This window comes from Dendrobates tinctorius, unplaced genomic scaffold (genome assembly GCF_039654945.1).
Source record: "Dendrobates tinctorius isolate UK_male_01 unplaced genomic scaffold, ASM3965494v1 ptg000071l, whole genome shotgun sequence".
Classification (NCBI taxonomy): Eukaryota; Metazoa; Chordata; class Amphibia; order Anura; family Dendrobatidae; genus Dendrobates; species Dendrobates tinctorius.
This window is the reverse complement of record NW_027361739.1, coordinates 8768082-8840170: the sequence shown is the minus strand read 5'-3', so window position 1 is coordinate 8840170 and position 72089 is coordinate 8768082. Positions and strand designations below refer to the sequence as shown.

Sequence of the window (72089 nt, the reverse complement as noted above, 5' to 3'; positions counted from 1 at the left end):
TTGTTGTCTAATCCATACTGAGAACACGGAGATTTTAAATGTTTAAACTATGCTATATATACCTGCTATCCAGTGATAATGTACCCTTTCTCAACTTTGTACAATCTGGTCAAATTCATACTGGACCTGAGAACGTCTGAGTCTGCCTCCTGATCTATAGACATATATTTTTAATGTGTAAACTATGCTATACATACCTCTTATACAGTGATACGGTAACCTTTCTCACGTCTAATCCATACTGGGCCTGAGAGCGTCTGAGCCTGCCTCCTGATCTATGTACATAGGATTTAATTTGTAAACTATGCTACATATATACGTGTTATCCGGTGAAACTGTACCCTTTATCAACTTTCTAGAATCTTGTCGAATCCAAACTTGGCCTGAGAACGGCTGCCAAGCTGTTAAGCAAGCTACAGCACCTGTGGTTTGGACACGTATTTTTTTTGCATTTTTTCAGGAATGCCGGTTAGGCCTAATTCAGGAATTGCGGTTGACCTGCACTTACAGGGAAATCATCATTCACGGGGAATAATAAGACCTGTTATTGCTCGATCTCGCGTGCCAGAGCCTCGCGTATCCCTCTAGTAAGCTTGACGCGTACTGCGGGGGCATGCCGGAGTCTCGTTCGTTAATGGAATAAAGCTGACAAATCGCTAGCACAACTACAAACGGGCATACCACACCACACACAGAATCGACAAAACTTTCAATGTGTGCATCTTTTCATGAGGTGGCATGGTTGTGGTTTCCCGGGTGGAGTCCAATTAAGCCGCAGGCTCCACTCCAGGTGGTGCCCTTTTCGACATTCCTTTAAGGTTCAGCTTTGCAATCATACTGCCCCCGGAAAGCAAACACTTTGCCTTCATGGACGCTGTTTGGAGGTTCGTGAGAATAACGCCGCCCGATTGCCAGTTGGCATAATTTATTGGTGGTAAGTCCGACGGTATATGATTGTGTTCGATTTCAGAATTTTTTTCTTTTGGTTTGTATTTTATATTTTTATTACAGCCTTTCTTGACTTCATAAGGGCATGACAAGCCTATATCTGTGTCTCCCCCACCTCCTCCTTTTACTACTCCACCTCTTTTCTAAATGTAGTTGCCCTTTTCCATATGTTAATTTTTGTCTTCTGAGCATTTTTTCGGCTTTGGGACACCTTTTAAGGTGTTTTGTAATTGTTTTCTATGTGTTTGTATGTGTTTGTGTTTGCCTGCCATTGTTTTCAATGTGGTTCGATGAACATTCAACGAACTTGCCTCCTGTGCGACGAACCAAAACACAAGCGGGGTGGCTCAGCACTACTCCTGATACAGTATATAGACGTACATTGCTAATGCTTAAACTATGCTATATATACCTGCTATCTGATGATACTGTACACTTTGTCTACTTTTTATATTCTTGTCTAATCCATACTGAGCCTGTGAGCGTCTCTGTGTGACTGATGGAATATATATGGAGATTGACAATTATCCTTTGACTGAATAGAGCTGTACGCTATCTGATGTTATTTTGTGTTTATTTTGTGCTAAATTTTGAAGTTTGGTGGAAGAGGCCGTGGGCGTGGGGGGGGGGGCAGCTGGTGCTGATAGTGGTGGTGCATCTGCTGGTAGTGGCAAAAGCACAATAACAGCTAAGGCAGGAGGTGTTGAGCCTGCGTCATGGTCTGGCTCTGGAACGCCTGGAAGGCAACCTTTTCTGGGAGTAGGTTAACCGCTTTTAAAGCCGGAGCATGAGGAATTGGTTTTGGCTTACATTGCCGAAAAAGACTCAAGCAAATATGCCCTCCTCTTCTGAAGTTTCAAAAAATGCAAGCACTGAGTCGTCAAGTGCTGGCTCCTGGTCAGGAAGAACCCCTTTCCTTGTGTCCTGCACCCCCACCCAAAATGAATGATGCAGCAGGCAACACTTCACATTAGTCCATGTAGCTCTTTCTATCATACCATGCCTGGGTTATCAAGTCAAATCGTGAATTCCCCAGTCCAAGATGAATCCGACATGGAGTGTGGGTGGCCAGCCAGGGCAGTGTGTTATGATTGAGTCACCGTAGGAAGCAAAAACAGAAAAGCTAGCTAAGTCCTGAAAACCAGAGAAGTTGGCAGCTATCGGATTGCAGACCCCTGAACCTATCAACACAACTAGCAGTAGCCGTGGGGGGTTCCTACGATGCCCTAGACCCCTCGATCACAGCCGGAGAATTAAATAGGACTAAAGAAAGAAAGGGGAAATCTAAACTGCCCCAGAGCAGACCCCAAAGCAATAGGCAGCCACCAACATATAATGACGGTGAAGCAAGATGAAAATACTAACACAGACAGAAAGATAGACTGAGCAAAGAGGGGCCCAAGCTAACTAGATAGAAAAGGACAGGAAGGCTGCTGTCTGCAATCCGTGAAAAACCCTATGAAAATAAGAGCCAACAGACTGACAGTGAAAAAGGCCCTGAAGACGCTAGGCTTCAAAAAAGCTATGTCAGTACTCAGAATATACTGAAGACAGAGCTACAGGCAAAAGGAGGTTCAGCTCACCCCAGCAGGGAATGGCAGAATACTGAAAAGCAAGGAAAACAAAAAACAAAACAAAAAGCTAACAGGCAAAACAGAAAACTTAGCTTTAGAGGAGCAGGAATCAGACTGGTGTCCTAGAAGTCCACAGAGAAATCACCCGCAGGGCAGAAGGGTGTCGGCAGCCTTATATCCAGTCCGTGACTCCACTCAGCCAGTCATCCTCATTAGACTCAGGTGCCTGATAATCAGGCTCATTACCTTCCTTTACCAGAATAGGGAGTTCACCAGACCCCAGTGACGAAGGGGAAAATGAACTCACAACAGCAGTGGGGTTAATTGGTACCAGGCCGGTGTCTCAGGGATGTGTTACGGTGGTGGTGACCCATTCCGTGGCCCTGGGCGTCCATGCAAAGGGGTGAATTACATTTATAGGTGAATGATGCGTGACGCCACCTGTGGTTTCTGATTAGATTAACCAGCGCTGCAGTGTCACGTCTCTGGGACAGATGTTGTGGTGCAGCTAAGATGAAGAAGCCCTGCACAGGTAGGGCCGTAGTCACAGGGCAGATGAAAGAGTTGGTAGATGGTGTGCAGTGCAGGATGTAGCAGAGCCATGTGCCAGGCGCAGGAGAAAGATGACAGACACAGTCGTGCAGTTCCTTTACCTGTACTTGGTAAGTGCTGTCCAGGACACAGAGTACAGATGGAGAAGTAGTTGGTCAGCCTGGAAGTCAATTTGAAATTCTCTCTCTGCAAATAGGTAGTGTGGCCTCCGTTCTAGCGCTTATCTGAGGTACTTGCAGTGCTGAGTTCAATGAAGTACCCCCTGTTGACTCTCTTTTGGAACTTTCTCGTATGGCAGGCAGTCGTAGCCTTTTCCATCTGGCTCCCACACGTCGCTGCTGGGGCCTCCGAGCCTTAGTTGTGTACAGAGCATTTACAACTGCTACTTCCTCCCGTTTCGGCTGCAGGAACGTCAGTGTCCCTACAAATTCGGAGACGTAATCCGGACCATGTGCTCCAGCTAGGAGTGAGCCTTAACTCTGCTCATCCTCCAGCTCCCCTTCTCATGTCCGCACACTTCCCCTTCCCTTCACAGACTGCCCTAACTTACCTCCTCCCGACCACAGAGAGCAGCTCCTGAGCAGTCAGGTTCAGAGGTCTCCCTGCTGGCCTGGAGTGGGAAATGTGTTGTGTGTGGGTTTAACTGCTAGAGAGATCCTTCGTTGCTCCCAAGCATGACATCACACTCCCTAGGAGGAAGGTAATGCCACTGTGGCGACCGTACTCCTGGGGGCGCCACAAGTGCACTGATGCCCAGCCACTACTAGATGATTCTGCTGGTACACTGACCCAGACCACTACATTCCCCTCGCACTCTACAAAGCCAGAATCTGACCCTGATGAAACTCAGGTTACCCTTCCCATATACTGTACCACCTTACACGGTGACAAAGAGGAAGGTGCAGATGACAGTGCAGGTTCGGCCCACCCGCCGTCAGACACACTGCCGTACTATGAGGGGCGCTGTGCCAGTGCCGACGCCAACGAGTGGGCCCCCCTGCTTGCTCAGGATCACAGCACTTGCAAAGTTGAAATAATTACCTCTCCCTGCTCCACTGCCATGACGTCTTCCGCGTTTCCTGACAGTGATATTCTGATCAGAGAGCGCAATGACATCACGTCTGTACGCCCAGACTAGTACAGGGATTACCTAGCGAGGAGACTTATTTGAGGAGACTTATTTAATTGTTTTCAATGTTGGGACAGCAATTTTTGGGGAGCAATATACTCTGGAGAATGATATATGGGGCCCAGCATACACTGGAGCATTCCAAAGGTGGACATCAGACACTGGAGCAGCATTTACAGGGCCCATTATACACTAAAGCATTAGAAATGGGGCCCATTATATATGGAGCATTATTTGGGCCCATAAGACAGTGCAGCTTCATCCATGGGGACCAACATATACTGTAGCATTATGTGGAGCTCATCATATACTGTTTCAAACATTATATGGGACCAATGATTCTGTATGGAGAAATATATGGGCCTCATTACTCTGTATAGCGCACTATGCGGTGGCCATAATACTGTATGGAATAATAGACTGTCCATTTTTGGAGCTATTGGAGAATTTAAAATGGATATCAGTCATGAGATGTAAAAAGTGAAGTTTTTTTCATTGTACTATACTGCTATTTCTCTGCCATATCGGAGCATCATGAGTTGTGCTATGTGTTAAAGGGGCGCTCTTTGGCCTAGGGCACATGAAAACCTGGAACCAGCCCTACCCCCCCCACAAATTTAGCCAAATAACCCCCATTTTTCAGTGTGTAACTAGTATTATGAAGTAAATTAAGGTTGAAATACTTCAGTAATAAGAATTGATGTTTTTGGCATTCAAAAGGGCACTGTAGGTGTGTTTCCTGTCCTCCACTCCCTGCCGACTTTGCTTCCCCATTGGGTTTTGTGTTTCAGTCGGCCTTCGACTTTCCATGATAATCGGCCGATTTTGTTCGACCCGACTTTTGCGAAAGTCGGGTTTCATGAAACCCGACTCGACCAGAAAAAAGGCAAAGTTGCTCATCTCTAGTGAGAAGCTTAGCAACTGTGGCGTACCGAGGTATTGTGGCCTCCTCCTCCCCACAATTCAAAAGGCGTACAGGTACTCTCCCTTTACGTACATCAACCACCCCTCTGGTTGTCAGGACAGTGGGCCTGCTATCAGAATATACTAGTTCTACCAATGCCTGGTAATCCTTCCCTCTCAGGCCTATGGCTGCCCGACACCAAATCAACATTTCACATCTGGAGGGTATTGCAATGGGGAAAGCATCACTCTGACGCTGCCAATTTCTCCGCCAGAGAGTTCTACCTGCTGTCTTTGCATCAGGGCCTTGATCTCCTTCTGCAGGACTCATTGTTCACTGGAACCAGCAGTCTCAGCCACCTGTTGCAACAAGAAAATAACCTCAGAAAGACAATTATCTATTACATTTGTACCAAGAGTCATCATGGGATTACATTCACGTCGATCAATATCCACAACTATCAGACCTTGAGATTTTAACTCCACCCTCCCCACTTTAACAGTAATTTCTTTACATCCCACTTGTGGTAAAGACTGACCATTACTGGCAACTACTGTTAGTTCATCAGTTGGGCCACGGGTGAGTTCAGAGTCAGCCCAATACCTCTTATAAAGGATATAGGGCATAGTGGTCACCTGGGAGTCAGTGTCCAGCAAAGCGTTCATGGGGATGCCGTCAATCTCCACTGGAAGGATCGGTCTCCCTCCAACATACTTGGCTCGGCAGTTCCTTGGGCCTTGTGGTCCTACTCCTGGGGGTTGGCTCTCTGCCCCAGGGGTTGCTCGTTTAAAGGACAAAATCTTGCAAGATGACCTGCCTTGTAGCAGCGACGACAGATGGGACCTCCTGGTCACAGCGGTCGTTGTTCCTTCCTCAGAGTGGCGGGGTTCTCCTCTTCCGGAGCCACGGGACATCCTCTGGACTGGAAGCAAGCTGGATCTTCTCCTTGGAGGACACCTGCAGGGACTGCACGGTTTTAGTAAGTGCAGCCATCCCTTTGGTCAACTCCTGGACCTGAAGACGCAGCTCTTCTGTAGGATCTTTATCCAGAGTCTGTGCATCAGCCTCCACAAGGATGGAAGGAAAAGATGTTGCTTCCTGATGGTAGGTGATCGCTGGGCGCCTAGGGGGCGCTGGACGGCTGTCAGTTGATTCCTGCAGGACCCGAATAGCCCTGACCTTAAAATCAGCAAAGTCCAGATCACGGTTTTGCAGGATTATGATGCGCAACTGTCCTCTGTGGGTACTGGATAGGAGTCCTTCAATGAACTGCTCCTTTAACAATTTTTCTTCCTCCTTCACACTGTCAGGATCAACTTGCTTAACTGCTCACAGCGCCTCCTGCATGTTAAGAGCATAGTCCCTTATACTGTCCTGCATTCTCTGCTTACATCCAAAGAATCACATCTTGATTTCAGCTGCATTACGGGTGTCAAAGGTGCTTCTCAGCTTGGCTAGAATCTTTTTAACAGTCTCTTTATCAGTGTCCTGCCAGGCTTTCACCTCTCTCTGTGCTGCACCCATTAGCTGTCCAATAAGGATGTTCACTTTCTGGCTTTCAGACAGAGGGTATACTTTAAACAAACTGCACAGTCTCTCTTTAAATTCACTCAGGGTATGTGACTCACCTGAATACTGCGGTAGCCAGGCTGCTCCCAGTATGTAGGGCATAGACAGCGGCATTATGGGGACCGCTGCGGTGGGTGCTACCGGAGCCGCAACCACGTTGGTCACTGCAGCTTGCGGCTCCGAGGGGCTGGCGTGGGTGTTCGCCGCTGCTTCGCCGCTTGCCTGAGACATTCTCCTTCCCCTCTAGTTACTGGTTGCCAGGCCCCAGGGTTGAGCGGCTTACCGGCTGTAGGCCTCAACTCCTCCCCTTCTCGCGCGCTGTCCTCTCTTCCCGCGTGGCACTTCACTTCTTCGTGCTCTGCGGCAGGCTCCGCCCACGAAGGCCCACCTCTTTTGGTTCCCGCGCGCGCCAAGCAGTGCGGCAATTGGCGTCAACACAGTCACAGCGGTGACCCGGTCCGTGGCCCTGGGCGCCCAAGTAATGGGGGAGATTGAATGGTGGAATGTAGTTGATTAAATGAATAGTTCGTGACGCCACCTGTGGTGTTCGGCAAGTGAGATGTTAAGCTGACGCTGCAGGCAGATCCACTGGGACTGATGGTATGGTGCAGCAAAGATGTAAAAGCTCCCCACAGGAGAAGCTGTAGTCCCAGGGCAGTGTAGATGTGGTTGGCACGGGGATGTAGCAGTGCCGGAAGGGTAGGAAGCAGACAAAGACACAGCGAGGTGCAATTTCTGTACCTTTACTTGATAAATGCTGTCCAGGGTCCTGATTACAGATAGTACCGGAGCAGGCTAGCCTGAAAGCAGCTCAGGGATTCTCTCTCAGCAGAGGGGCTGTGCAGTCTCCTTCCATAGTGCTTATTTGAGTGAAGTACTCCTAGTACTGAGTTACAATGAAGTTCCTCCTAATTCTCTTCTACTAGCACTCCTCGTATGGCAGACAGCTGTAGCCGCTATTCCTCTCTAGGCTCACTCTGTGCTGTTGTGCCTCCGAGTCTTAGATGGGGTAGGGCATTTACAGCCTCCTACTCCTCTGGTGTCTGTTGCAGGACCATTAGTATCCGTAAAACCGTGGAGACCAGGCTCCAGTTCACACGCTCTCACAGGAGGTGAGCCTTTCCTTTCTGCTCGATCTCCGCGCTTCTCCCTCACGTCTGCACACTTCACCCTCCTCACACTAACTGACCACTCCTTCCTCTTGGCCCTCAGAGAGCACTCCTCCCTTCAATTCTGGTTCAGAGACCCCCCTGCTGGCCTGGAGTGTAACTGTGTTGCATGTATAGGTTAACTGCGAGAGAGACCCTTCACTGCTTCCAAGCATGACATTACCCTCCCTGGAGGAAGGCACAGCCACTGTGGCGGCCATACTCCTGGGGGCACCACACATATAACATACAACACATAGCATAGATTGCATACTTACAATCACCTAATCCACGATGCCCTTGTCTCCTTTAATAAAAATAAAATAATTAACCAATATATATTCACCATTCTTCCATAGTCCAATTAATAACGAGGGTCCCACAACGATCTCCTGTGAAGAGCAGCCGCATCAGCTGATGCGACCTCTCTCCAGGGGCTCCCACGATGAAATGACAGGCGGAGGAAATCCTCTACTGGGCATCCCTCCGCCTCCGGGAAAGAGGTCCCGTAACCCTAACCCTAGCCCTAACTCTAATTCTCACGCAGCATTGCTTTAAAGTGAGACCCTGAACTCAGGTAACCTCAGTGATGCACTGCAGGAGGCATTGTCTCCTGTCAGTTCATCACTGGGAGGCCCTATAGAGCAGTGACATCACATGATGTCACTGTTCTATAGGGGAGATCGTTGTGGGACACTTGTTATTAATTGGACAGCTTCAGACAGGGAGTATACGGTTAATTTTTTTTACTTTTTATTACAGGAGAGCGAGGGCATCGCTTGGATCTGGGAGTTCAATAAAATATGAAAACCGTGTTGTGTTTTTATTTCATTAAAATACTTTAATGTGTGTGTTTTTTAACCCTTTAAAACTATAAGATCAATGATGGACAGGCGTCTTATTGACGCCTCTCCATTATCAAGGTGACATTAACCCCTTATTACCCCGTATCCCACCGCTACACGGGAGTGGGAAGAAAGGGGCTAAGTGCCTGAATTGGTGCATCTTATTGATGCGCCATTTCTGGGGTGGCTTCGGGCTGGTATTTGTAGCCAGGGAGGCCAATATTTATGGCTCCTCTCTAGGCTATGAATATCAGCCCACAGCTGTCTGCGTAGCCTTTCTGACTTTAAAATATAGGGGGACGCCACATCATTATTTTTGGGGTCCCCCTATTTTAATAGCCAGTAAAAGCTATGCAGACAGCTGCGAGCTGATATTCATAGCCTAGGAAGGGGCCACTGGTATTATACCCTTCCCAGGCTACAAATATTGGCACCTGGCCATCAGCTTTCCCCCTCTGGCACAGAAAATTGCACGGAAGCCCACGTCATTTTTTTTTTCTTTTTTTTTTAAAACAAAAATATTGTTCATTAATAAACATGGATATATATATTGATATATCTATGGATATATCTATGGAAATATCTATGTATATATGTACAGTATAGATATATCTATGGATATTGAGGTGTAGTGACCACTGTGTCCGCTAGGGGGCGCTGTGTGGGTGTCCCAGGATGGGTGTATAAGCATTTCCAGGCTGCTAATAGGAGTAGGATGCTGAATGATTGTAATGTATCTCAAGGTGGATGGCCTTGGGATGAAGGCTTGATTATCTGCTGATCAGCAGAGCTGATCTTTCGTTCCAATGTGTCAGGGAGAAACCTTCAGGTGGTTGGTGAGACGGGTGGTATCAACCACCTACAAAACCCACCCAGGGGTGTGTCTAGAACGCCATTGTAAAGTATGTGTATGAGTGCTTGAAGGACCTGTAATGAGGTCATATCCATGTGATGCGGTAGGCATGGCTACACGCCATATATGGTGACCAAGGTAGGTCACATGGTGAATGCTTGGACCCGGTTGGTCAGTTGTGGAAGGTCTCATCTGGAAGATGGGGCTGCCATCCTGACAGGACATGAAGTGACTGTCTGCAATGGCTGTAAGAGTTCCCTGGAGGGAATGGACATGTGCAGTGTCGAGAAGCAGCCACGAGGTAACCCTGATGGGGTGAGATAACTGTGAGGCTAGAAAGCCTGCGTATTAGAGATAGCAACACCTGTGGGACTACAGGGATTACAGAGCAGAACTCTGTCATGGACGCTATGCTGTTTGATATGAACTTTCATGTTGCTGGTCATGGTTTATGAGTCCTGAATAAACCGCACGGACTGTGTTGTTTTATGGAAAATCTGTGCCCGATATGGTTATTTGGCTGCAAAGCGAGAATCCCCTACCTGCATAATAAGTGCTACCAGAGCGAATCCCACAATTGGTGGAGAAATGCGAAGGGCAAAGTTGCAGCCTTGTTTCTAAGGGCAACGGATGAGGTCTGCAAAATTTTGCTAGCTAAGCACAACGGTTTTCAAAAGCACATGTTGCAGTGCTGGCGACTCTGGGCCAGGAGAGCGGATGGCCTGGAAAATCGTGTGGTATGCTGACCGGGGTCAGAGAAAGAGACTGGTGATTGCTATAGGGTGCCTCTGTGGATAAGAGGTACCCAAGAACCTGCGTGGCCGACACAGATAACGGAGAGTTGCTCATTTTGTACTGACCGGGGCTGGTGAGAGACTGTGTACCTGGATGATGCAGTGTGTAAGGTCCTGGAGGGTCAGTGTTGGGAGGTTATGGGAGAAGAATCGGATCCCTGGACCATGTGTTGTGACCTTGGACCTGGTGAGGCAAGTGTTGGACAGTCTCAGGTGGAGATGGATGTCCTGAAGAGCACCCGCTGAGCCCGTGGACTTGCTGAGACCGGTGTGTTGGGAAACCCTAGGAGGAGGGTCAGTGCCCTGAATAGCACCCGGTGAGGCCTGTATGTTGGACGGTCTCAGGAGGAGACCGACATCCTGAAGCGCACACAAACAGGCCACATGTGTTTTGTGTTTGTGTTTTTCTCTTTCTCTTCTCAACTCAGATTGCGGTGGATACGTAGAGTTAAGAAGGTGACAAGCGGCTTGCAATAACTCGGCGGGGTTACGAAGGTGACAAGCGGCTTGCTGTAAGTTGGCGAGGTTACGAAGGTGACAAGCGGCTTCCTGTAACTAGGCGGGGTTACGAAGGGGACACAGCAGCTGTGTGTGAGCGGAAGCCAGAGGTGTCAGTGATCAGTGACAGCAGGAACTGTGGTGATGCCAGCAAGAACTTGTGTGGTATCGTACTTAAAGGGCCAGTACGGGCCCAAGAGACAAATTGTTTGTTTGTGTGAACTCTGGTCTAAGGAGACCTGTAGAAGCGACATGGGGAGATCCCGAAAGGGGGCGGTGGCCCAAATTGGGGTGGTGACCCAAAAAGGGGTGGAGTCCCAGAGGGTGGCGGTTTCCCAAAAGGGAGTAGTTGTCCAAAAAGGGTGGAACCATCAAAAGGGGCGGCATCGTTTATTGCAGCAGACATGTTTGAGGGACAACCGCGTGTCTGTTATACCTATTCCGCGTACGACATAGACTTTCCGGATGACGACACGCCACAGGTGTGTACAGTGATATTATGCCGTGAAGGAGTCTCTGGACCACTGGACTCAAAGAGTCAGGTGACTCTGACGGGAAAAACTCTCGTTCTCTGCCTGACCAAGAAAAAGGTTAAGGTGCGCTGTATCCATGGGGTCACTATGGACTATACTGTGGACAGAGTGTTTATGAATATGTCCAGAAGTGACAAGTGCTAAGATGGCGGTATAACATTAGACTCGTCGTTTTCATTTGAGAGGAACCAGGACGTTGTGAGCTTTGCAGATCTGGTGGGTTGCTCAGAGGTGGGGGTTCCTGTTAATGAGAGGTATAAGGGAGATGGAGACGTTTCTACTGTTGGGCTAGAATCATAGAATCATAGAATCATAGAGTTGGAAGGGACCTCCTGGGCCATCTGGTCCAACCCCCTGCTCAAAGCAGGATTCGCTAAATCATCCCAGTCAGATGTCTGTCCAGCCTCTGTTTGAAGACTTCCATTGAAGGAGAACTCACCACTTCTCGTGGCAGCCTGTTCCACTCATTGATCACTCTAACTGTCAAAAAGTTTTTTCTAATATCTAATCTGTGTCTCCTCCCATTCAGTTTCATCCCATTGCTTCTAGTCTTTCCTTGTGCAAATGAGAATAAAGTTGATCCTTCTACAATGTGACAGCCCTTTAGATATTTGTAGACAGCTATTAAGTCTCCTCTCAGTCTTCTCTTTTGCAAACTAAACATTCCCAAATCCTGCAACCTTTCCTCATAAGACAGGGTTTGCAGACCGGTCACCATTCTGGTCGCTCTTTTCTGAACTTGCTCCAGTTTGTTGATGTCTTTTTTAAAATGTGGTGCCCAAAACTGGACACAATATTCCAGATGAGGTCTGACCAAAGAGGAGTAGAGGGAAATAATGACTTCACGTGATCTAGACTGTATGCTTCTGTTAATACATCCTAGAATTGCATTTGCCTTTTTTGCTGCTGCATCACACTGTTGACTCATATTCAGTCTGTGATCTATTAGTATACCCAAGTCTTTTTCACATGTGCTGTCACTTAGCCCTATTCCTAACATTCTATATATGCTTTTTGCATTTTTATTGCCCAGATATGGCAATAAAAATGGCTAACAGACATTGAGACGGTGACGCTTACTAAAGTGGACGGGTCAGATGTAAGGGCGACCGGAGGACGGGATGCGTCGGCCCAACTTACTGACCTGAGTTCCCCGGAAGTATATGACAGTGGACATGACACCCAGTTAGAGAGTACCTTGGGGGTTTGCCATTCTGTGTGGTGTGACTGTGACGGGTCATTGCCAGTAACAACCACTAGGACTGAATCTAATGCTGTGCAGACGGAAACTCAGACACAAGAGAATGACAGTTTCCACCAGGAAGAAGCACGTGTCCAAAGCTTGGAGCAAGGGCGCAAAGAGATCTGTCAACAGCTGGCGTCAGAGTGTTTGAAGGTCGCCAGTATAGAAGTCGCCAACTCCACGCAATTAGAGCGGCTGCGCCACCTAGAGTCCGAGCTCTCGGCAGTCAAGGCCCTGAGACAAACAGCCGAGCACAGAGTGGAGGAGCTGGAGGAGGAAGTCTCTGAGCTCAGAGGTCACCTGATAACGAGGCAAGCTGTGAACAAGACCCTTAGCGAAGAGATGGAAGAACTCAGAGGAGTAGTAAAAGGTCTTCTGCGGAAGAAGAGCTTGGACGAAGATGTACAGTGGCCGGGCCTGAGTGATAACAAGACGGAACTGCCAGTACCCATCTTGGCAACAGGTTGTGAAGAGATAAAATCTCATGAAGATTGTGAGCTACGAACTGAAGAAGACAGTCACCAGGTCAGGGCAGATGTCTTGAGGGAAGCTGCCATGGTAAACCAGAGCCGTCTGTCCATGAAGAGAGTGAGGCTTCACTCTTTAAGTGCGTCGTGGAGGTACCCGAAGATGTGCGAGAAGCATGTGCCAGCGAGGGTGTGCATGAGGCCTTTAAAAAGGCAGTAAAGGCCTATAGTGTTAACTGGGCACCAGAGACGGGCCAGTTGGTGATACTAGCAGAAACGGAAGACACAGAGAAGAGGGTAGCTGTCCTCAAAAATATGCATCTGCAATGTCTCCACGCTAAGCAGTTGTTTAGGCACAGTAATGTGAAAGCGGCTCAACACCTAGAGCTAGCAAAGGAAGCAAAGAAACTGCTGGGCTTGGGAGAAGATATAATTCCCGTACCCAAAAGTTTAATTGGGAGAATCATTGGAAGACTTAGATAGCAACAGCTGTGGGACTACAGGGATTACAGAGCAGAACTCTGTCATGGACGCTATGCTGTTTGATATGAACTTTCAAGTTGCTGGTCAAGGTTTATGATGCCTGAATAAACCGCACGGACTGTGTTGTTTTATGGAAAACCTGTGCCCGATATAGTTATTTGGCTGCAAAGCGAGTATCCCCTACCTGCATAATAAGCGCTACCAGAGCAAATCCCTACAATATAGATATAGATATATGGATAGATATATCTATCTATTCCATATCTATCTATCTATCTATCTATCTATCTATCTATCTATCTATCTATCTATCTGTCTATGTGTGTGTGTAATGGAGTGTGGGTTGGACAAATGTAAAAGAGGATGTTGGACAGAAATGACATCACAAATCTTTTTTTTTGTTAAATAAACTATCTTTATTTAACTTACAAAAACGTATACAATCCGCAGGCAAAACCGCACTGAAAAACCGCATCAAATCCACGGCAAAAACGCACCTGCGTTTTCTGCCAAGAGATGTGGATTTTGTGCGGAAAAATCTGCAGTAGAATCCGCCACTTGTGCACATACCCTAACACAGATTTAGACATATTTGCAAACAGGCAGAAATTCTACGCGTTACGGAATTCTCGGATTCCTTCTTCAGGGATTTGCATATAACCTGTGTATACTTTAGCGCAAGTTAACCCTATATATTTTAATTTTAAATCTCCGTCTATTTTTTTATGAAGGCAAACACAGATAGCATGTATTTGTCTGTGATACCAACCAGTACACAGTAGTGTGTAAGGAGCGTACAGCTCTATACGTTGTAGGTATGGAAAAATGAAAATCTACGTCTATTTTTTTCCGTAGTCACACACAGACACTGTCTCTGTATAGATTTGACCGCCATACAAACAGCAGATATACAATACTGTTTGATAAGCGGACAGCTCTATATGGTGTATGTATGGAAAAATGAAAATCTCCTTCTATCTTTTTACGGAGTCACACACAGATAGCATGTATTTGTCTGTGATACCAGCCAGTACACGGTAGTGTGTGAGGAGCGTACACCTCTATACGGTGTATGAAAAAATGAACGCTCGCTAACTGCAGACAAAAGGAATAAAATTATTTTTGCTTTGAAAAAAGCAGTCTGCACAGCAGTGTGCAAACAGCAATGCAGCTATCAGGGAGCCTTATAAGGCAGCCTAATAACCACCAGAGCTGCTGCACACAAATATATCCTCCCCCGTCACTGCACATTAACTGTTGTGTTGTACAGTGAAAATCGCTATCAGCAGAAGCAGTTTTTTTTTTCCTGCCTAAACACTCTCCCTATTGAGAACGAGCAGCAGCAACCTCTCCCTATGCTAAGATCAGCAGAATTAAGATGGCGGTCGGCGTTCAGGGCTTTTATAGCCACTGTGACGCCACACAAAGCCAGACAATCACTGCAATGCCCTTCTCTAAGATGGTGGTGGTCGCTTCCCATGTCATCGCGTTGCCCACAGTGTGCGTCCTTGATCATTGGCTAAGGAAACGCGCTGGAAGCATTATGGGAAACGCGACTTTGGCGCTCGAGACAGCGACCTCATGGCTGACCTCACACTATGGTCGGGTTTCGATCGGTTAAACTCGACTTTAGCGAAAGTCGGCGACACTTGAATTTGACCGACCCCTTTCGCTCAACTCTAATGGTGACGGTTATGTCATAATGGTTGCCATGGTGACGATGTCATAATAGGTTGCCATGGCGAAGATGATGTCAAAATGGGTATATGGGCATGGAACTATGAAATCGAGGATGTGTGATGGGTACATGGGCACTGGACTATGGGATGGCGGATATGTATGATGGGTATATGGGCACGGGACTATGGGATGGAGGATATGTATGATGGGTATATGGGCATGGGACTATGAGATTGCGCATGTGTATGATGGGAATATGGGCACGGGACTATGGGATTGAGGATATGTATGATGAGTATATCGGCATGGGACTATAGGTTGGTGGATAAGTATGATGGGTATATGGGCACGGGACTATGGGATGGAGGATATGTTTGATGAGTATATCGGCATGGGACTATAGGATGGTGGATAAGTATGATGGGTATATGGGCACGGGACTATGGGATGGAGGATATGTATGATGGGAATATGGGCACTGGAATATGGGATGGAGGATAGTCATTATAATTTGTTATAACTAACCGTAGTTAGTTACTATGCCCGGGCAGCGCCGGGCTCTTCAGTTAGTTCTATATAAGGGACACAAACCATTTCTTGAGCACTTTCAAAGACTTTACATGGCAACATGATTTCCTTTTGGCTTCCATTGATGTTAAAAGTCTCTACACCAGGATTCTCTAGGACGGAGGTATTAATGCAGTCCAAGACATCCTGTTTAACACAAATGCAAATGAATAATTCATGGAATTTATTAGTGAAGCATTATATTTCATGTTTACTGATAATGCTCTTATATTCAATGATATCATCAGGAGATCCGCACCGCAATAGGTCCCCATCACATGCATTTACGACAATCTTTTATGGCTATTTTTGAAAAGAATTGTATTTCAATCTATTGTAATGCGTTCATCAAATATATTATTTTGTTCATGTTCTGGTACTGACTAACAGTTCAACGAGTTTGTTAATGATTTAAATTACTTAAAACAATTAATATTGAATTTACTAGAAGGGTTAATGATATCATCATAGAATTTTTAGACATTTCAGTCTTTATAATAACAATGAAATCATCTAGAGTTGAGCGAAACGGGTCGAAAAATTTCAAAAGTCGCCGACTTTTGGCAAAGTCGGGTTTCATGAAACGAAACCCGACCCTAGGATGAGGTCGGCCACGAGGTCGGCGACTTACGCGCCAAAGTCGCGTTTCAAAAGTTTGTTTTGCGCTCTTTTTCAGCCAATCAGGATCCACGGACACTGTGGGCAACGTGATGACATAGGCACGGGTCACAACCATCTTTCAGAAGGGCATGCAAGTGATTGGCTTGCTTTGGGGGGCGTCACAGGGGGTATAAAAGGGCGTGCACGCCGACCGCCATGTTACTCATGCTGATCTCAGAATATGGAGAGCTGCTGCTGCTGCTGATTTTGTAGGGAGAGCGTTAGGCAGGGAAGAAGACACCAAAAACTGCTTCTGCTGCTAGCGATTGTGCCTGTACAACACACCAGTCACTGTGTGTGCAGTGCAAGGGGAGGCTATATAGTGGTGTATCAGTGGTGTTGGTTGTTGGGCTGCCTTCTAAGGCTTCCTGACATTCCTGCATTGCTGTTTACCCACTGCTCCGCAAACTGCTTTTTTAAAAGCAATCCCAATTTTTTTTTTGTCCTGCTGAGAAGAAAAAAAAACTGCTTCTGCTGCTAGCGATTTTGCCTGTACAACACATCAGTCACTGTGTGTGCAGTGCAAGGGGAGGCTATATAGTGGTGTGTCAGTGGTGTTGGTTGTTGGGCTGCCTTTTAAGGCTTCCTGACATTCCTGCATTGCTGTTTACCCACTGCTCAGCAAACTGCTTTTTTAAAAGCAATCCCAATTTTTTTTTTTTGTCCTGCTGAGAAGAAAAAAAAACTGCTTCTGCTGCTAGCGATTTTGCCTGTACAACACATCAGTCACTGTGTGTGCAGTGCAAGGGGAGGCTATATAGTGGTGTATCAGTGGTGTTCGTTGTTGGGCTGCCTTCTAAGGCTTCCTGACATTCCTGCATTGCTGTTTACCCACTGCTCAGCAAACTGCTTTTTTAAAAGCAATCCCAATTTTTTTTTTGTCCTGCTGAGAAGAAAAAAAAACTGCTTCTGCTGCTAGCGATTTTGCCTGTACAACACATCAGTCACTGTGTGTGCAGTGCAAGGGGAGGCTATATAGTGGTGTATCAGTGGTGTTGGTTGTTGGGCTGCCTTCTAAGGCTTCCTGACATTCCTGCATTGCTGTTTACCCACTGCTCCGCAAACTGCTTTTTTAAAAGCAATCCCAATTTTTTTTTTTGTCCTGCTGAGGTACTGAGCGTGCATTTTTTCACACCATACAGCAGTGCACGCTCCTCACACAGTACCGTGTAACGGCTGTTATCACAGCCACAGTGAAGCTATCAGTGTGTCACTCTGTGAGAATAAAACGAGGACATGTTCCATTCTTACAGACCTGCACTCTAGGGAGATTCCTATTCTGCAAAATTCTACATACACCTTGTAGTTTGTGATACACTAGCCAATTTCTGCCTGTGACATAGCGCTGTGATATTCAGTGGGCCTCACACAATCCATAAGTGTCCAGTGTCCACAAGTGTCTGCAGAAATTCAAAATCTCCCTTATCCTCTCGTCACTTTTGTCACAGCTGTGCCATCGAGCCTGTCACATAGCGCTCAGATATTCATTGGGCCTCACACAATCCAAAAGTGTCCAGTGTCCACAAGTGTCTGCTGAAATTCAAAATCTCCCTTATCCTCTAGTCACTTTTGTCACAGCTGTGCCATCGAGCCTGTCACATAGCGCTCAGATATCAGTGGGCCTCACACAATCCAAAAGTGTCCAGTGTCCACAAGTGTCTGCAGAAATTCAAAATCTCCCTTATCCTCTCGTCACTTTTGTCACAGCTGTGCCATCGAGCCTGTCACATAGCGCTCAGATATTCATTGGGCCTCACACAATCCAAAAGTGTCCAGTGTCCACAAGTGACTGCTGAAATTCAAAATCTCCCTTATCCTCTAGTCACTTTTGTCACAGCTGTGACATCGAGCCTGTGACATAGCGCTCAGATATCAGTGGGCCTCACACAATCCAAAAGTGTCAAGTGTCCACAAGTGTCTGCAGAAATTCAAAATCTCCCTTATCCTCTCGTCACTTTTGTCACAGCTGTGCCATCGAGCCTGTCACATAGCGCTCAGATATTCATTGGGCCTCACACAATCCAAAAGTGTCCAGTGTCCACAAGTGTCTGCTGAAATTCAAAATCTCCCTTATCCTCTAGTCACTTTTGTCACAGCTGTGCCATCGAGCCTGTCACATAGCGCTCAGATATCAGTGGGCCTCACACAATCCAAAAGTGTCCAGTGTCCACAAGTGTCTGCAGAAATTCAAATTCTCCCCTGTCCTATAGACACCTTGTACCTTGTTTTACATTACTATATAGTTTGTTGGATTTTGTCTACATTTCTACCAAAAATGAGGAAGGCTGGTGGAAGAGGCTGTGGAATTGGGCGGGGGTTGGCAGCTGGTAATGATGGTGTTGGTGGTGGATCTGATGGTAGTGGCAAGAGCAAAATAGGACCAAATGCAGGAGGTGTTGAGCCTGCGTCATCGTCTGGCTACATAAGGCCTCGAACGCTTAGTTTTCTAGGAGTTGGCAAACTGCTTTTAAAGCCAGAGCATCAGTTTTGTCTTACATTGCTGACTCAGCCTCCAGCTCTATCGCCTCCTCTTCTTCAGTTGTAAAAAGTAAAAGCACTGAGTCGTCATTGGAGGTTCATGTTCATGAACCACACCTTTCCTTGTGTCCTTCACCCCAACCAAGATTGAAGGATGACGCAGGCCATACTACTGATTACTCCATGGAGCTGTTTTCACATACCATGCCTGGATTATCAAGTGAAATGGTGAATTACCCAGGCCAAGATGAATCTGACATGGAGTGCACTGATGCACAGCCGCTGATGGATGATTCTGCTGGTACATTCACTCAGAGCACTACATTGTCCTCGCAGTGTACAGAGCCAGATTCTGACCCTGATGAGACTCAGGTGCCCCTTCCCGCACACTATACCACCATACACGGTGACACAGAGGAAGGTGCACATGACATAGAAGAGGAGGTGATGGACGACCCAGTTGTTGACCCAGATTGGCATCCATTGGGGGAAGAGGGTGCTGCTTCCAATAGCTCAGATGAGGAGCATCCACAGCAGACATTGACATCGCAACAGCTGTTATCTGGCAGGCCCGGAGCACTCCAAAGACAGGTTCCAAACATCAAAAGAGTTGCTGGACAGCTTGTCCAGAGGGTCAAAAGATCACAGTGTGCTAGGCCGCAAAATGTCTGCCAAAGTAGGAAGAGTACAGTGTGGCATTTTTTTGAACAAAATCCTCATGATCAGGCCAAGGTTATCTGTAAGAAGTGCGCAAAGACCTTTAGCCGAGGGAAAAATCTGAAAAATTTGAATACCAGTTGCATGCTTAGACATTTAACCAGCATGCACTTGCAAGCGTGGACACAACACCAAACCTCAAGTGCCACATGTGCAACTGATCACAACGAAGGTAGTCAGCAACGCTACATTGTTTCCCCCACTGTAAGCCCACCGGTTAGCATAGCAGCAAATGTTGAGGTGTCGTTGCAAGGCCACAGCAGTCAGGGAATCCCACTGTTATATCAACGAAAGACTGATTCTAGGCCATCAGAAAGAACACCAACTCCATCACCATCATCAACCCTCCCTCAGTCCGCCCTGTCCACCGCTACTTCCACCATATGCAGCTCTCAAGTCCAGCTCACCCTCCCAGACACTATGAGTAGGTCAAGAAAGTACTCAGTCTCTCATCCGCGTACACTGGGTTTGAACACCCACATTGCCAAACTAATCTCGTTTGAGATGATGCCCTTTCGGTTGGTGGAAAGCGCAGCTTTCCGCGAACTCATGGCCTATGCAGTACCACGCTATGACCTACCCAGTCACCACTTCTTCTCTCACAAAGCCATCCCAGCCCTCCACCATCATGTGAAAGACCGCATTGTCCATGCACTCAAGCAGTCAGTGAGCGGAAAGGTGCACCTCACAACTGATGCATGGTCCAGTCGGCATGGCCAGGGCCGTTACGTGTCCATCACTGCACACTGGGTTAATGTGGTGGATGCAGGGTCCACAGGGGACAGCAGTGGTGGGACAGTGCTGCCTAGCCCACGGTATAGGAAACAGTTGGCTGTAGGCGTTCGACCCTCCTCCTCCTCCTCCTCCAGAAGCGAAAGCTCGTCCACAGAGCGCAGTCGTACGAGCACTCCATCTGCAGCTGCGACTGTTGCACACGAGGTGTCCCCCTATCGAGCAGCTCGTGGAAAGCGTCAGCAGGCAGTGTTGCAGATGATGTGTTTGGGCGACAGACACACCGCCGAGGTGCTGGCCGAGTACTTTCAGCGACAAACTGAGTCATGGCTGGGCAGTGTACATCTTGAGGCAGGCAAGGTAGTTAGTGATAACGGGCGTAATTTTGTGGCAGCCATAGCCCTTTCAAAACTCAGCCACATACCTTGCTTGGCTCACACCTTGAATCTGGTGGTGCAGTGCTTCCTCAAAAATTATCCGGAGTTAACAGCCCTGCTCCAGAAGGTGCGAAGACTGTGCGCGCACATCCGCCGGTCGCCTGTACACTCCGTTCGTATGCAGAAGCTGCAGCGATTGCTCCACCTTCCCAACCATCGCCTCATTATCGACATTGCAACAAGGTGGAACTCCACCCTGCACATGGTGGAGCGGCTGTGCGAGCAGAGGCAGGCCATAATGCATTTGTGGGAGGATACACGGCCAGGCACTTTGAGAGCAGACATGGAGTTGACCGGTGTGCAGTGGTCGAAGCTGAAAGACCTCTGTAAAGTCCTTCAGTGTTTTGAGGAATGCACACGGCTGGTAAGTGCAGACGACGCCATCCTAAGCATGAACATCCCACTTATGCGTCTGCTCATGCAAACTTTGACGCACCTTAAGGAGCAGGCTTCTGCAGCCAATGTTGATGAGGAGGAAGAGGAGGAGGGAATCCTTGATGACATTCAGCCATTGTCTGCTCAGGGACCTCTCCTGGACGAGGTGGAGGAAGAAGAGGAGGAGGAGGATGATGGGGATGATTACTTAGGGGAGGAGGATGCATCTCGTGGGGCAAGTAAAAATGTTGGCGTGGCAAGGTCTGGTACAGGGTTTGTGCGTGACTGGAGGGATGTGGATTTGCCAGAAAGTGCTCCTCCAACCAGCACTCTCAGTGCATCATTGACACCGGGAACATTGGCCCACATGTCAGATTATGCCTTGCAGATCCTAAAAAGGGACCCCCGCATTGCCAAAATGATGAACGATGACGACTACTGGTTGGCCAGCATCCTGGATCCACGCTATAAAGGCAAATTACAAAACATCATGCCACAGGAGAACCTTGACCTAATATTGGCTAATAAACAAGCAACTCTGGTAAATCGGTTGCTTGAGGCATTCCCAGCACACAGCAGCGGTGATGGTTCTCACACGAGCCGTACGGGCCGGGGGCAGCTTGGCAGAGGTATTCGTGGTGCACACAGCAGAAGTGGCGTTGGAGACAGGGGTTTCATGACAATGTTGTGGACTGATTTTTCAAGTACCGCTCACACAACTGGTAATACTGCATCGATGGAAAGTGACAGGAGACAGCAGTTGTCAACTATGGTTACAAACTACTTTTCCTCCCATATCGATGTTCTCCCACACAGGTCATTCCCCTTTGACTATTGGGCCGCTAAACTGGACACCTGGCCTGAATTGGCACAATATGCCTTACAGGAGCTCGCTTGCCCAGCTGCAAGTGTGCTATCGGAAAGAGTCTTCAGTGCAGCTGGATCAATCCTGACAGAAAAAAGGACCCGTCTGTCAACCCAAAATGTGGATGATCTAACCTTCATTAAAATGAACCACGCATGTGTTTCCAAGGATTTTGTCCCACGTTCCCCTGATGACACATAGGGTGACAGAAAAATGGCTTGCTTTGGTCCACCTCTTCCTGGGACTTGACCTATTTCACCTTTTGCATCAGCTGAATGTCCAACATCAACATATGCCACTTTCTAAAACTCCCTAACTGTGCTGCCCCCCCCTCATGGCCGGGGTCACCACCTAGCGCATGACACCGTGCGAGTGCCGTTGCCCTGGACAGGTGGGTAGGCCGACTCTTGGGCGCGGGCACTGGCACAGGGTCCTTCATAGTGCAATCAAGTGTCTGACGGTGTTGGTGCACACCCGCCGTCAGACACACCGCCGTACTATGAGGGGCCCAGTGCCAGTACCGACGCCCACGAGTGGGCCCCCCTTGCTTGGGCAGGGCCCCAGCATTTGCAGTCTTTACCTCTCCCTGCTCCTCCGCTGTGTAGTCTGGGCCGTCAAATCCATACTGTGCCTGACACCGTCTGAGCCTGCCTCCTGATGTATAGACATATATTTTGAATGTGTACGCTATCCATACATGTTATCCGGGGATACGGTACCCTTTCTAACCTTTGTGCAATCACGTGCAATCCATACTGGGCCTAACACCGTCTGAGCCTGCCTCCTGATGTATAGACATATATTTTGAATGTGTACGCTATCCATACATGTTATCTGGGGATACGGTACCCTTTCTAACCTTTGTGCAATCACCTGCAATCCATACTGGGCCTAACACCATCTGAGCCTGCCTCCTGATGTATAGACATATATTTTGAATGTGTACGCTATCCATACATGTTATCTGGGGATACGGTACCCTTTCTAACCTTTGTGCAATCACGTGCAATCCATACTGGGCCTAACACCGTCTGAGCCTGCCTCCTGATGTATAGACATATATTTTGAATGTGTACGCTATCCATACATGTTATCCGGGGATACGGTACCCTTTCTAACCTTTGTGCAATCACGTGCAATCCATACTGGGCCTAACACCTTCTGAGCCTGCCTCCTGATGTATAGACATATATTTTAAATGTGTACGCTATCCATACATGTTATCCGGGAATACGGTACCCTTTCTAACCTTTGTGCAATCACGTGCAATCCATACTGGGCCTAACACCGTCTGAGCCTGCCTCCTGATGTATAGACATATATTTTGAATGTGTACGCTATCCATACATGTTATCCGGGGATACGGTACCCTTTCTAACCTTTGTGCAATCATGTGCAATCCATACTGGGCCTAACACCGTCTGAGCCTGCCTCCTGATGTATAGACATATATTTTGAATGTGTACGCTATCCATACATGTTATCTGGGGATACGGTACCCTTTCTCACCTTTGTGCAATCATGTGTAATCCATACTGGGAGTGAGAACGGCTGGCGAGCTGTTAAGCAAGCTACAGCACCTGTGGTTTGCACACGTAAGTTTTTCATTTTTTCAGGAATGACGGTTAGGCCTAATTCCGGAACTGCGGTTGACCTGCACTTACTGGGAAATCATTGTTCGCGGGTAATAATTGTAATCAGTGATCCCCATCACTAACGTTGTTCAGCAGGTTATCTGCACCTGTAAGCGACAAACGCTGGCCTTTTCAGTGTAGCGCACATGCAGCCACGGACATGTAAGGGCATGACACACCAGTTTTTGGCCAATCTCATGTGCCAGAGCCTCACGTGTCCCTCTAGTAAGCCGGACTCGGACCGCGGGGCATGACGGAGTCTCGTTCGTTAACGGAATTAAGCTTGCAATGTGTGCATCTGTTCTGTAGCTGGCATGGTTGAGGTTTCCCAGGTGGAGTCGAATTTAACCGTAGGCTCCACTCCTGGTGGTGCCCTTCTGGACATTCCTTTAAGGTTCAGCTTTGCAACCATACTGCCCACGTAAAACAAACACTTTGCCTTCATGAACGCTGTTTGGAGGGTCATGACTCGTGGGAATAACGCCGCCCAATCAGTTAACCTGCTAGAAAGATCGTTCGTTGCTCCCAAGCATGACATCACACTCCCTAGGAAGAAGGTAATGCCACTGTGGCGACCGTACTCCTGGGGGCGACACAAGTGCACTGATGCCCAGCCACTGCTCGATGAATCTGCTGGTACATTGACCCAGACCACTACATTCCCCTCGCACGCTACACGACCTGAATCTGACCCTGATGAAACTCAGATTACCCTTCTCATATACAGTTCCATCTTACACGGTGACAAAGAGGAAGCTGCAGATGAAAGTGCAGGTTCGGCCCACCCGCCATCAGACACACTACCGTACTATCAGGGGCCCTGTGCCAGTGCCGTCGCCAACGAGTGGGCCCCCCCTGCTTGCTCAGGATCACAGCACTTGCAAAGTTGAAATACTGTGCAGTGAGATGGAAGATGGGGACGACGAGGAGTCCAGACTAGTACAGGGATTCCCTAGCGAGGAGACTTATTTGATTGTTTTCAATGTTGGGACAGCAATTTTTGGGGAGCACTATACTCTGGAGAATGATAGATGGGGCCCACCATACACTGGAACATTCCAAAGGTGGACATCAGACACTGGAGCAGCATTTACAGGGCCCATTATACACTAGAGCATTAGAAATGGGGCCCATTATGTTTGGAGCATTATTTGGGCCCATAAGACAGTGGAGCTTCATCCATGGGGACCAACATATACTGTAGCATTATGTGGAGCTCATCATATACTGTTTCAAACATTATATGGGACCAATGATTCTGTATGGAGAAATAGATGGGCCTCATCATGAGATGTAAAAAGTGAAGTATTTTACATTATCGGAGCATGATGAGTTGTGGTATGTGTTAAAGGGGCGCTCTTTCGCCCAGGGCACATGAAAACCTGCAGCCAGCCCTCCCCCCACAACTTTAGCCAAATAACCCCCATTTTTCAGTGCGTAACTTGTATTATGAAGTTAATTAAGGTTGACAAGCTTAAGTAAGAAGAATTGATGCTTTTGGCATTCAAATGGGCACTGTAGGTGTGTTTCCTGTCCTCCTCTCACTGCCGACTTTTATTCCCCATTGACTTACATTGGGTTTCGTGTTTCGGGACGACCCCGACTTTTCCCTATAATCGGACGATCTTGCTCGACCCGACTTTTGGAAAAGTCGGGTTTCACGAAACGAAACTCGACCCTAAAAAACCAAAAGTCGCGCAACTCTAAAATCATCACTAAAAATTACAGAAAACTCTTTCTTGCATTAAGAAAGTGCCCATCCTCCACATGTAAAAATCCAATCCTTACAGTGAATTCTTGTGAATACGATGTATAAATAATATTATGGAGAACTTTACAGAACAGGACACGGAATTAAAAGAAAGATTAACCAAAAGAGGGTACTCAAAAACTGAAGTCACAGATGCTCTGAAGATACGAAGCTCCAGTGGCCTTCCATATTCTAAAGATGAAGAAAGAAGAGAAAATTCGCTTTTGGTTTTCATTTCAACACAGTCCTTTACATGCAGCTATAAAATCAGCCATTTATAAAAAATAAAAAAAATTGGCACATAATTGATAATTATCCAGATTTTAAAGTAATGGCCTAAAACTATTTAGCCCCATACATGGATTAAGGCATGGGACAGAACGACAAACAGGTATGGTATATTGTGTATTTTTTTATTTTACTTTTATTACAGGAGATCCAGGCCTTCACTGGGATTAAGCGTAATAATAAAAATGGAAAACTATGTTTTGTTTTATTTCAAATAAAGTACTTTATTCTTGCTGTTTGTTTATTTAACATGTAACTATAGGATTAGTAACGGATCAGTGTTTTATAGACGCTTCTCCATTACTAAGCCATGGGTTTGATGTCACCTAACAATAGAAAGGTGACATCAACCCCACAAATATCAACTTCACTTGCCACCGCTACAGGGCCAGCGGGAAAAGCCGGGTAAAGCACCAGAATTGGTGAATCTAATAGATGTGCCTTTTCTTAGCAACTGCGGGCCGCTGTTTTTAGGCTGGGGGGCCTTTACCCATGGCCCCTTACCAGCCTGAGAATAGCAGCCCTTCAGCTGTGAGCTTTAGCAAGCCTGATTGTCAAAAATGGGAGGGACCCCCACGCCATTTTTTAAAATTATTTATTTAAATAATTAAAAAGCAGTGCAGGTACCTGGTTGGATAAAAAAATAAGGGGGAACCCACGTCTGATTTTTCATTCATTCATTTAGTTATCGCAGGTGGCAGCTCAGGAATACCCCGATCATCCGCTCCTAATGTAACTGTTATTTGCGGCACCAGGTGTCGGATGATGGGAGTAAGAGTCCCAAAAGCGCCCACCTGCTGTCATCTATCTGACTTTAATATAACTCTCATCATTCTCCTCTGCTCGAACCGATCACTGGCAGAGCATGGGAGAATGATGAGAGCCGTCTTCAGCATCTGCAGCCAGGGAACAGTGCTTACTGTAGTGTTTCTTCTCTGGCGCCAATGCATGTCACATGGATTACATCTATGTGTGTTCTCCGCGTACCCGTGCGCGGTACGATTTGCGGCCCGCGCTGCTGGAAAAAAACGGATGTCAGCGTGTTTTGCCCACAGTCCGTGGAAACACACTACCATGTGCACAGACCCATTCATTTGAATGGGTCTACCTGTGTCAAGTGTTTCCGGTACATGTGAAAACTGTCACCACACGTACCGGACACACTGACGTATGAAAGAGGCCTTATAGAGTGTTCAGCACTGCCCCTATGGTCGTATATCCTGGGAGATCCATTATATACATGACACAGCTGCTCTCCTAATGCAGCCAAGTGATTTCTAACGTCAGACAGATTCATTTCACTTTTTTTCCTTGCATTAATAATATAGTAACATTACATCCATAGAAAGATAAAGTCATGAAACTACACATCCTATGGCTCCTGCAGGGTATAATATCACTGTGGACAAAACGCCAGTGAGTATAGAAACCATTGGGGAATGTGGAGATTTTACATACTGTTGTGTGTAACATTAACCCCTTTCCTACATTAGACGTACTATTCTGTCCATGTGTCCTGGAACCTAAGTCCCAAGGACGGAAGAGTACGTCTAGCGCGATCAGCTGCGCTCACGGGGGAGCGCAGCTGATAGCGGCCGGGTGTCAGCTGATTATCACAGCTGACACTCGGCACTATGTGTCAGGGGCGGTCATGGACCGCCCCCGACACGTTAACCCCTGGCACACTGCGATCAAACACGATCGCAGTGTACCGAAGGTTTAGGGAAGCATCGGCAGGCAGGGGGCTCCCTCCGTGCTTCCGTGAGACCCCGACAGCAGCGTGATGTGCAGCACTGCTGCGGGGGTCTCCTTCCCTGCTGGTCCCCATATCCAAAATTGCAGCGGGGACCTTCAGGGGCCTGCAGGGAGGCGGCTTCCTCATGCCTGCAAATCAGCGGCATGAGGAAGCCTGCAGCACTGCCTGTGACAGATTGCTGATCTGTGATGTGACAGATCAGCGATCTGTCACATGACAGTTATGTCCCCCCTGGGACAATGTAATAAATTTAAAAAAAAAAACAAGTGTAAACATAATTTATAAAAAAAAATCGCTATATAAATTAAAAAAAAATATTCCCTAATAAATTAATTTTTTGAAAATAAAAAAAAACAATAAAAGTACACCTATTGGGTATCGCCGTGTCCGTCACGACCCGCCCTATAAAACTGTCCCACTAGTTAACCCCTTTATTGAACCCCTTAAAAAATAAGAATAAAAAACAAAGCAAAAAATTAAGCTTTATCATCATACCGCCGAACAAAAAGTGCAATAACGCACGATCAAAAAGACAGATATAAATAACCATGGTACCGCTGAAAACGTCATCTTGTCCCACAAAGAACAAGCTGCAATACAGTGTCATCAGTAGAGTTGAGCGATACTGTCCGATACTTCAAAGTATCGTATCGGATGGTATCGGCCGATCTTTAAAAAAAGTATCGGTATCGCCGATTCCGATACCGGAAGTCCCATTCAAGTCTATGGGACTTCCGGTATCGGAATAAGAAAAACCCTTTCCTGCCCTTGTACAGCCTCTCTGGGGTCTGTACGGGCCTTTAGGGGGGCTGTGCCGGCCTGCCAGGGGGTCTGTGCAGGCTCCGGTGGTCTGTGCCGGCCTGCCGGGGGGCTGTGCCGGCCTGCCGGTGGTCTGTGCAGGCTCCGGTGGGCTGTGCCGGCCTGCCGGGGGGCTGTGCCGGCCTGCCGGGGGGCTGTGCAGGCTCCGGGGGGCTGTGCCGGCCTGCCGGTGGTCTGTGCAGGCTCCGGGGGGCTGTGCCGGCCTGCCGGTGGTCTGTGCAGGCTTCGGGGGTCTGTGCAGGCATCGTCCGATGGGACTACAAGTCCCATCGGGCGATGCCTGCTACCATGACAGTGATTGACACATTAGCCAATGATGGGACAGTAATAGTCCTATCATCCGGCTAATGTGTTGAATGTAAAAAAAAAAAAAAAAAATTACATGCTACATACATGCTACATTCATACTACATACTACATACATGCTACATTCATACTACATACTACATACATGCTACATACATGCTACATTCATACTACATAAATACTACATGCAACATACATACTACATATATACTACATGTATGCTACATACATACTGCATGCTACATACATACCACATATATACTACATACATACTACATACATACTACATGCATGCTACATGCTACATACATAACACATATATACTACATGCATGCTACATACATAGTACATGCTACATGCATGCTACATACATACTACATGCTACATACTACATATATACTACATGCATGCTACATACATACTACATGCTACATACTACATATATACTACATGCATGCTACATACATACTACATGCTACATACATACTACATATATACTACATGCATGCTACGTACATACTACATGCTACATACATACTACATGCATGCTACATACATACTACATGCTACATACATACTACGTATATACTACATGCATGCTACATACATACTACATGCTACATACATACCACATACATACTACATACATGCTACATGCTACATATATACTACATATATACTACATGCATGCTACATACATAATACATGCTACATACATACTACATATATACTACATACATACTACATACATACTACATGCATGCTACATACATACTACATACATACTACATGCTACATACATACCACATACATACTACATACATACTACATGCTACATACATTCATACATATATACTACATGCATGCTACATACATACTACATATATACTACATGCATGCTACATACATACTACATGCTACATACATACCACATACATACTACATACATGCTACATACATACTACATATATACTACATGCATGCTACATACATACTACATATATACTACATGCATGCTACATACATACTGCATGCTACATGCATGCTACATACATACTACATACATACTACATGCTACATACATACCACATATATACTACATACATACAATACATTCATACAATACATACATAGACATACAGTACATATAACATAGAGTAACATACTTACCAATACTTGTCACATTGTTCCCCGAAGCCATTGTCTTTTCCGGAATAAATATTAACATAACAAACCACAAAAATACTCACCCACGATCCGAAGCAGTCCACGAGTGTGTCCCACGACGATCTTGGGTAGAGAACTGCAGCATCAGCTGATGCTGCCGTTCTCTACGGGCTGCAGGAATCCAATGACGGAAGGTAGGTATCCTTCCGCACTGTATTCCTCCGCCACTTAAAAAAAAAAAAGTCCCTAGTCTCACTTTATGCCATTGCTGTGTGGGAAATTCCCACGCAGCAATGGCATAAAGTGAGACTAGGGACTTTTTTTTTTTTAAGTGGCGGAGGAATACAGTGCGGAGGATACCTACCTTCCGTCATTGGATTCCTGCAGCCCGTAGAAAACGGCAGCATCATCTGATGCTGCAGTTCTCTACCCAAGATCGTCGTGGGACACACTCGTGGACTGCTTCGGATCGTGGGTGAGTATTTTTGTGGTTTGTTATGTTAATATTTATTCCAGAAAAGACAATGGCTTCGGGGAACAATGTGACAAGTATTGGTAAGTATGTTACTCTATGTTATATGTACTGTATGTCTATGTATGTATTGTATGAATGTATTGTATGTATGTAGTATATATGTGGTATGTATGTAGCATGTAGTATGTATGTAGTATGTATGTGGTATGTATGTAGCATGTAGTATGTATGTAGCATGCATGTAGCATGCAGTATGTATGTAGCATGCATGTAGTATATATGTAGTATGTATGTAGCATGCATGTAGTATATATGTAGTATGTATGTAGCATGTATGTAGTATGTATGTGGTATGTATGTAGCATGTAGTATGTATGTAGCATGCATGTAGTATATATGTAGTATGTATGTAGCATGTAGTATGTATGTAGTATGTATGTGGTATGTATGTAGCATGTAGTATGTATGTAGCATGCATGTAGTATGTATGTAGTATGTATGTAGTATGCATGTAGTATGTATGTAGTATGTATGTAGTATGTATGTAGTATATATGTAGTATGTATGTAGCATGTATGTGGTATGTATGTAGCATGTAGTATGTATGTAGCATGTAGTATGTATGTAGCATGCATGTAGTATGTATGTAGTATGTAGTATGTATGTAGTATGTATGTGGTATGTATGTAGCATGTAGTATGTATGTAGCATGCATGTAGTATGTATGTAGCATGCATGTAGTATGTATGTAGTATGCATGTAGTATGTATGTAGTATGTATGTAGTATGTATGTAGTATATATGTAGTATGTATGTAGCATGTATGTGGTATGTATGTAGCATGTAGTATGTATGTAGCATGCATGTAGTATATATGTAGTATGTAGTATGTATGTGGTATGTATGTAGCATGTAGTATGTATGTAGCATGCATGTAGTATGTATGTAGCATGCATGTAGTATGTATGTAGCATGCATGTAGCATGCATGTAGTATGTATGTAGCATGCAGCATGTATGTAGCATGTATGTAGTATGTATGTAGCATGTAGTATGTATGTAGCATGCATGTAGTATGTATGTAGTATTTTTTTTTTTTTAACATTTAACACATTAGCCGGATGATGGGACTACTACTGTCCCATCATTGGCTAATGTGTCAATCACTGTCATGGTAGCAGGCATCGTCAGATGGGACTTGTAGTCCCATCGGACGATGCTTGCACAGACCCCCGGACATCAGCACAGCCCCCCGGCAGGCCGGCACAGCCCCCCGGCAGGCCGGTACAGACCCCCACAGGGTGCACAGACCACCGGCAGGCCGGCACAGCCCCCCGGCAGGCCGGTACAGACCCCCACAGGGTGCACAGACCACCGGCAGGCCGGCACAGCCCCCCGGCAGGCCGGTACAGACCCCCACAGGGTGCACAGACCACCGGCAGGCCGGCACAGCCCCCCGGCAGGCCGGTACAGACCCCGGGCAGTCCACACAGCCCCCCCGGCAGGCCGGCACAGCCCCCCGGCAGGCCGGCAGAGACCCCCGGAAGGCCCGAAATGACGGCGCATCATGATGCGCACACACCGCGCATCATGATGACGTCAGGCTGTCAATCAACTGAACTTCCGATTCCGATGCCGAATTCCGATATTGAAAAAATATCGGAAGTCGGTATCGGAATTCCGATACAGCAAGTATCGGCCGATACCCGATATTTGCGGTATCGGAATGCTAAACACTAGTCATCAGCGAAAAAATAAAAAAGTTATAGCTCGCAGAATAAAGCGATGCAAAAATAATTATTTTTTCTATAAAATTTTTTTCATTGCATAAAAGCGCCAAAACATAAAAAAGACATAAATGAGGTATCGCTGTATCCATACTGACCCAAAGAATAAAACCTCTTTATCAATTTTACCGCATGCTGAACGGTGTAAAAGCACCCCCCAAAAGAAATTCATGAAATGCTGGTTTTTGTTCATTCTGCGTCCCAAAAATCAGAATAAAAAGCGATCAAAAAATTTCACGTGCCCAAAAATGGCACCAATAAAAATGTCAACTTGTCCCACAAAAAATAAGACCTCACATGACTCGGTGCGTCAAAATATGGAAAAATTATAGCTCTCAAAATGTGGTGATGCATAAACTATTTTTACAATAAAAAGCGTCTTTTAACATGCGACAAAAAGAAAACCCACCATAAATAGTAAATCAAACCCCCCCGTAATCACCCCCTTAGGGAAAAATAATAAAATAAAAAAAAATGTATTTATTTCCATTTTCTCATTAGGGCTAGGGATAGGGGTGTGTTGGGGTTAGGGTTGGAGTTAGAATTGGGGGGCTTCCACTGTTTTGGTACATCAGGGGCTTTCCAAATGCGACATGGCATCCGATCTCAATTCCAGCCAAAAAAGTCAAATGGTGCTGCTTCCCTTTCGAGCACTGCCATGCGCCCAATATAGTGGTTTACCCCCACATATGGGGTATCAGCGTACTCAGGACAAATTGCACAATAACTTTTGGGGTCCTGTTACTCTTGGGAAAATTACAATTGGGGGTGAAAAGATCATTTTTGTGGAAAAAATATGATTTTTTAATTGTATGGCTGTATGTTATAAACTTCTGTGAAGTCCTTGGTGGTTCAAAGTGCTCACCACATATCTAGATAAGTTCCTTTGGGGGTCTAGTTTCCAAAATGGGGTCACTTGTGGGGGGTTTCCACTGTTTAGGCACATTAGGAGCTCTCCAAACTTGACATGGCATCAGATCTGAATTCCAGCCAATTTTGCAGTGAAAAAGTCAAACGGCGCTCCTTCCCTTCCGAGCTCTGCCATGCGCCCAATCAGTGGGTCCCCCCCCACATATAAGGCATCGGCATACTCAGGACAAATTGCACAATAACTTTTCCAGTCCAATTTCTTCTGTTACCCTTGGTAAAATAAAAAAAATTTGAACCTGAAGTAATTTTTTTGTGAGAAAAAGTTAAATGCTCATTTTTTTTAAACATTCAAAAAATTCCTGTGAAGCACCTGAAGGGTTAATAAACTTCTTGAATCTGGTTTTGAGCACCATGATGGGTGCAGTTTTTAGAATGGTGTCACTTTTGGATATTTTCTATCATATAGGCCCCTCAAAGTGACTTCAAATGTGATGTGGTCCGTAAAAATAAAATGGTGTTGTAAAAATGAGAAATCGCTGGTCAACTTTTAACTCTTATAACTTCCTAAAAAAAAAAATTTTGGTTCCCAAATTGTGCTGATGTAAAGTAAATATGTGGGAAATGTTACTTATTCAGTTTTTTGAGTGCCATATCTCTGTGATTTAAGAGCATAAAAATTCAAAGTTGGAAAATTGCGAAATTTTCAAAATTTTCGCCAAATTTCCATTTTTTTCACAATTAAATGCAAGTTATATGAATGAAATTTTACCACTAACATGAAGTAAAATATGTCACTAGAAAACAATGTCAGAATCACCAGGATCCATGGAAGCGTTCCAGAGTTATTACCTCATAAAGGGACAGTGGTCAGAATTGTAAAAATTGGCCCGGGCATTAACATGCAAATCACCTTTGGGAGTAAAGGGGTTAATTTATTTCTTTGTTTATTAATCTTTGTATTTGTTGCTACATCGGTTCTTGCTTTTTTCTCAGTGTTTACAGTTTTTGAATAATTAGATGCAAAACACTTAAGGGTCCTTGAGTAGGATCTTAAAAAATGCCAAGTATGTTATTACGAAAAACTAAACTTTTCTTATACTAGGTCATTTGATTGTGTCAAACTTAGTCCTGCAGCAGCCGATGACATCATCAGTTACACTTTGGCTGATGATGTCACAATGGTGATGATGTCACAGTGGTGATGATGTCACAATGGCAATGATGTCACAATACTAGGTCACTGTTAGGCTAAGGATTCCAATATCACTTCTCTTACTTTACCTTCAACCGTTGGAGAGTGAAGAAGACTTTTGCGCACTTGGCAAATTTGTTATTATTGATATTAACTTATCATGGAACGAAAAAGGAAGTGTGTTGAAAAGAATAAGAGATGTGCTAAAAAGAGATGCACGGAAGAGAGTTTTTCTCAGAGAGGAGAAACTTCTCAGGATATTGTACAGGACGTACCTGTTGAGAAGACAGATGATCCCTGTCCAACATCTTCTGGACATCCACCAGAGAAAAAGACCCTTAAAAAGGGGAAAAAAAGAGGGAACACATCTCCTGAGAAAGGAGATGAAACCCCAAATAAGAGAAAAAGAAGAAAGGTGGAATCTCAGACCACCAGCCCTTCAGAGCAAGTGACTACCTGTCTTTCCCTGGAGAGTATAATCTTTACCAGGAAGCTTGGAGAAGGCAGTTTTGGCAAGGTGATGCTGGCGACACATCAACCCAGCGGAGTTCAGCTGGCGGTCAAGATGGTCAGGAAGAGGGAATTGTTGGAGAACGCTAAAGACACCCTCCGCTTAGAGCGAGAGGTCCTGGAAATCACTGAAGACAGCAGATTCTTCACGCACGCCTATGGCACCTTCCAGACAGTGGTAAGAGACTCTTCACCTTCTAGAAATTCTCTCCTTTATCCTTATCAAGTCCAGTTGCTTCCATATTGCAAATTCAATCTTTTGCCTGTGCAAATAAAAAGACCTGCTGCATGCTCTGTGTGCCTGTATGCCCTGAGCGCCATTACTGATTAGAGGATTTTGACTTTTCACCCTGGACACCTCTCTGGTGTGTGCAGGCACAGAGACATGTCTTCTGAACATACAGTATAGGTCCCAGAGCCATAGTAAATGTTATCAGGATGTATAAAATCTGCATTATTTTCCATCATCTTCCCTCCTCTCGCACAGGACTATGCATTTTATGCCATGGAATATCTGCGTGGTGGCGAGTTGACTGCACTTATCAAATCCAGAGCCCCCCTGAATGTCAGGACGACCAGGTAAGAGAGCAGCCGCTCTGTGAAATCTTAGAGGAAGAGGTGGGCACCACACTTAATATTAGAAAGTAAATTAACTGGGTGTTACTATGTGCCAACAACAATATGAAGGAAAACAAGAGGCAGAAGCGCAGACAACAGTGCACACACGGGTCAAATATGTATATAAAAAGGCTTTATTAAACACCAATGCCCGACAGACAGAAAATATATATTAAAAACACCATAAAATCACACAAACATGGACAATTCCAACCTGATAAGGTAGAGCATGAGGGCAATCTAATATATAAAGCTCAAAGTGTGTATGTATGTGTGTATGTATGTATGTGTGTATGTATGTGTGTATGTGTGTGTGTATGTATGTATGTGTGTGTGTATGTCCGGGATAGGCATCGCACCGTCGCAGCTACAGCCACAAAATTTGGCACAGTCACTCGTCTGGACCCCGAGAGCGTCCTAAGCTATGTTGTGAGGTGAAATTTGAACCCCGTGCATTCCAATTCACCAAACAATTTTGACCCTATCTACATACTGGGGAAAAAGTGTGTGCGCGTCAAGCCCCGCCCCTCATTATGATGTCATAATGCCCTTATTTGCATAATGGGGAAACAGTGTGTGCGTATCAAGCCCCGCCCCTCATTATGATGTTATAATGGTTGCCATGGCGACGCTGATGTCATCATAGGTTGCAAGCCCCGCCGCCGCTCATTATGATGTCATAATGGTTGACTATGGGATGGCGGATATGTATGATGGGTATATGGGCATGGAACTATGGGATGGCGGATATGTATGATGGGTATATGGGCACGGGACTATGAGATGAAGGATGTGTGATGGGTATATGGGCACGGGACTATGGGATGGCGGATATGTATGATGGGTATATGGGCACGGGACTATGGGATGGAGGATATGTATGATGGGTATATGGGCACGGGACTATGGGATGGAGGATATGTATGATGGGTATATGGGCATGGGACTATGGGATGGCGGATATGTATGATGGGTATATGGGCACGGGACTAAGGGATGGAGGACATGTATGATGGGTATATGGGCATGGGACTATGAGATGAAGGATGTGTGATGGGTACATGGGCACGGGACTATGGGATGGCGGATATGTATGATGGGTATATGGGCATGGGACTATGGGATGGAGGATATGTATGATGGGTATATGGGCACGGGACTATGGGATGGAGGATATGTATGATGGGTATATGGGCATGGGACTATGGGATGGAGGATATGTATGATGGGTATATGGGCATGGGACTATGAGATGAAGGACATATGATGGGTATATGGGCACTCGACTATGGGATGGCGGATATGTATGATGGTTATATGGGCACAGGACTATGGGATGGCGAATATGTATGATGGGTATATGGGCATGGGACTATGAGATGAAGGACATGTGATGGGTATATGGGCACTCGACTATGGGATGGCGGATATGTATGATGGTTATATGGGCACAGGACTATGGAATGGAGGATATGTATGATGGGTATATGGGCATGGGACTATGGGATGGAGGATATGTTTGATGGGTATATGGGCACGGGCCTATGGGATGGAGGATGTGTGATGGGTATATGGGCACGGGACTATGGTATGGCGGATATGTATATGGGCATGGGACTATGGGATGGAGGATGTGTGATGGGTATATGGGCACTGGACTATGGGATGGAGGATATGTATTACGGGTATATGGGCACGGGACTATGGGATGGCGGATATGTATGATGGGTATATGGGCACGGGACTATGGGATGGAGGATATGTATGATGGGTATATGGGCATGGGACTATGAGATGAAGGATGTGTGATGGGTATATGGGCACTGGACTATGGGATGGCGGATATGTATGATGGGTATATGGGCACTGGACTATGGGATGGAGGATATGTATTACGGGTATATGGGCACTGGACTATGGGATGGCGAATATGTATGATGGGTATATGGGCATGGGACTATGGGATGGAGTATATGTATGATGGGTATATGGGCATGGCACTATGGGATGGAGAATATGTATGATGGGTATATGGGAATGGGACTATGGGATGGAGGATATGTATGATGGGTATATGGGCACGGGCCTATGGGATCGTGGATATATATGATGGGTATATGGGCATGGGACTATGGGATGGAGTATATGTATGATGGGTATATGGGAATGGGACTATGGGATGGAGGATATGTATGATGGGTATATGGGCACGGGACTATGGGATGGAGAATAATTATAATTTGCTATAACTAACCACAGTTAGTTACTATGCCCGGGCAGCGCCGGGCTCTTCAGCTAGTGTTAGATAAAAGTGCAGCGGTAAATATATGGCTCACACATTAATCACTGCCAGGGTAGCACATAGAAAACAGTTTATATTAAAGCCAAAATATAAATAAATGCTGTGTCAATTTAAACAGATATTAATGTTGAATTATATAATACTACAGCAATATTATATCAAATGACTAATGTCCTAAAGTCATTAGCTCCCTTTAGCAGAGATCATGTGCTATACACATATATACAACAGAATAAATACACCCCATGCAATAGTGTTTCAAATGATCAGTGAATAGAAAACAAATGAGCCACAGATGGGGCACTCTGTATTATTATACCTGCTCTGATAGCTACAGCATATAGAGAAATCATTTATGTACATAGCCAATATCACATAGATTAGTGCTGTAGCCCTGAAAAACGGGTATATTGAATCTTAACTGATTAATTGCCAAATACACCACAGTATTTCAGAGCAGTAATAATACTATTCCAGCAGCGCCCTCAGCAGTGGCCATATGTTGCATATAGACACATGCATGAAGAATTACAATTAGAAACACACTGCGATCACATAGTTACCCATAGCCCAAGTCATGCCATCAGCTCTGTCCGGTCCAACTCGTGTCGCTGTCCCCACGACAGTTTTGTCAGGGAAGTAGTCTCCAAGTCAGTCCAGGCCCCTTATATGTATTGCAAATGCATTTGCAAATGCTTAGGGGCGCGCCAACACCTGTGTGCGGCGCCTCCCAGGCATTTCCGATCAAAATGAAAGCGAAACTTCAAGATTTTGTCTGCGCATGCGCTAGATGCGGTTCAACAGGTCTCATCATGGCGCTGGTGTGTTCCACTATAAGAAAGTGATCTTCATGTGGTAAGGAATCTACTGCTCATGTGCTAGGAGTGGTTCAGCAAGTCTCGACATGACACGGATACATTCCATTATAGGGAAGTGATCTTACTATAATGCTGACTCCACTGCTCATGCGCTCAATGCCATGCATCATGTCATTACCTTAGCAGCAAAGCACTTCTCCGTAAGAAAGTTATAAATAGCAGCATCCGTGACAATCCACCCCTTCCTGCCCAGAACTCCATAGGCTCCTCAAGCTGCAATTACATCACTAATACTTAGCCAATTACTCCCTAAAGAAAGAGGACATTCATACATACAGCCTATGGCTATATCAAGAAAGGCTACATAGCGAAGTACTAGTTTGAGGCTATTACATCCCATTTTTAGGCCATCACATATAGATGTAACACTTATTATATGTTATCACTAAACAATAATACAATTCTCTATAACAAAATGATAACAGCCTATTTGTATATACGGCCTTAATAAGCTTCGTGGAAAAAATCTTTTGGCAGCATTTAAATACTACCAAACTATCAATATATCAGTATAGAATAGTATCCCTTTGAACTTATACTATATAGAGACTTCTTAGGTTTTACACTCACAGTATATAAAGAATGTTCCTATCTATCTATATTCCTATAGTTAGCCACGAAACATAATAAAAGGCCCACCTAAACAAGAATCTCCGCCTAGAATTTAAATATCTATACGACCAACGTTTTATTTTTGGCTTAGTATAAATTCCAGCAGAAGAACCCTTTCCATAGAAATAAGAGCTCAATCTAGCAGGACAAAGTCCAATACTCCCATGTATAATATAGCCAATAGAACATCTCATGGATTTTTTGGCCCACCGCTTAAATATCATTCCTATGCAACAATATACAATATCAGTCGCATATACCCAACCCCTTACACACATGTAGAAATATACACATACACACAAAAACGTGTGCATCCGTCTACATATACATGCTGGTCGCGTGTCTCCAGCCACAGAAACTCTGACTAGGACTTGGTCCATAAGAAACCCAGTAAAGCACAGCTCTTCATTCAGACCATTCAATCTAACTGAATTAAGCTTAAAAATCCATCTCGATGCCTGTCTTAAAAGTTCTCCCTGTCGATCCGTTTTTCTGATGTTGGTCTTAACGTTTTGTAGGCCAACTACATGTAAACCCTCAGGCTGTGATCACACACAGCGTTTTTTTTCCACTTTCTTTTGTGGATTTACCAAAAAATTGACTTAAAAAACGCTTAAAAGAAGAATCCCATTCATTTTAATGCATTTTGCACTTTTTGTGCATATTGATGCGTTTTATTTCAACGAAAAAAATTCTTTGCGGTAAAAAAGGCAGCATGCTCATTAATTTCGCCAAAAATTCCACATTTCTGGCTATTTTCTATGTGGTTGGGGACGCGTGGAAAAAATCGCGTCAAAAACACACAAAAATCGAGGCAAAAACTCTCAAAAATCGCGGTAAAAACGCGCGGGGGAAAAAAACGCGCATTTTCTGGGAAGGAGTCCTGTTTTTATGCAGAAATTTTCTGCATACGTGTGCACATAGCCTGAGTCTTACCATTGTGACAATCCAGAAAATGCTATGCCTATAACGCACTCGGGGTCCAGACGTGTGACTGTGCAAAATTTTGTGGCTGTAGCTGCGACGGTGCAGATGCCAATACATACATAGTGAGGCAGTTTATTGTAGAACCAGAAAACGTTTCGGTCAATATAGACCTTCATCAGTTACTAGTGTGAAAAAAATAAATAAATAAACAAAAATAAATAAAGTATGTACAACAATCACATAAAATGCAATTCGGTCGTGAATATATACAATATTATACAAGAAATACTACAACAGAGACCAAAAAATATATCTTGGGTGCTCAGATTGAAGGAGAAAAGGATAAGACATACCGTGCTAGTATGTTTGAAAGTAGATTGAAGGAGGTTGCTTTTTATGTTATTCACTGATATCGCCTAAAAAGAAGTGATTGGCGCTGTTAAAGTGTATCCATAAGGTCAATTAGGTGGTGTTACAGAATGGTACATACCAGTAATCAAATGGTCAGAATGCTGCTGTAACGTAGGATAATCTGTAAGGTAAACGTCATGTAGGATGACATAAGACAGCGGTAAAGTATGCTGTATATCAAAGTTGTGAGTGTCGCTATAAATGGCGAGGTAGTTACCTTAATAGTTGAAAGTATCAGTGCAGCTTGGTCCTCCTGGACGTGGGTAAACACCACTTGTCAGTGGAGACAGAAGCAAGCTGAGCTTAAGTGGAGGAAGGGCGGGTCTATGGCCTTGACACCATGCCTCACCAAGCATTAAGTTGAGTGCCAGGTTATCATTTTATCATATATGGTTTGGGAACCTAACTGGGCACCACTACAGTAGTGCACACGGTGTTTTTTACTAAACATATCTCCTTGACGTGTTTGAACACTGCCTGGTCATGACCACTTCCTCTACCTGAGCACCCAAGATATATTTTTTGGTCTCTGTTATAGTATTTCTTGTATAATATTGTATATATCCATGACCGAATTGCATTTTATGTGATTGTTGTACATACTTTGTTTATTTTTGTTTATTTATTTATTTTTTTCACACTGTAGTAACTGATGAAGGTCTATATTGACCGAAACGTTTTCTGGTAGTACAATAAACTGCCTCACCAAGCATTAAGTTGAGTGCCAGGTTTTCATTTTATCATATAAGGTTTGGGAACCTAACTTGGCACCACTACAGTAGTGCACATGGTGTTTTCTGCCGATACATACATACACTTTTTCCCCATTATGTAGATAGGGTGCAAAATTGTTTGGTGAATTGGAATGCGTGGGGTTAAAATTTCGCCTCACAACATAGCCTATGACGCTCTCGGGGTCCAGATGTGTGAGTTTGCAAAATTTTCTGGCTGTAGCTACGACGGTGCAGATGCCAATCCCGGACATACACACATACATACATACACTTTTTCCCCCAATATGTAGATAGGGGAAAAAGTGTTTGGTGAATTGGAACGCGTGGGGTAAAAATTTTGCCTCACAACATAGCCTATGACGCTCTCGGGGTCCAGACGTATGGCTGTGCCAAATTTTGTGGCTGTAGCTGTGATGGTGCGGATGCCAATCCCGGACATACACACATACATACATACACACCCACATTGAGCTTTATATATTAGATTTGAACCGTGTGTGCACTGTTTTCTGCGCTTCCTTCTCTTGTTTTCCTTCGCTCTGTGATATCTGTGGCCACTGTCTCTCCTCATTGTTATTAGTGGTTCAGTAGAACAATTAATGCTGATAGGATTTTTTTCGTTCTTATTAGGTTCCTTGCAGCAGAAATCTTGAGTGGAATAGAGTTTCTCCACAGTCGGGGGATTATTCACCGGTAATAAGTCATTTATTTTTTTATACATAGGGAAAGATTTACTATGGGAAATAGTTAAATGTGCCAAAATTGTGGTGTTATTTGTGCCAAAAATCTGGTGAACATGACGTGCACCCCATTTATGAAGTGTTGTATACACTTTTTGGGGCTCACTTGAACAGGGGACAAGGCTTTTATGGAAATGGGAATAGGTTGACAGGAATCCATGTGGCCTACAATGTCACAATGTGCAACTCAACTGTAACCAGATTTTTGTGAAAATTATTGGCTCTAAGTAATGAAAACAATAGTGGTGTAACATCAGACAAAAGTCTCTGAAGATGCTCCTAATTTGTCACACAGCCTCTGTGATGAATTTGGCGCGTTTTCAGACAGCCTGGTTTATGTCTACACAAGATAGGATTAGTGAATCTGCCCCGTGTTTAATGAGTGGTCCTGTGAAGACCCCACAGTAACCCAAGCACTACAGCTGATCTATGTCTGATTCATAGAACTATTTTTCTTTCTTTTTTTTAAGGGATTTAAAACCAGACAACATTCTTCTGGACGGTGATGGACACACTAAGATTGCTGATTTCGGCCTTGCTGCAATGAATGTATTTGGCTCTCAGAAGATCAAAGGCTTTTACGGCACTCCTGGCTATATGGCTCCTGAGGTGACTACTAATATCTCATATTTTATTATCCACCTGCAATTCTCACTTAATGTGGAGCTTGTGGAATCACAGATCTATCACCACAGTGGCCCACATTTACTAACGCTATCTAATAGATGGATGGTGTAAGGGTCCCCATACATATTAGACTAAATTCAGGCGAACCAGCCAACATTAGAGGGATCAGCCAACCGTCTACTGTGTACTGGGGCCCCTCGACGCTACAGACGGGAGGAGAAGGATCTAGCACATTGGATTTCCAATGATCAATCCTTTATTCTTCAGAGTTTGGCAGAGTTTCTCTAAGGCCGGGGTGACACTAAAGTTGAATATCGACGAGTGCTATGCAAGAAAATATCGCATAGCACTCGGACCACTGTTAATCTATAGGGCAGCTCCCATCACCGCTTTTTTTCTCGGGCGTATTCAGCGTGCGAAACAAATCACAGCATGCTGCGATTGTATGCGAATACCAGCCGAGTCTCGCCAGTGCAAGTTTACGGGTGCGAGAAAAAATCGGACCCCACACTGACCATCAGTGTAGCCAGGACCATTAGTGTAGCCTGCGAGAAATACGCACACATTTTCCTCATTTCAGCCCATTTAATGCAATGGGGAAATCAGTGAGAAATGTAGCCATACGGATGTCACACGGATACTTAGATGCGAGGAAATTGCATCATCGCACTGCAAATGGATTCCTCACGGATCACCATACGGAGAACATTCGTGCGATTCTCAGTCGACAGAATCGGTCCGATTTTTCATACGGCAAGTGTGACTCCGGCCTAATAGAGAACATTGGAGTCTTGGCCGAACCGTGAGTTCCTGTTAATGGCAGAGGTAGCTATCAACCAAATGATCTTTTGGCCGACATGTAATAAGAATGTGGGCTTAGGTATGGAAAAACACTACCAGTAAACATAGACCACAGTTGTTTTCTCTCTCCCAGGATGCACAATGTACTAACTTACTCTCCTAATCTTATGTTTCCACAGATGATCCATCGAAAGCCCTTTAATTACACGGTCGACCTGTTCGCTTTTGGAGTCATAATCTTCCAAATGGCCACAGGATCTCACCCGTTTTACGATGGTCCTTGTTTTCGAAGGATTGCCCGTTCAGTGGCACATGATAAACCTAACTATCCATACACCATAGATTCTCAGATCAAGGATGTCATAGCGAGAGTGAGTAAATAGACACTTATACCTGGAGACATAGGAAGGATAGCCCAGTCATGAGTTTTGATAATACACCATACATTTCATCACCACTGTGTTGGGTATTTCAGCTTTATCCAATAGAAGGAAGTGGGACAATGCTGGAGCCCCAGGACAGCCTCTCCTATATGTACAGTGTTCTTATCGACAGGCCAATATATACAATAAAGAGACTGTGGAGCTCACCAAAACCTCTTCACACAGCTAATCATCAGGATTATTGTGTATCGGCCCCTGACTGATCGAGATCTGATGGCCTATCCTGTACTAGATTATCCTGTATTATCCTATCCTGTACTGTCCTATTGTATCCTATCCTGTACTGTCCTATCCTGTACTGTCCTATCCTGTATTGTCCTATCCTATCCTATCCTATCCTGTACTGTCCTATCCTATCCTGTACTGTCCTATCCTGTACTTTCCTAGCCTGCACACTGTCCTATCCCGTACTGTCCTATCCTGTACTGTCCTATCCTGTATTGTCCTATCCTGTACTGTCCTATCCTGTATTGTCCTATCCTGTATTGTCCTATTCTGCACTGTCCTATCCTGTACTGTCCTATCCTGTACTGTCCTATCCTATCCTGTCCTATCCTGTACTGTCCTATCCAATCCTGTATTGTCCTATCCTATCCTGTCCTATTCTGTACTATCCTATCGTGTACTATCCTATCCTATCCTGTCCCATTCTGTACTGTCCTATCTTGTCCTATCCTGTACTGTCCTATCCTATATTGTCCCATTCTGTTCTGTCCTATCTTGTCCTATCCTGTACTGTCCTATCCTGTATTGTCCTATCCTATCCTGTCCTATTCTGTACTATCCTATGCTGTACTGTCCTATCCTGTACTGACCTATCCTGTACTGTCCTATCCTATCCTGTATTGTCCTATCCTATCCTGTCCTATTCTGTACTATCCTATCCTGTACTGTCCTATCCTATCCTGTCCTATTCTGTACTGTCCTATCCTATCCTGTCCTCTATTATCCTATCCTGTCCTATCGTATTTGTTTCTTGCAATGGTTGTTTTAATAAATTCATATTTCTATAAGAAAATGGGAAAACAATTCTGTAACTGCTGTTTTTTTCTGAGACTTTTTATATTATTACTTGTGATATAATAATGTTTTTTATATATTTGCAGCTCTTGTGTAAATCACCAAAGAAGAGGCAGGATCTTTGCAGAAATCTAAAAGGACATCCATTCTTCTGGCCCATAAACTGGGAGGAATTAGAGGCGGGAAGGTCATGTCCACCATTTACAATGAGACCTGTAAGTACACAGCGTTATTTTATTATAATGTCAGCTCCTCGTCTGTGTAATGTGATAATATGTGTAAGAAATACTCAAATAATGAGTAACAATCCTACCTAGTGTAGGCCAGAATGTTTTTATCCTCCCCTGCTGGTAAATGGGTGGAATTACAGTATGGGACAGGATGGACAGGATTTTACATATTGCTCAAATGTGTAATTATTGTCCCCGATTCTTCAGAAGGCCACTTAGTGAATAACTTGGATCCGTTAGGCTGCGTTCACACTGTGCTTTTTTTTTGCAAAAGAGCCATAATCTCTTGCCATTTTTAGGGAAAAACCACAACAAAAGTATGATACAGCATCAAAAGCACCCGATGTGTTTGCAATGTGTCAACACAGCTTTATGGTGCAGTTGTAACAGATGTGGATATCAGATTGCCAGGCAGCACCAGTAGTTGATTTGTTCTCAAGCTGCAGGTAACAATGCATCATGGAGATTAGCGGTAATCTGCACATGGTTACCACGGCTCATCCACAATCTGTAAAGGTGACAGATATAATAAAATACATAATGAATTAACCAGACTGATTTGTCTATTATAGATCCCATGTTTGGAAACCAGCGAACAATTTGAATTGCGCCAAGTGATGTCTGGCACTGAAGCTCGGAAACCACCTATAACCCCGGAGGACCAGCGGCTGTTCCGTGACTTCTCCTACATGAGCAAGAGGTGGAAGAGCATTACAAGCCGCAGCAATAACAACAATGGAAATACAACGTAGTCCCCTCCCCCAATACCTGACTACTGGGTCAGGGAGGCGTGGACCTGGGTGTGGTCTAATGAAACAGATGTGGTCTGTTGGGATCCCACCCCCGAGTTCTTCCATCTACTCTCTTACATATCAGAGACCATAATCTCCTGCATTCTCTATTGCTGCCCCATACCTCATCTGGCTGGCATGCTGCTTGGAGATGCAGGACCATCATACTACAGGACGGCACGGTGGCGCAGTGATTAGCGCTGTTGGCGAGCAGCATGGTGGTTCTGGGTGTAAGTCTGGGTCACCATCTGCACAGAGTTTGTATGTTCTCCCCGTGTCTGTGTGGGTTTTCTCCGGGTACTCCGGTTTCCTCCCACAACTCAAAACATACTGATAGGAGAAAAAAATAAAATGATTAATTATTGAACATCATCAGCCTGTATCTCGTGTATTTCTGTATTTATTATCAGTATGTGATATATAGAAAGGTAGCAACACTGCACATTGTCATGACTTTCATAGACTATTACATAAAGGGAATCTGTCACCCCTTTTTAGTGATATCATGTAAAGATATCACCCAATTGTACCTCCCATAAGGATTCTATTAGGATTTTTTATTCCCCCTGACCCCGCACCTTTGATGCATAAATACCTTTGTTATCTTGGTGAAGATGTATGCAAATCGCCGCGGTCCGCTCCGATGGGCGTGGCTTAGGCACCTTCTTCCCCCCCTCCTCAGCTTGCTGAATGTAATCTTCATCTGTGAATATCACAGATAACGTTGTTTTTCGCGCTTGCGCATTGTAAAGGCCTCCGGCGCCTGCGCAGTATGCTTTGCCCAACTTTGGGCGAAGCATACAATCGCTACTGCGCATGCGCCGGTATTTTTCAGCACGGTCTATGCCCCGGAAGTCTTCACATGCAGGACACACTTCCGGGGCATAGACAGCCCTAAAAAATACCGGCGCATGCGCAGTACCGATTATATGCTTCGCCCACAGTTGGGCAAAGCATACTGCGCAGGCGCCGGAGGCCTTTTCAATGCGCAAGCATGGAAAACAACGTTATCTGTGACATTCACAGATGAAGATTACGTTCAGCAAGCCGAGGGGGGGAAGGCAACTAAGCCACGCCCATAGGACCAGACCGTGGCGATTTGCATACATCTCCACCAAGATAACAAAGGTATTTATGCATCAAAGGTGCAGAGTCGGGGGGAATAAAAAATCCTAATAGAATCCTTCTGGGAAGCACAGATGGGTGATATCTTTACATGATATCACTAAAAAGGGGTGACAGATTCCCTTTAACCTCTACATTACATACCTGTAAGAATTAATTGATATCCACAGTGGCATAAAACAAGGTCAGTATTTTTATACGTTGGGTCTGACTCCTGCCTAATAGTCATATCTGGAGGTGGAAAGGTTCCCTTTAATAGGCCCGTTCAGTGGGCCTGTTATAATGAGGAGGCCATTGATTGCCATTGTACCAAGGGCACTATGGACGTCAGCCGGAGTCCCAGCAATTTAATACAACGAATTAACCCCTTAAATGAACCCCTACAGCTCCAAAATTTTACCCACAAACCCTCATATAATTAGTAGTGATAGACATAACAAAAAAACATGAAATGAAATGGTTAACTATATGTAAACCATGTGTCATTTCATGTCGGGCAGGAGAAAGATTATACAAAAGCCGGCAATTGTTTCAGCGGCTATTCTGCAATGGTGAACTGTATGATTTAGAAATATATATATAAATGTGTCTCTATGACATGTATAAAATATATATATATATTTGTGTGTCTAGATCTATTAATTTGTTTCTTTATTTAACCGGTCACTGTGATTTTACTGTATTTGAAAAAAAAATTGCCGGCTTTTGGTGCGATTTTACCGCAACTCACACATCGTGTCCGTTTGCAATCCAATTTTTTCTCGCCCCCATAGACTTGCATTGTCGAATCCGATCCGAAAATCGGTGACAATCGCAGCATGATGTGAGCTGCCCCATAGAATAACATTGGGACGAATGCAATGCAATTTTTTATTGTATTGCATTCGTCCGATTTAATCGCTAGTGTGACCCCGGCCTTAGTACCAAATCTGCATTCCTTTATGCTAGGGACCATAAGCCCAAAACACTGATCCTGCTGTCACACTGAGTACCTTATAAGAATACCCCTTGGTTGGATAACATTTTACCGTTAGATGCTGCTGCTGCCTAATAAGTGACACATCGCTGAAATCAGGGTCTCATCCCCAATCTCATGTTACCCTCAGATTACATAGCACAAACCTGCTGATAATTCACTTTACCAGCTGAGTTTCCACAATGCACTGCTCACAGGAAACCAGAAGAATGCATACGTTGGTATTCTGTATGAAGAGAGAATAATCATAATTAAAAAGCCGAATAAGAAACGTTATGCATTAGATGGATGGAGAATGCGTCTACTCAAAGGCTAGTTAATATCAATTCCTGTTGCTTAATTATTGTTTTTGATTAATTGATATCTATATATACTGTAGGGATTCTACTCGCTTAGGTGTGACGGGAGACAGTCAGGCGGCAGGTTCTCTTAAAGTTCATGCGGTTTATTACGTCATAAACCAAACAGCACGTCACCAAAATAAACAGCCATCAGTTCAGGAGACAAAATAACATCATCTGTCCTTTCCTTCAGGCACAGTCCGCGAGCCTCAGCGCACACAGGAGGTGTATAACCCCTCACATACAGCTGCCTGGTTCAGGAGCAGGCCACATTATAAGGGTGTAGCCACACCCACGAGCCCAGCAGCTGACTGGTCACATGACTGTGACCTCACCACAGGTCCTTCAAACAATAATAATACAGCAATATTTGTTATGCCTTACATTATGGAGACAAGCCATTTATGAGACACATATCTCCCATCGATTACACGACCCTCAGCCCTGCCACATACCTCCCCCCTCTGCCTAAAGCCGTGGCACTTTCACCTACCAGGCAAGGGATTCTGGAGAGGGCATCAGCATTCCTATGTAGCTTCCCGGCCCTATGCTCTACATGGAAGCTGAGGTCTTGTAGAGCTAAGAACCAGCAGGTGACCCTAGCATTCTAACCCTATGTTTCCCTCATCCACCTGAGTGGGGCATGGTCGGATATTAATCTAAACTTCCGTCCCACCAGGTATTACCGTAAGTATCCACTGCCCATTTTATGGCCAAACACTCCTTCTCTACAACTGAGTAATTTCTCTCACAAGATGTCAACTTCCTACTCAAGTAAAGAACAGGATGCTCCTCCACACGTATCTCTTGGGAAAGGACTGCTCCTACCCCGACATCTGAGTCATTTGTCTGGAGGATAAATTCACATTTAAAGTCTGGGGCCACCAAAACGGGTTGCTTACAAAGAGTTCCCTTCATTTCTTGGAAGGCTAACTCTGCTTCTTCGGACCAGCTGACCATCACTGACTTTGTCCCCTTAAGCAGATCAGTTAGAGGTGCAGCCATTGTGGTGAAGTTTGGGATGAACCTCCTGTAATATCCCACAATCCCCAGGAAGGCTTTAACTTGCTTTTTTGACAGAGGTCTCGGCCATAGAATCATAGAATCATAGAATCATAGAATCGTAGAGTTGGAAGGGACCTCCTGGGCCATCTGGTCCAACCCCCTGCTCAAAGCAGGATTCGCTAAATCATCCCAGTCAGATGTCTGTCCAGCCTCTGTTTGAAGACTTCCATTGAAGGAGAACTCACCACTTCTCGCGGCAGCCTGTTCCACTCATTGATCACTCTAACTGTCAAAAAGTTTTTTCTAATATCTAATCTGTGTCTCCTCCCATTCAGTTTCATCCCATTGCTTCTAGTCTTTCCTTGTGCAAATGAGAATAAAGTTGATCCTTCTACAATGTGACAGCCCTTTAGATATTTGTAGACCGCTATTAAGTCTCCTCTCAGTCTTCTCTTTTGCAAACTAAACATTCCCAAATCCTGCAACCTTTCCTCATAAGACAGGGTTTGCAGACCGGTCACCATTCTGGTCGCTCTTTTCTGAACTTGCTCCAGTTTGTTGATGTCTTTTTTAAAATGTGGTGCCCAAAACTGGACACAATATTCCAGATGAGGTCTGACCAAAGAGGAGTAGAGGGAAATAATGACTTCACGTGATCTAGACTGTATGCTTCTGTTAATACATCCTAGAATTGCATTTGCCTTTTTTGCTGCTGCATCACACTGTTGACTCATATTCAGTCTGTGATCTATTAGTATACCCAAGTCTTTTTCACATGTGCTGTCACTTAGCCCTATTCCTCCCATTCTATATATGCTTTTTTCATTTTTATTGCCCAGATGTAGTACTTTGCATTTTTCCCTGTTAAAAACCATTCTGTTTGTTGCTGCCCACTTCTCCAGTTTATTTATATCTTTTTGAATCCTCTCTCTCTCTTCTCTAGTATTAGCTATCCCTCCTAGCTTTGTGTCATCAGCAAATTTAATCAGTTTACCCTCAATTCCTTCATCTAAATCGTTGATAAAGATGTTGAACAATACAGGGCCCAGGACAGAGCCCAGTGGTACCCCACTTGAGACATTCTTCCAACTGGATGTGCAGCCATTTACGACCACTCTTTGGGTCCGATCACTAAGCCAGTTATGAATCCACCTAACAGTTGCCTTGTCCATTCCATACTTAGTCATTTTTTCAATAAGGATTGTATGAGAGACTTTGTCAAATGCTTTGCTGAAGTCAAGATATACTATATCTACAGCATTTCCTTGATCCACCCAATCAGTGATACCGTCATAGAAGGAAATTAAGTTAGTCTGACATGACTTATTAGTTACAAACCCATGCTGACTCTGTTTAATCACTTCATTCTTATCCAGGTATTGACATAAATGTTGTTTAATAATTTGTTCAAAGATCTTTCCTGGTATAGAAGTCAGACTCACCGGCCTATAGTTGCCTGGGTCCACCTTCTTCCCCTTTTTGAAGATAGGAACAACATTTGCTCTTCTCCAGTCTTCTGGCACTTCTCCTGTTCTCCAAGAATTTTCAAAGATTATGGAGAGGGGTTCAAAAATTTCTTCTGCTATCTCCTTCAGTACTCTGGGGTGTAATTCATCTGGACCTGGAGACTTGAATTCATTTAGGTTAGCTAAGTGTTTCCTCACAATCTTTCTGTTTATAGATATCCTGGATTCTTCTATTCCCTTAATAGGACAGTGAATAAAAGTTGATGTTACATTTCCTTTCTGAGAGAAAACAGATGCAAAATAGGAATTTAAAAGTTCAGCCTTCTCAACATCCTGTCTTACCATTTCATCATTTTCATCCTGTAAAAATCCTATAGCATCTTTGACTTTTCTTTTACTTTTGACATATCCCCAAAATCCTTTATTATTGCTTTTGACATCTCTTGCAAGCCTCAATTCATTTTCAGCTTTAGATAATCTGATTTGTGCCCTGCAGGTTCTGCAGACAGCATTATATTCTTCTTTAGATATGCCTCCCTCTTTCCATTTTATAAACATTTTTTTCTTCCTTTTTAGCATGTGCTTAAGTTCTGTGTTCATCCATCCTGGTTTCCTTAAATGCTTCCTATTCTTCCCTCTTTTCGGAATTGTTAACAACTGTGCTTTGAGAATTTCATTTTCCAAGATTTCCCATCCCTCCTGGACATTTTTGTCTTTTAGGATATCCAGCCATTGGATCCCTCCAATTCTCTTTCTGAATCCCTTAAAATCTGCCTTTCTGAAATCTAACCTTGACGTCTGAGTCTTCACAGGTCTTCCGCCTCTAGTTATCCAAAATTCTAAAATAGCATGGTCGCTACCTCCTAGGGTCCCAGCCACTTTTACCTCCTCAACCATTTCCTCCCTGTTTATAAGGATTAGATCCAAGGTAGCAGTTCCCCTTGTTTTCTCCCTTACCTTTTGGAAGATAAAGTTGTCAGCAAGAGAGGATAAGAATTTCCTTGACCTGTTAGTTTTGCCTGAGAGAGTTTCCCAACAAATGTCTGGATAGTTGAAATCTCCCATGACAACTATGTCATATTTCTTGGAGAACTTGGCCATTTGATGCATAAAGAGTTCATCCATATCTTCAGCTTGCACAGGCGGCCTGTAGTAAATGCCTACAATGGTGTCCTTTCCATTGTTCTGTCCTTGTATTCTTACCCAAACAGTTTCCACAGAACTCCCAGTCTCTGAAGATTCAATCTCTGTGCAGTTATACGCATTTCTAACATACAATGCGACACCCCCTCCTCGTTTTTCAAGTCTGTTTCTTGTAAATAAGTTGTATCCTTCTAGTCTTGTATTCCAATCATGTGTATTGTCCCACCAAGTTTCAGTGATTCCAATGACATCATATTTCTTTTCCTGTGTTAGTAGTTCCAATTCCCCTTGTTTGGTGCCCATGCTTTGTGCATTAGTATAGAAACATTTTAGTTTGTGATTGGTTTCTCTTTCTCCAATATTTTTATTAATTAGATTCTTTCGTCTTTGTTCTTCCTTTCCACTTCTAATAGCAGAGTTCTCAATAGCATTTGTCAGGTGTATGGCTTTTTCTGGTCTTTTGCTTCCCTTCCCATGTTGCTCTAGTTTAAAGCTCTCCTTACAAGTGTAGCAAGGCGACTTCCAAATACATACTTTCCCGTCTTCGTAAGGTGCACCCCATCTCTAGCAAGTAGTCCATCGTATAGGTAATTCACTCCGTGATCCAGAAATCCAAATCGTTGCTGACGGCACCATCGACGTAGCCAGTTGTTCACCTGCAGAATCTTATTCCACCTCCTTGTTCCATGGCCATCCACTGGGAGGATGGAAGAGAAGACCACCTGCGCTCCCAGTTCTTTCACTTTCTTGCCTAAGTCTTCAAAGTCTCTGCAGATGGTTTCCAGGTCGTTTCTTGCGGTGTCATTTGTCCCCACGTGTAGTAGCAGGAATGGGTAGTCATCTGTAGGTCTGAAGAGTCCTGATATCCTGTCAGACACATCTTTAATTTTTGCACCTGGAAGACAGCACATTTCTCTTGAAGTTATATCCGGTCTGCAGATAGCGGCCTCTGTTCCTCTCAACAGGGAATCCCCCATGACCACCACTCTCCGTTTCTTCTTCACAACATTTTTCTTTCTCCATCCGGGAGGACTCTGAAGGCGTACAAGGTTGCTGTTTGTTGGCAAAGTCTTATCCTGATGTATTTCTTCATCGTTTTCCTGCGTGAGAGCCTGGTACTGGTTTCTGAGCAGTATGGGTGCTGACTGCCTCCTGATCCTCCTGCTTCTCTGGGTCACATGTCTCCATTCCTCTGTTTCTTCAGGTGCACTTCGAATTTCTTCTCTTTCTGTAACATGAAGAGATAATTCTGCTCTGTCTAAGAACTCTTCACCTTCCTTAATGATCTTCAATGTAGCTAACCTCTCTTTGAGATTTTGCAACTTTTCCTCCAACAGGGACACAAGCTTGCATTTGTGGCATGTGAAGTTTGGCTTTTCCACTGGTAAATCTGTGAACATGTAGCAAGAAATGCAGCTCACCAAATGGCTCCTGGCCTCTTCCATCTTGAGATTTCTTAGAAACGATGAAAGATGAGCCAATTCCGATTTCCTCTTTTCAGCTGCAACGGCCAAAACCCAGTGATCGTTGAGCTCGCGGAGACTCTTCACTTATCCCAGAAGGCACTGGGAATATGCAAATGATCTCCTCAAGACTCTTCCCCTGGTTTTCCGATTTCCTTTTTTCAGCTGCAACGGCCAAAACCCAGTGATCGTTGAGCTCGCGGAGACTCTTCACTTATCCCAGAAGGCACTGGGAATATGCAAATGATCTCCTCAAGACTCTTCCCCTGGTTTTCCGATTTCCTCTTTTCAGCTGCAACGGCCAAAACCCAGTGATCGTTGAGCTCGCGGAGACTCTTCACTTATCCCAGAAGGCACTGGGAATATGCAAATGATCTCCTCAAGACTCTTCCCCTGGTTTGAATTGCCTCCACTTTATTGATTTGGGGTTTGATCTCGCCACACACGACTACATATCCGAGGTACTTGGCTTCCTCCTTACCCAAGGCACACTTTTTCGGGTATATTGTAAACCCCGCCTCCCTTAGAGCGTCAAACACTGCTTGGACCTTTTCCAGGTGAGACTCACAGTCCGGTGTAAAGATGACGATATTATCCCGGTAGGCGGCAGCGTATAGTTTATGAGGTGCAAGGATTCTATCCATAGCCCTCTGGAAGGTTGCTGGAGCTCCCTGCAGGCCAAACGGCATCCGGACATACTGGAAGCACCCGTCTGGTGTGGAGAATGCCGTCTTCTCCTTGGCTTCCTGTGCCATGGGGATCTGCCAGTATCCCTTTGTCAGATCAAAAGTGGTTATGTACCTGGCAGGTCCAAGTCTCTCGATGAGCTCATCAACGCGTGGCATGAAATAAGTGTCGAACTTGGAGACCTCATACAGCTTCCGGTAATCGTTGCAGAACCTCCATTCACCATCAGATTTTGGGACCAGAACAATCGGGCTCGACCAGCCGCTCTTGGATTCCTCAATGACCCCGAGTTTCAACATATGCTGCACCTCCTTGGAGATTACCTCTCGCCGGGCCTCAGGAATACGATACGGTTTCATGTTTACCCGCACATGTGGCTCGGTCAGAACTTCATGCTCCATCACCTTCGTGCACCCTGGAAACTCTGAGAACAGGTCCCTGTTTTTCTTTATTTAACTCCCGGCACTGCTGTTTCTGGGCCTTTGATAGAGTCTCCGCTATGGTAACCGCTCCAACCTTCCCTTCTAGGCTGCCCAGCAAGCACGGAGTTACCGCTGGCTCTCTATCTTGCCACGGCTTGATGAGGTTGACATGGTAAACCTGGTATGGCTTCCGTCTTCGGGGTTGGTGGATCTTGTAGTTTACGTCTCCCAGCTTCTCCACCACCTCATATGGCCCTTGCCACTTGGCCAAGAACTTACTCTCCACCGTCGGGATTAGCACGAGAACTCGGTCTCCCGGATTTCAACTGCCTCACTCTGGGGACCTTGGGCACTGCCTCCCCCGCCCCTTTTGACCTTGAACGACCCACCCCTTTTTGGGACTCCACCCCTTGTTGGGACCCCCAATACAGAATGGGCTGCTTCCCAAAGGAGCCTTCCATCCCCTGGTATCTCTCGACCAGTCCTACCAGTTCATAGGCATTCTAGGGATCACCCTGGGCAACCCAAGTCTGTAGAGGTCTCGGCAGAGAATGCACAAACCGATCCATCACGACTCGCTCTACCATCTATGCAGGGGAAGCCGACTCTGGCTGCAGCCATTTCTGGACTAGGTGTAACAGGTCAAACATTTGGGAGCACAGGGGTTTATCCCAGTGATAGGCTCAGCGATGAACTCGCTGTGCCCTGGTAGTCATTATTACCCCCAAGCGTGCGAGAATTTCCGCTTTTAATTTGGGATACTCTCTGGCGTCTTGTACAGTCAGGTCAAAGTACACCTTCTGGGGCTCGCCCGTTAGGTATGGGGCCAGTACCTCTGCCCACCGCTCAGGCTGAAGTTTTTCCCTCTCAGACACCCTCTGAAACACCATCAGGAAGGCCTCCACATCATCCTCATGGGTCATTATTTGCAATATGTGTCTTACCGCCTTTGTGACGTGGGTGGCATCAGCCGGACCTGGGGTTGGGGCGCTCGTCCTGCCCTCCTGGATGGCGGGTGCCAGAAGCTGCATCAGCTGCCGTTGCTCCTGCTGGCTCTGCTGTCGTTGCTCCTGCTGGATCAGCTAGGGCTGCTGTAAGTACAGACTGTTGGCCTCCTGTTTCTCTCTGGGCCTGGACCAGGTGTTTCAGCAGGTCCTCCATTATTCCAGGTAGAGCTTGCTGCCTCGCTGAAAACTTTACCCAGGACATGCAGCAACGGTCTCAAGCCTCTGCTGGGAACTCTGCCCGCATTCTCCACTAATTGTAGGGATTCTACTCGCTTAGGTGCGACGGGAGACAGTCAGGAGGCAGGTTCCCTTAAAGTTCATGCGGTTTATTACGTCATAAACCAAACAGCACGTCACCAAAATAAACAGCCATCAGTTCAGGAGACAAAATAACATTATATGTCCTTTCCTTCAGGCTCAGTCCGCGAGCCTCAGCGCACACAGGAGGTGTATACCCCCTCACATACAGCTGCCTGGTTCAAGAGCAGGCCATATTATAAGGGTGTAGCCACACCCACGAACCCAGCAACTGACTGGTCACATGACTGTGACCTAACCACAGGTCCTTCAAACAATAATAATACAGCAATATTTGTTATGCCTTACATTATGGAGACAAGCCATTTATGAGACACATATCTCCCATCGATTACACGACCCTCAGCCCTGCCACAATACAAAAACTATGATTTCCTTGAATTAATCTGTAATTATGTTAATATGTTATATTATTGTTTCCTCTTCCTGTTTGAAAAAGATACAAACCAGACAGGCCTAAATGCATCTGCACTAATACAAGGTGCAGCGGAGCCAAGTAAAATGGCAGCTGCACAGGTGCATAAATACCAAATGAAACAGCCAGCCTACAGTCAGGGATTGGCCGTGTGGTACACCAGTGCAGAAGAATCCGCATGTGGCAGTGTTCACACAGGGAATGCGGGGCTTCTGGCTCACAACCTCTTAGTAACACCATATAGGGGGGCTGCCCAGTGCCAACTAGAATGCATCCCGTGTGAACAGAGGCCACAAGTTTTCTGAACCATTTGGGCCCAACTGCACCCTGAAAGAAATATAAAAAGTGCACAAAAAACATATCAATATATGTAAGGTATTGGTTGATATTAAGGCCTTAATATGGAAGCTGGAAAACTGCGTCAAAGTTCCTTACACTTGCCAGTACTACTGTAACATGAAAACCTCAAAAAGAGGAAGAAATCCTCCAAAAACTTCAGATACAAACCAGACAGGCCTAAATGCATCTGCACTAGGGATGGGCGAATCTACTCGTTAGGACTCGTTACTCTGCGAGTAGTAGGGGACTCGCAGGAGTCGGTACTCTGCGAGTTTCTAAGCGATTACTCGCACAGTAATGAGTCCAATGCAAATAAGGCTAAGTGCACACGTACCGGAACTCTCGCGGAAATTACAGCGAGAATTCCGGAATTCCATTCCGCGGGAAAATCGCATTTTAAATTCCCGCGATTTTCCCGCGGAAAAACTAGCATTTTGCAAGCATAATTAGCTTGCAAAATGCTAGCGTTTTCCAAGCGATCTGTAGCATCGCTTGGAGAACTGATTGACAGGTTGGTCACACTCGTCAAACATAGTGTTTGACGAGTGTGACCAACTTGTTACTACTGAGGCTGCCTATGCAGCATCAGTAGTAAAAGATAAAATGTAAAAAAAATAAAAAATATTGTTATTCTTACCCTCCGACGTCCCGCGCAGCCTTCCCGCCTCTCCACGCATCCGTTCCCAGTAATCCTTTGCGAAAATGCCCGCGATGGCGTCCGTTCTCGCGGGATCGCGATGTCTCGCGGTAATTTGCGATGACGTCGCGCGAATGACCGCGAGACTTCGCGATCCCGCGAGAACGGACGCCATTGCGGGCATTTTCACAAAGGACTACTGGGAACGGATGCGTGGAGAGGCGGGAAGACTGCGCGGGACGTCGGAGGGTAAGAATAACAATATTTTTTATTTTTAAATTCTATTTTTTACAGGGATATGGTGCCCAAAGCCCGGAGGACAGTCTCCTCTCCTCCGGACCGTCTGTACCATCCGCAATTGTTCTGCTTACTTTCCGCATGGTGGGCACAGCCACAGCACAGCCACATGCGGGAAGTAAGCGGAACAAAAAAAATGGCAGCACAGGAATCGCTGCAATACTCGCATCCCCATTCATTAACATTGGACTCGCTAGACTCGCAACGAGTAGCGAGTTTCCGAGTCGGACTCGTTAGAGTCTAGCGATTCCGAGTATTTCAGGATTCGCCAATCCCTAATCTGCACTAATACAAGGTGCAGCGGACCCAAGTAAAATGGCAGCTACAAAGGTGCAGAAATACTAACTGAAACAGCCAGCCTACAATCAGGGATTGGCCGTGTGGTACACCAGTGCAGAAGAAATAATCTGCATGTGTCAATGTTGGCCAGCTTCCGTATTAAGGCCTTAATATCAACCAATACCTTACATATATTGATATGTTTTATGTGCACATTTTATATTTCTTTCAGGGTGCAGTTGGGCTCAAATGGTTCTGCAAACTTGTGGCCTCTGTTCACACGGGATGCATTGTAGTTGGCACTGGGCAGCCCCCCTATATGGTGTTACTAAGAGGTTGTGAGCCAGAAGCCCTGCATTCCCTGTGTGAACACTGCCACATGCGGATTCTTCTGCGCTGGTGTACCACACGGCCAATCCCTGATTGTAGGCTGGCTGTTTCATTTGGTATTTATGCACCTGTGCAGCTGCCATTTTACTTGGGTCCGCTGCACCTTGCATTAGTGCAGATGCATTTAGGCCTGTCTGGTTTGTATCTGAATTTTTTGGAGGATTTTTTCCTCTTTTTGAGGTTTTCCTGTTTGAAAAAGGAAAACTGTATGTAAAATGCTTTTGTTTAGTAAGAATGATCTTAATAAAAAAAAGAAACGTAAAGCGTCTGTTTCAAAGCCATTACTTTCCTAATCATTTTCTTAAAAGCTGATTGGTTACTAGATTTCACTATTCAACCTGCCTACATTATTAAAGAAGCCCTCCTGCCATCAAAATTTGTATCCTCTTAACATATTGCAGTCATCATATTATATAGCGCTGCGTACTTACAATTTCTTATTTTACCTTTCTACCCATTAAATTCTTCTCTTTTCTCTGCTCTATGTAGAAACAGAAAGTCTCTTGTCCCTGCATTTATAATTCCTCTCTTTAACTCCTGACCCAGCTGCGACCACCTCCCCACTACCAGGTACTTTTGCAGTGACTCATGCAGGAAAAACTGTCCTCCTGTTTCTATATGGAGCTTAGAAGGATTCAGCTGGTCAGTTTTTAATCATATGTCATAGACGTAATGGAAAAGAGAAGAATTAGCTTAGTAAAAAGGTAATATGAGCAATTGTAAGTACACAGTGCTATATAATGACTGCAATATGCTAAGAGGATAACACTTTTGATGGGAGGAGGGATTATTTAAATAGATCTCTTAGAACTGATGGTATACTGTAAACTTTAAAAAAATCAAGAATATCAGTTTAATCCTAATCTTTGCTCCTCCGTGTCCCTCCTTCCTGCTGCTGTGATCTCACTCTGCTCAGTAAAAGCTGCAGCTGTCAATCAGGCTAGGTGAGCTGAGATTGCATATACTTTGAGTCATGAGCTATTTGTTTTTCTATAGCTGGACTCATACATTTATCATGTTAATATCTGGATTAGAAAAGAGTGACTATGATGAAATGTAAATTTACAGCATAGAAGAAATAATTTAAAAGTTATATTTGACAGATTTTCAGAAATTCCTTCAGGGAAATTGTACTCGCTTTGTTTGTTTCTTTTCAACCTTTATTTTTTGGCACTGGCTAGACCTCCACAAGATTTCATGACTATAGATAAAGCGGAGCGCCAAGCAAGGAGCTTCCTTGAGGAGACAGATGAGCGACAGGGGTATTCCCATCTGCAAAATCCTATCCCAATATGTAGTAGGTGTATTAATAATAATTAAAAATAATATTACCAAATACTGACAATTAGAAATGTAGTACAGTTCTTCTGATTAGCTATGTAGCTTTTCCCATGTGAAGGACATTGCAGTAGCTTAGGTATCCATGGTTATAACCACTAACAACTAACTCACTGTCACTATATGAGTGGTCATACCCATAGATACCGAAGCAACTGCAATGCTCTGCACATGGGGAAAGAGTGAAAACAACATAGTCAATCAGAAGAACTACTGTATACTACATTTCTAATCGTATGTGTTTGCTAATATTATTATAAAACCAAATACATATTGGGACAGGATCTTGGAGATAGAAATGCCCTTTTAAGTATTCTATTTTTCTATTTATTAACCCCTTCTTGACTCTAAAAGGAATATAGCAGAATGGCGTTTGGAAGGACGCCATTTTATTAGATTTGAATGAATTGAATTTTCTTTGAATCAATTCACACATCTTTAATCAGGATTATTCAGCCATTTCTAATGTAGGGTTTCAAAGAAAGTACACAAGACTCCTCAGGTCTAAGTGGCCTATTTAATAATGTACGCAATTGTCATTGTGAAATCAGGTGACAGATTCGATTTGAAGATACTTGTGATTGATTGGTACAGGCCGATTTTGCTTTCACGTTTCTATAACTGGAACGCCTGGGGTGATGTATATCATGTGTATGTGGTGATGACTAGTGGTGAGCGACTTTTGGCTTTTTAGGGTCGAGTTTCGTTTCATGAAACCCGACTTTTCCAAAAGTCGGGTCGAGCAAAATCGGCCGACAATAGGGAAAAGTCGGGGTTGTCCCGAAACACGAAACCCAATGTAAGTCAATGGAGAATTAAAGTCGGCAGTGAGAGGAGGACAGGAAACACACCAACAGTGCCCATTTGAATGCCAAAAGCATAAATTCTTGTTACTGAAGCTTGTCAACCTTAATTAACTACATAATACTAGTTACGCACTGAAAAATGGGGGTTATTTGGCTACAGTTGTGGGGGGGGAGGGCTGGCTCCAGGTTTTCGTGGGTCCAGGGACAAAGAGCGCCCCTTTAACACATACCTCAACTCATGATGCTCCGATACGGCAGAGAAATAGCAGTATAGTACAATGAAAAATACTTCACTTCCTACATCTCATGACTGATAACCATATTAAATTCTCCAATACCTCCAAAAACGGACAGTATATAACTCCATACAGTATTATGGCCAGCGCTTAGTGCGCTATACAGAGGAATGAGGCCCATATATTTCTCCATACGGAATCATTATTCCCATATAATGTTTCAAACCGTATATGATGAGCTCCACATAATGCTACAGTATATGTTGGTCGCAATGGATGAAGCTCCACTGTCTTATGGGCCCAAATAATGCTCCATATATAATGGGCCCCATTTCTACTGCTCTAGTGTATAATGGGCCCTGTAAATGCTGCTCCAGTGTCTGATGTCCACCTTTGGAATGCTCCAGTGTATGGTGGGCCCCATATATCATCACCAGAGTATAGTGCTCCCCAAAAATTGCTGTCCCAACATTGAAAACAATTACATAAGTCACCTTGCTAGGGAATCCCTGCACTAATCTGAACTCCTTGTCGTCCCCATCTTCCATCTCACTGCACTTGGCTGTTTAGGCCCTCCCACCGGCAGAGACACTTTTGCGTACTATGCGGTGCCCTGTGCCAGTGCCATCGCCCATGAGTATGCCCCCCCACCTGCTCAAGGAACCTGCACTTTCATCTGCACCTTCCTCTTTGTTACCATGTAAGGTGGTATAGTATGCGGGAAGGGGAACCTGAGTTTCCTCTGGGTCAGATTCTGGCTGTGTAGAGTGCGAGGGGAATGTAGTGGTCTGGGTCAATATACCAGCAGCATCATCCAGCAGTGGCTGGGCCTCAGTGCACTTATGGCGTCCCCAAGAGTACGATCGCCACTGTGGCATTGCCTTCCTCCTAGGGAGTGTGTTGTCAAGCTTGGGAGCAACGAAGGATCTCTCTAGCAGTGAAACCAACACACAACACATTTCCCACTCCAGGCCAGCAGGGAGACCTCTGAACCTGACTGCTGAGGAGCTGCTCTCTGTGGTCGGGAGGAGATAAGTTAGGGCACTCTGTGCAGGGAAGGGGAAGTGTGTGGACGTGAGAAGGGGAGCTGGAGGATGAGCAGAGTTAAGGCTCACTCCTAGCTGGAGCGCATGGTCCGGATTCCGGTCTCCGAGTTTGTAGGGACACTGACGTTCCTGCAGCAGAAACCGGGGGAAGTAGCAGCTATAAATGCTCTGTACCCAACTAAGGCTCGGAGGCCCCAGCATCAACGTGTGCGAGGCAGAAGGAAAAGGCTACAGCTGTCTGCCATACAAGTAAAGTCTGAGGAACATCTGTTAGACAGGAGGCGTTTCAGTGAACCACGGTCCTGTGAGTGCTTCCCCCACAAGCGCTAGAAAGGAGACATTCAGGAAGGTACATGTTGGCGGAGTGTTGGAAGGGAGCTTTCCATTCTGGTCCCGGAGGTTGGCAGAGGTCCTGACCCGGAGGATACAGCACGGAGGCAGGCATCTGTGTAACCTGCAGACTGTGAGTAAAGCTTTGGTACTGCACGCTCTGGTGTCCTACAGTTATTCCAGCACCGCTACATCTGGGTACCAGCACCTTCACCGCCTGTGCCTTTCCCCCATCACTACATCTACACTTCCTTGGGACTCCAGCTCCACCTGTGGGGAGCTTCACCATCTTTGCTGCACAACACCATCAGTCCCAGAGGATCTGCATGCAACGTCAGCCTAACATCTATGTTGCCGAACACCACAGGTGGCGTCAAACTATCTATATAAACTCTTTACCATTATACCACACTATTTACATGGGCGCCCAGGGCCACCGTCCGGGTCACCGCTGCTGTGAAACATCCCACTGACACCGGCTCGGTACCAAGTACCCCACAGCCCTGGGAGGGCGACCCATATGCCGACTGCTGATCGGGCGGCGTTATTCCCACGAACCTCCAAACAGCGTCCCTGAAGGCAAAGTTTTTGGTTTCCGGGGGCAGTATGATTGCAAAGCTGAACCTTAAAGGAATGTCCAAAAGGGCACTACCAGAAGTGGAGCCTGTGGCTTAATTGGACTGCACCCGGGAAACCATTACCATACAAGCTACAGAAAAGATGGACAGATTGCAAGCTTTGTCGATTCTGTGTGTGGTGTGGTATGTCCGTTTGCAGTTGTGCTAGCGATTTCTCAGCTTTATTCCGTTAACGACCGAGACTCCGGCATGGCCCCGCTGTACGCATCAAGCTTACTAGAGGGATACGCGAGGCTGTGGCACGTGAGATCGAGCAATAACAGGTCTAGCATTCCAGTACATGTCCGGGGCTGCATGCACGCTACACTGAAAGGACCAGCTTTTGTCGCTTACAGGTGCAGATAACCTGCTGAACTCCATTAGTTATGGGGATCTGGGATTCAGATTATTCCCCGCGAACGATGATTTCCCAGTAAGTGCAGGTCAACCGCAATTCCGGAGTTAGGCCTAACCGTCATTCCTGAAAAAATTATGTTTCCAAACCACAGGTGCTGTAGCTTGCTTAACAGCTCGGCAGCCGTTCTCAGGCCCAGTATGCATTCAGCAACATTGTAGAAAGTTGATAAAGGGTACAGTTTCACTGGATAACACGTATATATGTAGCCTAGTTTACACATTAAAAATATATGTCTAAAGATCAGGAGGCAGACTCAGATGCTCTCAGGCCCAGTATGGATTTGACCAGATAGTACAAAGTTGAGAAAGGGTACTTTATCACTGGATAGCAGGTATATATAGCATAGTTTAAACATGTAAAATCTCCGTGTTCTCAGTATGGATTACACAGCAATCTAAAAAGTGGAAAAAAGGAAATGCATTTGAGGCGTACACAACTATATACTTTTGGTGTTATTTTTAAATCTGCATATATATTTCTGTCTCAGTAATACAGTCCAACCTCTCCGCAATAGGAAATGAGATGCATACAATTAGTGACATAAAGGCTATTGATTGCAGAAATCTAGGAATTATTATTCACGGGAAAAACTTCCGTCACAATTCTCATAGGCGATGCTGCCCCTCAATTAATTTGTGTGTTGAGACTGTGAAAACATTTTTTTGTGAATAAACTCTTACTGTATCGCACTTCCGTTGATTCCATCACTGTTACTCATCTCAATCCAATTTTTATCACAGGGAGCGATGTAAACATGGTGCTCACTGGCTATCATGATCTGTCACGTAACTTTGGAGTGCAAAAGACAGAAGCCACAGGCCGTAGGTGATTCTATTTGATTGGCATGAGAGGGCACATTTTGAAATGTGCGCCGGAATGTCACATGTTTGTAAGTAGGAAAACTGTGAAAGCTGATGATAAACCACCACTGCATGTAATTGTGAGTCGACGTCCATAAGAAATGGAAGCCACTGATCATCTGGAGCTAGAGCCCGGCCAGCAGGACAGGGCATAGCTACATCTTAACCATCATCTTTCAGTTCAATCAATTTGTAGTGGCAGTCCCAGTGAAGGATTTGACAGCCCAGACTACACAGCAGAGGAGCAGGGAGAGGTAAACATTGCAAATGCTGGGGCCCTGCCCAAGCAAGGGGGGCACAATCATGGGTATCGGTACTGGCACTGGGCTCCTCATAGTACGGCGGTGTGTCTGACGGCAGGTGTGCACCACCACTGTCAGAGACACTTGATTGCACTATGAGGGACCCTATGCCAGTGCCCGCTCCCAAGAGTTGGCCTACCCACCTGTCCAGGGCAACGGCACTCGCACGGTTTTGTGCGCAAGGTGGTGACCCCGCCCACTTAGGGAGGTTTACAAAGTGGCATATGTAGATGTGGGTCATTCAGCTGCTGCAAAAGGCGAAATAGGTCAAGTTCGCAGAATAGGAGGAGGACCAAAGCAAGTCATTTTTCTGGCAACCTATGTGTCATCAAGGGAAGATGGGACAAAATCCTTGGAAACCCATGCATGGTTCATTTTAATGAAGGTTAGATCATCCACATTTTGGGTTGACAGATGGGTCCTTTTTTCTGTCAGGATTGATCCAGCTGCACTGAAGACACTTTCCGATAGCACACTTGCAGCTGGGCAAGCGAGCTCCTGTAAGGCATATTGTGCCAATTCAGGCCAGGTGTCCAGTTTAGTGGCCCAATAGTCAAAGGGGAATCACGTGTGCGGGAGAACATCGATATGGGAGGAAAAGTAGTTGTTAACCATAGTTGACAACTGCTGTTTCCTGTCACTTTCCATCGATGCTGTATTAACAGTTGTGTGAGCGGTCCGTGAAAAATCAGTCCACAACATTGTCATGAAACCCCTGTCTCCAACGCCACTTCTGCTGTGTGCACCACGAACACATCTGCCAAGCTGCCCCCGGCCCGTACGGCTCGTGTGAGAACCATCACCGCTGCTGTGTGCTGGGAATGCCTCAACCAACCAGTTAACCAGAGTTGCTTGTTTAGTAGCCAATATTAGGTCAAGGTTCTCCTGTGGCATGATGTTTTGTAATTTGCCTTTATAGCGTGCATCCCGGATGCTGGCCAACCAGTAGTCGTCATCGTTCATCATTTTGGCAATGCATGGGTCCCTTTTTAGGATCTGCAAGGCATAATCTGACATGTGGGCCAATGTTCCCGGTGTCAATGATGCACTATGAGTGCTGGGTGGAGGGCACTTTCTGGCAAATCCACATCCCTCCAGTCACGCACAAACCCTGTACCAGACCTTGCCACACCAACATTTTCACTTGCCCCACGAGATGCATCCTCCTCCCCTAAGTAATCATCCCCATCATCCTCCTCCTCCTCCTCTTCTTCCTCCACCTCATCCAGGAGAGGTCCCTGAGCAGACAATGGCTGAATTTCATCAAGGATTCCCTCTTCCTCCTCGTCAACATTGGCTGCAGACGCCTGCTCCTTAAGGTGCGTCAAAGTTTGCATGAGCAGACGCATAAGTGGGATGCTCATGCTTAGGATGGCATCGTCTGCGCTTACCAGCCGTGTGCATTCCTCAAAACACTGAAGGACTTTACAGAGGTCTTTCAGCTTCGACCACTGCACACCTGTCAACTCCATGTCTGCTCTCAAAGTACCTGGCCGTGTATCCTCCCACAAATGCATTTTGGCCTGCCTCTGCTCGCTCAACAATGTGCAGGGTGGAGTTCCACCTTGTTGCAATGTCGATAATAAGGTGGTGGTTGGGAAGGTGGAGCAATTACTGCAGCTTCTGCATACGAATGGAGTGTACAGGCGACCGGCGGATGTGCGCGCACAGTCTTCGCACCTTCTGGAGCAGGGCTGTTAACTCCGGATAATTATTGAGGAAGCACTGCACCACCAGGTTCAAGGTGTGAGCCAAGCAAGGTATGTGGCTGAGTTTTGAAAGGGCTATGGCTGCCACAAAATTAGGGCCGTTATCACTAACTACCTTGCCTGCCTCAAGATGTACACTGCCCAGCCATGACTCAGTTTGTCGCTGAAAGTACTCGGCCAGCATCTCGGCGGTGTGTCTGTCGCCCAAACACATCATCTGCAACACAGCCTGCTGACGCTTTCCACTAGCTGCCCGATTAGGGGACACCTCGTGTGCAACAGTGGCAGCTGCAGATGGAGTGCTCGTGCGACTGCGCTCTGTGGACGAGCTTTCGCTTCTGGAGGAGGAGGAGGAGGAGGGTCGAACGCCTACAGCCAACTGTTTCCTATACCGTGGGCTAGGCAGCACTGTCCCACCACCGCTGTCCCCTGTGGACCCTGCATCCACCACATTAACCCAGTGCTCAGTGATGGACACGTAACGGCCCTGGCCATGCCGACTGGACCATGTATCAGTTGTGAGGTGCACCTTTCCACTAACTGACTGCTTGAGTGCATGGACAATGCGGTCTTTCACATGATGGTGGAGGGCTGGGATGGCTTTGCGAGAGAAGAAGTGGCGACTGGGTAGGTCATAGCGTGGTACTGCATAGGCCATGAGTTCGCAGAAAGCTGCGCTTTCCACCAACCGATAGGGCATCATCTCTAACGAGATTAGTTTGGCAATGTGGGCATTCAAACCCAGTGTACGCAGATGAGAGACTGAGTACTTTCTAGACCTACTCATAGTCTCTGGGAGGGTGAGCTGGTTGATGATGGTGATGGAGTTGGTGTTCTTTCTGATGGCCTAGATTCAGTCTTTCGTTGATATAACAGTGGGATTCCCTGACTGCTGTGGCCTTGCAACGACACCTCAACATTTGCTGCTGTGCTAACCGGTGGGCTTACAGTGGTGGAAACAATGTAGCGTTGCTGACTACCTTCTTTGTGATCAGTTGCACATGTGGTACTTGAGGTTTGGTGTTGTGTCCACGGTTGCAAGTGCATGCTGGTTAAATGTCTAAGCATGCAACTGGTATTCAAATTTTTCAGATTTTTCCCTCGGCTAAAGGTCTTTGCGCACTTCTTACAGATAACCTTGGCCTGATCATGAGGATTTTGTTCAAAAAAGTGCCACACTGCACTCTTCCTACTTTGGCAGACATTTTGCGGCCGAGCACGCTGTGATATTTTGACCCTCTGGACAAGCTGTCCAGCAACTCTTTTGATTTTTGGAAACTGTCTTTGGAGTGCTCCGGGCCTGCCAGATAACAGCTGTTGCGATGTCGATGTCTGCTGTGGATGCTCCTCCTCCTCATCTGAGCTATTGGAAGCAGCACCCTCTTCCCCCACTGGATGCCAATCTGGGTCAACAACTGGGTCATCCATCACCTCCTCTTCAATGTCATGTGCACCTTCCTCTGTGTCACCGTGTATGATGGTATAGTGTGCGGGAAGGGGCACCTGAGTCTCATCAGGGTCAGAATCTGGCTCTGTACACTGTGAGGACAATGTAGTGCTCTGAGTGAATGTACCAGCAGAATCATCTATCAGTGGCTGTGCATCAGTGCACTCCATGTCAGATTCATCTTGGCCTGGGTAATTCACCATTTCACTTCATAATCCAGGCATGGTATGTGAAAACAGCTCCATGGAGTAATCAGTAGTATGGCCTGCGTCATCCTTCAATCTTGAAAGGTGTGAAAAATGTGACTAGAGGATAACGGAGATTTTGAATTTCAGCACACACTTCTGGACACTGGACACTTTTGAATTGTGTGAGGTCCAGTGAATATCACAGCTCTATGTCACAGGCAGAAATTGGCTAGTGTATGACAAACTACAAGGTGTATATAGAATTGGGCATAATAGGAATCTCCCTAGAGTGTAGGTCTGTAAGAACAGAACATGTCCTCGACTTATCCTTACAGAGCGACACACAGATAGCTTCACTGTGGCCGTGATAACAGCCGTTACATGGTACTGAGAGAGGAGCGTGCACGTACACGGCGGTCCAGTGTACGTAAAATTGTCAAGCTCCGTGTTTTTTAAGTACACGGACTGACACACGCTGTCTCTCTATAGTTTTGAATGTGATTAAACAGCAAATATATTTAACTGTTTGAAAACTAGACAAAACTAGAAGGTGCAGGTCTGCAAGAACGGAACATGTCCTCGACTTATCCTTACAGAGCGACACACAGATAGCTTCACTGTGGCTGTGATAACAGCCATTACACGGTACTGTGTGAGGAGTGTGCACCGCTGTATGGTGTGAAAAAATGCACGCTCAGTACCTCACCAGGACAAAAAAAAAAAATTGGGATTGCTTTTAAAAAAGCAGTTTGCAGAGCAGTGGGCAAACAGCAATGCAGCCGTCAGGAAGCCTTAGAAGGTAGCCTAACAACCAACATCGCTGATCCAGCAAAATATAGCCTCCACTTGCACTGCACACACAGTGACTGGTGTGTTGTACAGGCAAAATCGCTAGCAGCAGAAGCAGTTTTTGGTGTCTTCTACCCTGCCTAACACTCTCCCTACAGAATCATCAGCAGCAGCTCTCCCTATTCTGAGATCAGCATGAGTAACATGGCGGTCGGCGTGCACGCCCTTTTATACCCCCTGTGATGCCCACCAAAGCAAGCCAATCACTTGCATGCCCTTCTGAAAGATGGTGGTGACCCCTGCCTATGTCATCACGTTGCCCACAGTGTCCGTGGATCCTGATTGGCTGAAAAAGAGCGCAAAACAAACTTTTGAAACGTGACTTTGGCGCTTAAGTCGCCAACCTCGTGGCCGACCTCATCCTAGGGTCGGGTTTCGTTTCATGAAACCCGACTTTGCCAAAAGTCGGCGACTTTTGAAAGTTTTCTACCCGTTTCGCTCAACTCTAGTGGACACTGTTGTGTGAGGCCCAGTTAATATCACACCGCTATGTCACAGGCTCAATGTCGTAGGTGTGAAAAATGTCACTATAGGACAGGTTAGATGTAGAATTTCTGAACACACTTGTGGACACTGTTGGATTGTGTGAGGCCCAGTTAATATCACACCGCTATGTCACAGGCTCAATGTCGCAGGTGTGAAAAATGTCACTATAGGACAGGGAAGATGTAGAATTTCTGAACACACTTGTGGACACTGTTGTGTGAGGCCCAGTTAATATCACACTGCTACGTCACAGGCTCAATGTCGTAGGTGTGAAAAATGTCACTATAGGACAGGGGAGATGTAGAATTTCTGAACACACTTGTGGACACTGTTGTGTGAGGCCCAGTTAATATCACACCGCTATGTCACAGGCTCAATGTCTGTCGTAGGTGTGAAAAATGTCACTATAGGACAGGGGAGATGTAGAATTTCTGAACACACTTGTGGACACTGTTGGATTGTGTGAGGCCCAGTTAATATCACACCGCTATGTCACAGGCTCAATGTCGCAGGTGTGAAAAATTTCACTATAGGACAGGGGAGATGTAGAATTTCTGAACACACTTGTGGACACTGTTGGATTGTGTGAGGCCCAGTTAATATCACACCGCTATGTCACAGGCTCAATGTCGCAGGTGTGAAAAATGTCACTATAGGACAGGGGAGATGTAGAATTTCTGAACACACTTGTGGACACTGTTGTGTGAGGCCCAGTTAATATCACACCGCTATGTCACAGGTCAGAAATTGCCTAGTGTATGACAAACTACAAGGTGTATATAGAATTGGGCAGAATATTAATCTCCCTAGAGTGTAGGTCTGTAAGAACGGAACATGTCCTCGACTTATCCTTACAGAGTGACACACAGATAGCTTCACTGTGGCCGTGATAACAGCCGTTACACGGCACTGAGAGAGGAGTGTGCACGAACACCGCTGTCCGGTGTCCGTAAAATTGTCAAGCTCCGTGTTTTTTAAGTATACGGACTGACACGCTGTCTCTCTATAGTTTTGAATGTGATCAAACAGCAAATATACTTAACTGTTTGAAAAGTTGACAAAACTAGAAGGTGGAGGTCTGTAAGAATGGAACATGTCCTCGACTTATTCTTACAGAGTCACACACAGATAACTTCACTGTGGCCATGATAACAGCCATTACACGGTACTGAGAGAGGAGCGTGCACGTACACCGCTGTCCGGTGTCCGTAAAATTGTCAAGCTCCGTATTTTTTAAGTATATGGACTGACACACGCTGTCTCTCTATAGTTTTGAATGTGATCAAACAGCAAATCTACTTAACTGTTTGAAAAGCAGACAAAAATGCACGCTCAGTACCTCACCAGGACAAAAAAAAACATTTGGATTGCTCTTAAAAAAGCAGTTTGCAGAGCAGTGGGAAAACAGCAATGCAGCTATCAGGAAGCCTTATAAGGCAGCCTAACAACCAACACAGCTGATCCAGCAAAATATAGCCTCCACTTGCACTGCACACACAGTGACTGGTGTGTTGTACAGGCAAAATCGCTAGCAGCAGAAGCAGTTTTTGGTGTCTTCTTCCCTGCCTAACGCTCTCCCTACAGAATCAGCAGCAGCAGCAGCTCTCCCTATTCTGAGATCAGCATGAGTAACATGGCGGTCGGTGTGCACGCCCTTTTATACCCCCTGTGACGCCCCCCAAAGCAAGCCAATCACTTGCATGCCCTTCTCAAAGATGGTGGTGACCCCTGCCTATGTCATCACGTTGCCCACAGTGTCCGTGGATCCTGATTGGCTGAAAAAGGGTGGAAAACAAACATTTGAAACGCGACTTTGGCGCTAAAGTCGCCAAGCTCGTGGCCGACCTCACCCTAGGGTCGGGTTTCGTTTCATGAAACTCGACTTTACCAAAAGTCGGCGACTTTTGAAATTTTTTGACCCGTTTCGCTCAACTCTATAAATAACACATCACAAATGGACACATTATTGGGGAATATCATAAGAACTTTTAACAAATCTACCCTCATGGAGTGCAATGGCAAACTCCATATACCCCAAAACAACTGATGATATGTTAGATGCATTACAACCCACCCTATTATTTTATATAAAAATTAGGCCCCATGTCATGGGTTTTGCCAATGAAAAATTTGAAATGGAGTCAAATAACAAAATTCCTATGTGACCTTCCCCAAAAGTAGACCACAAGCGCCCCAGATACAAATGAATTTATAGTAGACCCACCAAATGACCCATTTCCATATAATATGTGATAAATATCTTGTGATCTTGTGGATTTTAGGAAAGATCAACATGAGATACTTCCAATCTACATCCATGACGAAGTGGTTCTTAGGGTCACAGAGACCAAATTCCTTGGTGTTATCATCTCTCATGATCTTAAATGGGGGAAAAACGTGGATGCTGTTATAAGAAAAGCACAACAGAGGATGTTCTTCCTGCGTCAGCTGAAAAGATATGGTTTGTCTAAGAATCTGCTGATCTTATTCTTTAATGCTGTCATCAGATCTGTGATTTGTTCCTCTCTGATAGTCTGGTATGGGCGAGCCACTGCGCATGACAAACTCCGCTTACAAAGGACTTTCAGAACAGCAGAGAGAATTATAGGTTCCCCCCTGCCTAAAATCCAGGATCTTTATGATAAGAGTATTCGATCCCACGCATTGAAAATTTCATCCGATCCCTCTCACCCGGAACACTCCTCATTCCAACTACTCCCTTCAGGATGTCGCTTCAGAGTCCCCAAATGCAGCACCAACCGCCATTTGAACAGCTTCTATCCACTCTCTGTTCAACAATTAAATCGTCATGTGTAGACTATATACTGTATCTGTCTTGTTAGATGTTACTTGTTGTATCTGTTGTTATATATTATGTTGCCTCTTTGCCACAAAGAATTCCTTGTATATATGTAATATGTACTTGGCGATAATAAATTTGATTGATTGATTGATTGATTGATATATTGTCATGAGGTTAAAAAAATCACATTACCAACCCTAGGCCCCAATCCATGTAAAAGATGGAATAGAATCCCTGCAAACATCCATACTTTTAAATATATATTGCTAAAATATTATCAATGGGACATAAAGACAGATATAATATATTATATTATTATCCCACTCTAAATTTCAAACAATTAATTGATCTTGTACTTCAAACGTCAATAAAGGTAGAGTTGATAAATCCCCTTTAAGGTCAAATCTTCATCCATGGATGGACCAGGGAGTCCTCTCTTAGCGGCCACTACTGGAAAGAATCAGTGTATGAACAGAATACTGAAAAAGATTAAAAGAATATGTTAAAATCAAGAATAATAATAAAAGAAATACAAACCTCCTTACCTACTATCAACTTCATAGCTAATGTTCAAAGAAAAGCATTGAACCCAAAACTTTCATTCAG

At 45.2% G+C, this 72089-nt stretch overlaps 1 long non-coding RNA gene across 1 annotated transcript; it reads right to left on the bottom strand.

Moving 5' to 3' along the window:
• Nucleotides 1-46024: 46024 nt before the first annotated feature.
• Nucleotides 46025-55363, bottom strand: LOC141096115 (uncharacterized). The gene is made up of 3 exons (XR_012233586.1): nt 55311-55363; nt 47986-48065; nt 46025-46068 (listed from the first exon to the last, which is right to left on the bottom strand). It is a non-coding gene; the product is annotated as an uncharacterized lncRNA (long non-coding RNA).
• Between the last annotated feature and the right edge of the window lie 16726 nt (nt 55364-72089).